Source organism: Bos javanicus, chromosome 1 (assembly GCF_032452875.1).
Source record: "Bos javanicus breed banteng chromosome 1, ARS-OSU_banteng_1.0, whole genome shotgun sequence".
In the NCBI taxonomy this organism is placed as follows: domain Eukaryota; kingdom Metazoa; phylum Chordata; class Mammalia; order Artiodactyla; family Bovidae; genus Bos; species Bos javanicus.
Genome location: NC_083868.1, coordinates 1079173 through 1151261, shown reverse-complemented (window position 1 = coordinate 1151261; position 72089 = coordinate 1079173). Strand labels below are relative to the sequence as shown.

At 45.2% G+C, this 72089-nt stretch overlaps 1 protein-coding gene across 1 annotated transcript; it reads left to right on the top strand.

Moving 5' to 3' along the window:
* Window positions 1-15999: 15999 nt before the first annotated feature.
* On the top strand, window positions 16000-71499 carry CLIC6 (chloride intracellular channel 6). Its single transcript, XM_061380909.1, has 6 exons — window positions 16000-17727; window positions 57124-57233; window positions 58149-58274; window positions 58844-58950; window positions 60110-60291; window positions 71109-71499. The coding sequence occupies exons 1-6, from the start codon at window positions 16447-16449 to the stop codon at window positions 71268-71270; spliced, it is 1968 nt and encodes a 655-aa protein (XP_061236893.1). The 5' UTR covers window positions 16000-16446; the 3' UTR covers window positions 71271-71499.
* Window positions 71500-72089: the final 590 nt, after the last annotated feature.

Below are 72089 nucleotides of genomic sequence, written 5' to 3'. Positions count from 1 at the left end.
ACTTCCAGCCATCTAACAATTATGCCTTCAAATCCCGTGGCAGAAACTTGAACAAAGCCCCCAAAGTCCTCAGTCAGGTGAAATGTCTGGCTTTATCCCACCCTAGGAGAACTACCACCTGAATTTATAGCAACGTGACACACTTAGAGTGAAAGGAGGGGGGGAAAGGGCAAGAAAAGTCTTAGCCAGGAATAGAAAAATACAGCCAGTATTTTGCAAGCTCTGAGTTTCTGTTGAAACATGAGCCAGTTTCATTCTGGGAAAATTCAACTTCCTGGTTTGAAGACAGGCTTACAAAAGAGCTTTCAAGTTTTTACATATATCAAATGTAATATGATTTCTACACTCACCCAACAGGATTTATTTTCAAATGGAGTGGATATAAGTGCACCAGAGACATACAGACCAGTAATGCCTTAAAAATCAATTAGATTTATAAGGAGAAAAAATCTATATATTTAAAAAATCTCCAAATAAGTTTGCTTTGGAGTCTTTTCGTCACACTTCCATTAATAAAAATAGGACTTTCCCCCTTGCTACTGTGTGCCCAAATTGTTTTTAGACCTACCAATTTCCTTATTGCTCCTTCACTATGAAAACACATATGATTCTTTATTTTTCTTTCACTGTCTGACTTACTTCCTTTATATGTGGAATATAAAAAGAAATGATACAAATGAATGTATTTGTAAAACAGAGAGTGTTGTTAGTTCTCAGTCCTGTCAGTCTCTTTGCTATCCCATGGACTGTAGCCCTCCAGGCTCCTCTGTCTATTGGATTTCCCAGGCAAGAATACTGGAGTGGGTAGCCATTCCCTTCTCCAGGGGATCTTCCCCATCCAGGGATTGAACCCAGATCTCTTACAGTGCTGGCAGATTCTTTACCACTGAGCCACCAGGTATAAAAAGAAATGATACAGCTGAACTTACTTATAAAACAGAGATTCACAGACTTTGAGAATGAATTTATAGTTGCCAGGGGGAAGGATGAGGGGAAGGGATAGTTAGGGAGTTTGGGAGGGACATGTGCACACTGCTGTATTTAAAATGGATTAACAACAAGGACCTATTGTATAGCAAAATAAATAAAATAAAATAGTAATGAAACCAATGAAAAGATATCTGGTTGAAATATAACATTATATTCTTTTGACAAAAGTCCCACCTAGGTTAATTTCAGGGAACTACCTGAAAAAATAGCTTTCTCACTGAGTTGTGGGTATAGACAAAATGACAATGAGCATAAAGCTTTTATTTCTCAAATAGAGATAGGACTTCATGTACAAATATTCTTTGGAGTGGTATCTCATTGATCCAAGTTCCCATGAAAGTATGATGCTTGATCTTTGAGCCTGGATCTTTCGAAACCTGGAAGAGCATGAGATATCCCTTCAGCATCTATGGAACAGACACCAGGACTTCAAGTCTGATGGACATAAAAAATCCTTTCTGGAGATAGAACTTGTTGTTGTTCAGTCCCTGTGTCATGTCCGACTCTTTGCAACCCCGTGGACTATAGCACACCAGGCCCCTCTGTCCTCCACTGTCTCCTGGAGTTCTCCCCTGTCATTCTGATGCACGCTGGGGTCCGACTCCACTGCCTTCATGGACTGAAGGTCTAATGAAGATGCATTACCTTTGTGTGTCCATGGTTTATGGGTTCCATTCACACAGACGCCTTGTTCAGTCCTTAGATACCCTTGTAAGAACAGGACAGGGATCACTTCCCAAAAGTACAGCTTGGGAAACCAAGGACTGAAAGTGTTAGGGGACATATCCAAAGACACCCAGACACCACGGGCAAGGAAAGGAGACAGATGGAAGGGCTGGACCTCCCCTTGGCTTGTTTTAAAATTTTATTGAAGTCAGTCCTCTATATTCATAAACGTCATGAGTGGCATCTGTGAAATCAGGGATGTAAGTATGAAACGGAGTTTTTTTTTTTTTTTTTTTAATTTTACTGTATTTAGTGTTAGTTGCAGCTACATGTGGAATCTTCTGGGACCAGGGATTGAACCCGGGTCCCCTGCACTGTAAGGTGGATACTTTACCACTGAGCCACCAGGCTACTCTGAAATGGAGGGTTTTTTTTTTTTTTTTTTTTTTAAGTTTTCATTTACAAATGTGGTTGGGAGCCTTCCAGAGGGGTGTCACAATGGAAATTAAAGTGTGCTTCTTTTATTTTTCTTGGTGAGAGAAGCCACCATCTACCTGTCAGAAGACATAGGGCTGGTCAGTCTGGTCAATTGTTTTTGACTCATCAAAAGCCAGGTGCAGGCGGGGTTGCCCTGGGTTACCAGGGAAGGAGTAGAGTTGGCATGTTTCTGTTTTGAGGCTAAAGAAGAAGTTACCCCACACTAGCGAGGCAGGGTGGAACTGAACAGTGTCCCAACCTCAGGCTCTTGGGGGCAACTTGGGAAGCTCCCCGGATGGGAGCTGGGAGTGAAACCTGATGGGGGTGAACCTGTTGGGGACTAGCTGTGAGCTGGGATGTACGAACTCATCCGGGAGAACTCGGGGTCTTGGAGTTGTCTCCTCTCCAAGCTTTAGCCCCTGGGGCTGTGTGGGAACTGGGATGAGGCCTCCCTGAAGAGAGGAGAAGGGCCTCTGGCTTGACCATCAGCACCGGGTGAAGGTGGGAAACCGGACATGCTTTTGCCCCCTGTTGGCAAGAAGAAATGTCTGGGGTTCTGGGCAAATCAAAAGAAGCAGATGGTCTCAAGAGGAAGACACTTGGCTTCCTTTTAATGAGGCAAATGAGTCTGTGGGAAGAAAAATGAGGTGGTTACATTTCAATCTTGACTTTATAGACAGTTCACCAAGTTACTAGTTCACCTCTACCTGAAACTCCAGCACTTTGGCCACCTCATGCGAAGAGTTGACTCATTGGAAAAGACTCTGATGCTGGGAGGGATTGGGGGCAGGAGGAGAAGGGGACGACAGAGGATGAGATGGCTGGATGGCATCACTGACTCGATGGACATGGATCTGAGTGAACTCCGGGAGTTGGTGATGGACAGGGAGGCCTGGCGTGCTGCAGTTCATGGGGTCACAAAGAGTCGGACACGACTGAGCGACTGAACTGAACTGAACTGAACTGAACCTGAGCAGGAACTACAGAGTAACTCTGCCAAGCAAACCATGTTTGAGGGACCTCCCTGGAGGTCCAGCGACTAAGACTCCACACTTGAGGTCCCACTTCAGGAGGCTTGAGTTCCATCCCTGGTTGGGAAACTAAAACCTACTTGACGCGACTAAGAGTGCCCTCAGGGCAACAAAGGTTGAAGATCCCGTGTGCCAAGATCTGAGATCCTGCGTGCTACAACTAAGATCCTGTGCAACAAAATAAATTTTTCTAAAAATCTATTAAAAAACATATCTGATGGCTGGCTGACTGAGTAGGACATTTATTCCCCTAGAAAAAGCCCTGGCTGTGCAAACAGTCCAAAACCATCCAGTCAACTTGGATAGCAAGTCAAGTCAATTCAGTCAAAGTAGCATTCGTTCACCTAACACAGGATGATCAAGATCGTCCTGGACTCCAGGCGCCATTCCGGGTGCTGATGAAACACTAAGGAACAAGAGGCAGGCTCCTTGCCCTCCTGGAGCTTCCTGTCTTGGGGGGGGACAGAAATCAGACAAATAGAACAGAGCTGAGGAAGAGGATGGAGAAGAAGGGAGGGGAGTGAAGCTGTTTTGCACAGGACAATCAGGGGAGATGGGCTTGAGGAGGTGACTTCAGCAGGGACCTTACCGAAGTCAGAGTGTGAGCTATGTGAGTTGAAGGCAGAGAGTTTCATGTGGGGGTCCTGGTTTAGATTCGTGTGGCGAGGCAGGAGACAGAGGTTGGAGAAGGAGTGGAGATGACTGTACATACACCGTCAGACTTTCCAGAAGAGCTTCAGATCTGTTCTAGGTGTAAAGTGAAGCCAGTGGAAGGATTTGAAGGGAGTGGTATTATTCAGCTAACATTTTTTAAAAAGATGACTTAAATTGCCAAATTGAGAATCTATCCAAGGGGATGAGGGGGAAGAGTCAGGATGCTACTGCAGTGCTCCAGGATAGAGATGGAGGTGGCGCCATTCACTGCATGATGAAAGTGAATCAAGGCAATCTTTAGATGATGTGTAGACAGTACATTTCTATGGGGTTTTTACAGCTGACAATCTCTGTTAACCCAGTAATACTGACTACAAGAATTTACAAATAACAATCAATTTTTAGGTCTTCCCCACTGGCTTGGCAGTAAAGAATCCTCCTGCAATGCAGGAGATGCAGGTTTGATCCCTGGGTCAAGAATATCCCCTGGAGAAGGAACTGGCAACTTACTGTAGTATTCTTGCCTGGGAGATCCCATAGACAGAGGACTCTGGTGGGCTACCATCCATGGGGTCTTGGGAGTTGGACATGACTTAGTGACTAAACAACAACAATAATTTTGAATTATTTACAATTAATTTACAAGTATTAGTTTACAAATAATAATGATTAAATGGTGATATTCCCAGGGCATTACACTATGTCAGGTATCCTTCTAAGTATAGCTGATTCTTACTTTTCATGATAGTTCTATAAAGTTTCCATGAATACTGAATTAGAAAATACAGAACAACTAACACTGGAGAAATACAGGGTTGAGTTCAGTTCAGATCAGTTCAGTCGCTCAGTCGTGTTCAACTCTTTGTGACCCCATGGACTGCAGCACTCCAGGCCTCCTTGTCCATCACCAACGCCCGGAGCTTACTCAAACTCACGTCCATTGGGTCAGTGATGCCATCCAACCATCTTATCTTCTGCCGTCCCCTTCTCCTCCCACCTTCAATCTTTCCCAGCATCAGGATCTTTTCCATTGAGTCAGTTCTTCGAATCAGGTGGCCAAAGTATTTGAGTTTCAGCTTCAGCATCAGTCCTTCCAATGAATATTCAGGACTGATTTCCTTTAGGATGGACTGGTTGGATCTTCTTGCTGTCCAAGGGAGTCTCAAGAGTCTTCTCCAACACCACAGTTCAAAAGCATCAATTATTCAGTGCTCAGCTTTCTTTATAGTCCAACTCTCACATCCATGCCTGACTACTGGAAAAACTATAGCTTTGACTAGATGGACCTTTGTTGGCAAAGTAATGTCTCTGTGTTTAAATATGCTTTCTAGGTTGGTCATAACTATTCTTCCAAGGAGCAAGCATCTTTTAATTTCATGGCTGCAGTCACCATCTGCAGTGATTTTGGGGCCCCCCAAAATAAAGCCTCTCACTGTTTCCACTGTTTTCCCATCTATTTGCCATGAAGTGATGGGACCAGATGCCATAGTTCCTACAAGTCTTTGGTCACAACTTTTTCATAGGCTAATCAAATAAATAACCTTGTTTTAAGTGTGTTTCTTTCTCTGTGTGTGCTTAGTCACTCAGTCATATCCAACTCGTTGCAACCCCAGAGCCTGCCAGGCTCCTTTGTCTATGGGGATTCTCCAGGCAAGAGTACTGGAGTGGGTTGCCATGCCCTCCTCCAGGGGATCTTCCCGACCCAGGGATTGAACCCAAGCCTCCCACATTGCAGGCAGATTCTTTACTGTCTGAGCTACCAAAGACATTATTTCATATATATTGTGCCTCAACAAATCTTAACACATGTATTTTCTCTAGCACATCTGAACCTTCTTGTGCAAAGGAACACTAGACAGTAGGTCAGCACTGTACTTGGGTGCATTTTGAACAGTAAAATCAACAAAAAGCACAAAAACCTTGGCATTGAATAGACTATCAAAAGGACACTTGTTTATAGCATGAGACTTGGAATAAGAAGGCAGAGTCATAGCCTTATACAACCTCAGTTGGAAATATGTACATTGGGCGACTAATTTTTTGCTGCCCTATGTATATATCTGAGGATGACTACAAAAGTCCTGTGGAATGAAATCCCCTGGTGGTCCAGTGGTTAAGGATTGTCTTGCCAATGCAGGGGACACGGGTTCGAACCCTGGTCCAGGAAGATCCCATATGCCATGGGGCAACTAAGCCCACGTGCCACAACTCCTGAGCCCACATTCCTGGAGCCTCTGCCCCACAACAAAGAGTAGCACCCGCCCATAGCTGTTCTGTATTTCCTAATTCAGTATTCATGGCAACTTTATAGAACTATCGTGAAAGCTCGCAGGTAGCAACAAAGACCCAGTGCAGCCAAAAATTAAATAAATAAAAATGTTTTAAAACCCCACTAGCGTGTGTTGATTTGGGGTTACAAATAATTACAATGTAAGTGGGACTGTAAGTGTACAGAAATAAAAAGATTTTTTATCAAGTCTTTGAAACTTCAAAGAACGAAGTTGACTATATTTTATACCCATTGACTCATAACATCCCTCTTGTGGGGTGGGAAGATGAGTCCAAGGCACAGAGGGGTGAAGTGAGTTGCCCCAAGTTATACAGCTGGTAAGAAGGCAGCCAGATCACACACCAGAGCCAGTGTTCCCCAGAACCCCACCTGCTGCTCTTCTGACAGGTAAAGAGTGCAGACACCACGGAGACCTTCACATCCCTTGGTTTTCAAATTCTCCTGCCAGGAACATCTCTGGCATGGGCATCTTTCCACAGCATTTTTTTGTTGTTTTTAGTGCTGCAGTATGGGGAGTGGGGAAAACCCTGGAGCCTCTCATCACTGCTCTGTGTGGGGCAACTGTTACCAAGCTTGAAGAACAGGGCCTCAGATTCTGGGGCTACCAGTAAACCCTGTTTTCAAGAAGAAAAAAATAACAACAAAAGAAAAGCCAATTTAAAGGAGAACAAAATTTAGCAGCAGTATTGGGAAGATGGCAGGGGTAGGGGTGGGACTGGGGCTGTAGCCATCAAGGTGAACCTGGGTGATGGAGGCTGTGACCCAAAGCCAGCCTCCAGCCAGGCTTCCAGGATAGAGTTCTATGTAAAAGTGGACCCCAGTAACTTCTATATGTAATCCAAAAAAGTGAGCTCATAGAAACAGTAGGATGGTGGCTGTCATGGGCTGGGGTGAAGGAAACAGGGAGATGTTGGTCAAAGGGTACTGGTTTTCAGTTACAAGATGAAAGTGTTCCTCAGGGCTAATGTACAATGTGGTGACTATAATGAACAAAACCGGATTGTTATACTTGAAAGTTCCCAAGGGAGTAGATCCTAAATATTCCCAACATACCCAAAATGGAAATTATATGAGAGGATAGCAGGATTAAGTAACTTCCTTGTGGTAATCATTTTGCAATGTGCATGTGTTCCAGATCATCATAACTGAACACCTGAAAGTTACATGTTGTTATACGTCAATCATAATCAATAAAATAGGGAAGGAAGTGGAGCATGAAAACTTATTTCATGATTGTCAGAGATTATTACTATAAGCATTTTATCATAAGGTCCAAAAGTGATCAAGCTGTCTTCATGGGAAATATTTCAGGAAAAAATCATGTTAAAAGAGTCAGTTTTTCACAACTCAATTTATTGTTGTTGTTCAGTCGCCTAGTCCTGTCTGAATCTTTGCAACTCCATGGACTGCAGCATGCCAAGCTTTCCTGTCCTTCACTGTCTCCCAGATTTTGCTCAGATTTATGTCCATTGAGTCAGTGGTGGCATCCAACCATCTCATCCTCTGTCGTCCCCTTCTTCTCTTGCCTTCAATCTTTCCCAGCATCAGGGTCTTTTCCAATGAGTCACTCCTTTGCATCAGGTAGCCAAAGTATTAGAACTTCAGCTTCAGCATTGGTCCCTCCAATATATATTCAGGGTTGGTTTCCTTTAGGATTAACTGGTTTGATCTCCTTGCAGTCCAAGGGATTCTCAAGAGTCTTCTCTAGCACCACAGTTCAAAAGCATCAATCCTTTTGTTGCAGGAAGGGGGACCCCTTCCAGGGCCCGAAACTGGGCTCTTGTCTAACAATCGGAAATGAATTGTCTGAGGAGACACGTGTGCTGACAAAGCAAGAGATTTTACTGGGAAAGGGCACCCTGGTGGAGAGCAGTAGGGTAAGGGAACCCAGGAGAACAGCTCTGCCACGTGGCTTGCAGTCTCAGGTTTTATGGTGATGGGATTCGTTTCCGGGTGGTCTCTGGCCAATCATTCTAATTCAGAGTCTTTCCTGGTGGCGCACGCATCGCTCAGCCAAGATGGATGCTAGCGAGAGGCATTCTGGGAAGTGGATGGACACGGTGTCTCCTTTCGACCTTTTCCGAACTCTTCTGGTTGGTGGCGGCTTATTAGTTCCATATTCCTTATCAGGATCTCCTGTCATAAAACAACTCATGCAAATGGTTATTATGGTGCCTGGCCAGGGTGGGCAGATTCAATCAGTGTGCTTCCCTTAACACTTTGGCGCACAGTCTTCTTTATTGTCCAGTTCTCACATGACTACTGGAAAAAGCACAGCTTTGACTAGATGGACCTTTGTCGGGAAAGTGATGCCTCTGCTTTTTAATACGCTGAATCCAGTTCAATTCCATGCTGTTTCACTCTATGGCATCCCCCACTTTTGCTGCAGGGCAGTGACCACCTCCCAGGATTAAAGAGAACATTAAATGATTTAAAAATAATACCTGTGTGTAAGAACTTTATAGTGGCAAAATGCAAAACATTCTATTTACAAGAGGGAGCTAGATGGAGTACTCTTTAAGGTCTTTTCAAGATTTGTGTTCTAAGCGGGTGTGAGATCTTTACTGTGCGCTTGTTATACATATAGCATGTGCTTGGCCATTAGAACACACCTGCCTGGAAAGTGGCAGGCAAAAGTTTAAGTGCTATCCCTGGGGACAGGGGGCCTCTTCCCCTCCAGCACCTTCAGCGCTGGGATCTATTCATTGCGTTTTTTCTGTTTAACTCCACTGACAAGGAGTCAGCTCCCTGCCATTCCTGCAAAACTAACTTTAAATGAACAAGAACTTTAATACTATTTCTGGAAACCACACCAGGAAAAAAAATTATGAAAGAATTGAAACCTACTTTAGACTTCAATAAAGAAAGTATAAAGAAGAGAAATTATAGGACCACATAAATTTCTAGTTGATGCAGTTATGCCTTATATGAGCTTCTCTGGTGGATGAGACAGTAAAGAATCTACTTGCAATGCTGGAAACCTGGGTTCGATCCCTGGCTCAGGAAGCTCCCCTTGAGAAGGGAATGGCTAACCACTCCAGTATTCTTGCCTGGAGAATTCCATGGACAGAGGAGGCTGGCAGGCTACAGTCCATGGGGTCACAAACAGTCAGACATGGCACACACATGTGCCTTATTTGCAATATGGGTAGTTGTAACATATAATAAATAGTTATATATAATTCATTTGTATTAAATTATTCCACCTGAAATATTCACATATGGGGCTTTGCCTCAATATTATTGTGCTAATTCATAAGTAAATGTAATAAAATAAAGCAAAATATTTTTGTTGTTTTCCTCCCAATATTCACAGTCACCAGTTTGCTTTTAAGATTTTTGCTTGTTGTGTGCCACACATATAGAGGCTCTTTCTTTTCTTCCTTCCTTCCTATTTCCCTTTCTTTTTCTCTGTCCTTCCTTCCTCTCTCTTTTCCTTCTTTCAACGAGTAAGTCATTTTCTTGGCTCATTTGAAATAAAGGAGTAAACCTTATCAATACCTGATGCTCTACCCACTAGAAGCCAGTAGCACCCTCCTATCTATGACAACCAAAAAAATGTGTCCCAGACATTATCAAATGTCCCACGACAAAACTGCCCCCAGTTAAAACTCAGTGATCAAGATCAAGCTCTGTTTCTTCAGATCACATCCGTCACCATTGATTACAGGGTTCTGAAGTTCTGGAGACAGGAGATCACAAACGCAGGGTTCAAAAGAGTTAAAAGAAACTCAAGTTTCTAAAAGAGTGAAAAGTGAAAGTGGCTCTATTATAACCCCGAAATAGAATGTGATTGCGGGTGTGTATGTTACTTGCTCAGTCCTGTCCAACTCTTTAGTCCATGGAATTCTCCAGGCCAGCATGCAGGATTGGTAGATCTTCCCAAACCCAGGGATCGAATCCAGGTCTCCCACATTGCAGGTGGATTCTTTACCAGCTGAGCCACCAGGGAAGCCCAAGAATACTGGAGTGGGTAGCCTAATCCTTCTCCAGCGGATCTTCCCGACCCACTGAGAGGGTAACAGGCCGGAAGGCCAGGGGTCTCCAAATGGAGGAAATAGCCTGCAAGTGTCAGACATTTTTATCTCTCTTAAGCGGCAGGAGGAAACAAACTAGCTATATTTTTTCCTTCTCTATACAAATTTAAAAGAAGGTTTCTCTTAAAATACTGTGTTGCCATAATGACACCTAGTTTCACCTTAAGTTAACTATTCTCAAACCTTGAGTTAACCAATGCATTTTTCTTATGGAAATGTTTGTTTTAAGCTATGTTAATATACTATGCATTTACCCCAGACTCTGTCTTCAAGTCGGTTCTGCCTAATGGCTCAGAACCTACTTGACAAACCAGTATGTTACACTCAGACATTGTTCCCCTAACCTATGTAAGCAAAACTATTTGTATAGTAATCTGCCCTTCTACAAGATTCAAGCCAATCGTTTTATGGCCCGGGATGAATCATCTGGTGCCAAGATTACCCCAAAATGCATCTTATGGGTGAGGGGCCTGGTGCCATTCTGAGTTTTAAGACATTCCTTTCTTTCTCTGACAGACTGCTAGTGACTATATAATATCCAGCTGAAGACTAGCAGGGGGGTACTCTTTCTGCCTCCTTCTGATGCCTATGTCGGAAGCTTTCTCTATCTCCTTTATACTTTAATAAAACTTTATTACACAAAAGCTCTGAGCGATCGACCAAAATTCTAAGAGAAACTGTACAGATAGAGGTGGGAGATTTTGAACCGACTTTTGTTCTTAAATTCTAGTACTATTTCCATCTCCACCAAGATTGTTACTGCTCCTTCTGGTGTTAGAAGTAAAGGTGACGAGAATGAGAGGTTCAAACTACAGTCACCAGGACCCAGAAGCTAGCTCAGCAGAAGGTTTCTGTACCTTTTCTCCCCTGCCCTCCCCCCTGGGCTGAACGTGTTTCTACCAATCATCCTTCCAGGTTATGAACTAACTTTGCAGCAAGACTTTCAGCAGGTGGTTTGTAATAAAAATTGGAGTGCTTCCCCCTCCTCTCCCTCCCCTTCTTCCTTTGCTTCTCCTACCTCCTCTTCTCCCTTTTTAAAATCTTTTATATCATCCAATAAGTATTTGCTCAGAATCTAGTTTGTTTTAAAAATAGTGCAAAATCGCATGGAAAGAAAACAGAGGAAACTCCCAGCAGTTAGAAAAGTTCAGGGTGAAAGTCAAAAGTGTTAGTTGCTCAGTCTTGTCTGACTCTTTGTGACCCAAGGACTGTAGCCTGCCAGGCTCCCTGTCCATGAAATTCTCCAGGCAAGAATACTGGAGTGGGTTGCCATTCCCTTCTCCAGGGGATCTTCCTGACCCAGAGATCAAACCCCAGTCTCCCGCACTGCAGGTGGATTCTTTGCTGTCTGAGCCACCAGGGAAGCCCTCAAACCAAGACACTTCCTGTGTGGGGGGTGGGGGGAATCCTCTCATCGTCTTGGTGGAAAGAGCAGACATAACCTGGACCATCACAGGCTAAGTGGGATGAAGTGTCATCCTAGTTTTCCATGGCTCTTCTTGCCCTGTAATACACCGTTCTGTCCAGATGTGACAGCTCTATCTCCTGAGACAAGTACAACAAGGAAATTGTAGTGTTTACAAGAATCAGTGCTGTGCTGAGTATCACACATACATCCTCTGATTCGAAGCTCACAATGACAATAATCCTCTTATGCCCACTGTTCTAGATGAAAAACATCCTCAAGATCACACAGTTGACATGTGATAAGGTGGGATTTAAGTCAGGCAAAGTGATCAGAGAAACTACCTGTTTCACGTGACACAATTCGTGTTGGTTTGTGTGATGTTTTCACTGGCTTACAGGATGCTCTACCTGTGCTTAAATTCCTGCCTCCTAGGTGAGGATGATTTGGTGGCAATATCCTTCCTTTTTTTGTTTTTTTGGCTGGGCCACATGACTTGATCAGGCTTGAATCCAGCCTGTCACAGTGGAAGCGTGGAGTCTTAACCACTAGATTACCAGGGATATCCTGAGATACCCTTCTCTAAACTGAAGTAGAAGGAAATGGCAACCCACTCCAGGCTTCTTGCCTGGAGAATCCCATGGACAGATGAGCCTGGCGGACTACAGTCCATGGGATCTCGCAGAGTCGGACACGACTGAGTGACTAACGACAACAACAAACTGAAATATACCTGTCTAAGTGATGGAGCACAGCCAGGCTTGGGGCCATTCTTAGGTGAGGAGGAGGAGGTCTTTGAGGAGAAATCAACCCAAGGGGGACGTCTTGTTTGGCCACAGTGTAGCCTGTGGCCTGAATGTTCTAGATACACCATCTTCCCAAGGGCTCTTCTGAAAGGAGCAGAGACCTGCTGGAGAAAGAGAGGGTCTCTGTGGAAATGAGTCTGCTCGTTCTGAGAAAACAGTAAAAACAACAAACTTTTATATTATTTATTTATAAGCCCTTGAGATTGTTTTTGTATCCCTGAGTTACCCTGCTTCGTGTTTCCTCATAAAAGATGGTAGGAAAACTCTAAAATTACTAAAAATTGACTTAATTATCAGCACTTTTGCCTTTTCCCTCCCATCCCTGAATTCCTCACTTCTGTTTAACCCTCCTTGGTATTTAAATAGCTAATCTGGTGCTGGCCAACGGAGTCAACACTGCACAAATCTCTAAGTGACTTCACAGTGACCTTCATAGCTCGATTTATTTGGCATTTCCTTTGTGTTCCTTTATACCAACTGATTGACCTTTGCTAGTAATTAAAAGTATTTACTGAAGTACTCACCAAAGTCAGTAGATAAGATTTTCTGTGTATAGCCTGTCTCATGACATTAGCTTATCCCCCAAAGTATAAAACCAACTGAAAAAAGTATATTTGAAAACTGGCTCAGATTGGGGACTTCCTTGGCACTCCAGGGGTTAAGACTCTGCGCTTCGAATGCAAGGGGCAGAGGTTTCATCCCTGGTCAGGGAACTAAGATCCCAAATGCCATGTGGCATGACCAAAAAAAATTATATATATATGTGTGTATGTGTTTGTATACAGGTTGATATATATGAAAGCATGCATGCATTCACTAATTCAGCATTTATTTACTGAGTGCCTATTATGTGCCCAGCTTCACAGAACCACCATCCCGGTGGGGTGGGATGAAGGAGACAGATAATGAGTAAGTAGAATACCTTATGTCACAAGGAGATAACTGCTATGGAGAAAAACAAGGCAGAAAAGGGCGACTGAGAGTAGAGGCTGTGTTTGAAAATAGACTTATCCTTGTTCACTGCAGCTTTACTTACAATGGTCAAGATATGGAAACAATCTGAATGTTCTTCCATGGGTGAATGGATAAAGCAAATATGGTAGATACAGACAATGGGATGTTATTCAGTCTTATTAAAAAAAAAAAAGAGGAAAATCCTGCCGTTTGTAACAATTTGGATAAACCTGGAGGGCCTTATGCTAAGTAAGATAAGCTGGAAAAACAAGTACTGCATCAGCTCACTGATAGGTAGAATCTAAAATAGTCATAGAAAGAGAATAGAATGGTGGTTGTCAGGGACTGGGGCGAGGGGGAATTGGAAAGGTGTTGGTCAAGGGTACCACGTTTCACTTATGCAAAAGATGAGTAAGTTCTGAAGATTTAATGTACAACAATGTGACGATGGTGAACAATATTATATATTGCTAAGAGGGTAGGTCTTAAGGATTATTCCCATAAAAATAAAATTAAAACATAAAGTAAAATAAGTGCTTTGAGAAAAGAGCTTGTGAAAGATCTCAAAAGGTAAAGAGTGATCACTGAGGATACGGGGAGCATCCCTGGCAGAGGGTTGCCCGGCAAGTTCCAGGAAATAGCAGAGAGGTTGGTGTGTTAGAAGCTGGTGAGGCCAGAAGAGATTAAGGTGCCTGGTTTTATGGAATCTCATACTTGATGTGTAAGGACTTGGCTTTTTCTTGACATGAGACAGGAAGTCTTTGAAAGGTTTCAAGCATAAAAGTGGCATGGTGGACTGCTGATTTCAAATGAGGATCAACTGACTGTGGAGAACAGCCTATACAAGGGTGAGGGAAAAGCAGGAGAACCAGTTAGGAGGTGATGGCTGCTTGGACCAGTCTGGTAGCAATGAGGGTAGAGAGAAGAGGTTGCATTCTGGATATACTTAAAAAAAAAACAAAAAAAACAGATAATAGGATTTCCTGGCAGGTTGGATATGGGGGTGTGAGATACAGGAGCTAAGGTTTTCTATATGTTCATGTGTTTGTGTGTGCTTAGTCGCTCAGTCGTGTCCAACTCTATGTGACCCCATGGACTGTGGCCCGCCAGGCTCCTCTGTCCATGAGATTCTCCAGGCAAGAACACTGGAGTGGGTTGCCATTCCCTTCTCCAGGGGATCTTCCCAACCCAGGGACTGAACCCAAGTCTCCAGCACTGCAGGCGGATTCTTGACCGTCTGAGCCACCAGGAAAGCCCTATTCCAGTATATATGTCTATATAAAACTCCAAAGGTATCTGGTTTGATTATTTTTTGTTGCTGTTGTTCCACCTCAAAGCTCTGATAATGGGAGGAAACTTCTCAGTCTTGTTCACTGCTGTATACTCAAAGTCTTGCTCTGGCCTCCTAGCACCCAGCCCCCAGGCCACCCCACCTCCTTATTTCTCTCTAAAATAAAGTGTTTATTGTGGGTGTCGACTAAAAAATATGTGTAACTTGAGACTTGTGAGTTCAGTTTTATTTGGGGCAAAGGGAAGACTGCAGCCCTGGAGCCAGCACCTTACTTAAATCTGAGAGACTGCTCCAAGGAGGCCGGAGGGGAAGTCAGGCTATGAACAAGTTTAACAAAGGGACTAGGCAGTCTGAGCATCAAAGATCAGGTATCAAATTCAGGAATTTAGCATTCTAAGTCTGGGAAGATGCAAGCCTCTGGGCTTACAGAATTCATTCCTTTCATATGCACCTCAACTATCTGGGGCCAAATCCAGTTTCCTCGTTCTCCTTAAACAGAGGTAGATGGCTGCTTTTTGTAATTCCCCCAGCTCCTCAGCAGTCATCATGGAGTGTGGTGGCATCCCCTGGATTGCAGTTTTGGGAACCCTCAATCACATTTGGAGGCCAGAAGTCACTGATGGCTGTGACATTTCTTGTTTACTGACATGGCAGGAGATATCTTCATTTAACATGGGTAATGAGATTACAGAAAAATTTTCAAGAGCTGTTATTTTCTAGCTACCCTATTTTCAGCATTGAGCCTGTATTCATTGTAAAATGTGTGTTTTAGTCGCGCTCAGACTCTTTGCAACCCCATGGACTGTAGCCCGCCAGGTTCTTGGTCCATGGTATTCTCTAGGCAAGAACACTAGAGTGGATTGCCATTTCCTTCTCCAGGGGAATCTTCCCAACCCAGGGATCAAACCCTGGTGTCTCACATTCCACGCAGATTCTTTACCATCTGAACCACCGGAGCTAGAAATAATGCATTTTAAATTACAGAAAATCAAAGAAAGATGCAGAATTATACGATAGATTACATGATACAGCTCCTCTCCTTCTATATCGGGGCCTCTGGAACTTCTCAATAGGCCCCTGCAGAAATCAGAAGGAAAGGGTGCTGCCTTGCCTTCCTTCTTCCAGGATGTATCCACCTGACTCGTAGGCACTGAGGCATTTCAGGGGCACCTGCAGTTGCGCAGCTGCTGAAGTTTAACACTTGACTCCTGGGAAAGTGGGGATTAGGTGTTTGGGCGTCTGGGGGTGATTTTAATGGCTCTGGAACTTGAAGCTGTTCCAGAAAGCTCCCAAGCTGCCGGCAGGATCAGGATCTTTTCACTGAAATCCACACGGGCCGCAAGAAAGGCTGTCATTGGCCAGGCTCTCAGGCCACCCACGTAGGGGGAACCGAGGGGGATGCAAACCCCGCCCAAGCCCCAGCGGGGATGGAGGTGGCACCGGGCACTCCTGGTCAACCTCCGAACGCCGAGCCAGGCACCTCCACGGGTGCAGGCGCTAAGCGGCCCTCCCCAGCCGCGCACCGCACCCCCGCGGGCGCCATTCCAGGGAACCAAGGTCGGAATTAGGGGTACAGGTGGGAAGCAGACGCGGAACCAGGGAGAAACAGGAGCGGTGAAAGAACCCAGAGAGCTTAAGCCCGGGGGAAGGGGCGCGGCGTCTTCTGACTAGAGGATTTCGCCCCGCGTGCCCAGCGCACCGCTCAGGCGCCGCCAGAGCCCGGAGCAGGGGTGTCCTCTCCGAGGGGGTGCAACGGTCCCCCGCGCCGTGCCCTTCGCCTAGCGCCAACCGGCTCCTCAGCAGAGTCCAGGAAGGGTCTCCGGTTCAAGACAGGGATCTACGGCCATGGCCGGGGTCGCGGAGCTGGAGGGGGGCGTCCCGCGTCCTCGGAGCCCGTCCGGGGGCCCGGCGCTTCAGGCGGAGAGGCGGGACGAGCCGGAGGCCGCCGGCCCGAAGGCTCAGCGAGAGGAGGCTAGAGAGGGCCCCGCGGAGGCGCCGGGGGGCGAAGGGGCGGGCGCAGCCGCGACGGCCGCGGGGCCCGAGGGAGAAGGCCCGGGACCGGCCGGAGGGCGAGCGGGCGGGCTGGAACCTGGCTCCGGCGGGGGCCCAGGAGCCGAGACGCGGGGCGGGAGCGGGGCGCAGGGCCAGGCCGAGGCAGGGGAGGACGCCCGCGAGGGAGAGGGGCCGACGAGCGGCGCGGAGCCGGAGGAGGAGGCGAGCCCTGGGCCAGGCGCGCAGGGCGAGGAGCCGGGGGAGGTTCAGGCGGGGCCCAGGGATCCCGCTGCCTTGAACGCGAAGGAAGAGGCGGGGAACGGGCCGGGGGAGCCGGCCGGCAGCGCGCCTGGGGCGTCCGGGGCGCGCGTGGACGCCCCGGAGTCGGTGGGGGAAAGCGTGGTAGCCGAGGGGTTGATGGGGGCCCTCGTGGACGCCCCGGAGTCGGTGGGGAACAGCGTGGACTCCGAGGGGTCGGTGGGGGCCCGCGTGGACGCAGAGGGGCCGGCGGGGGAGAGTGTGGGAGCCGAGGAATCGATGGCGGATAGCACAGATGTCGGGGGGCCAACGGGGGCCAGTACGGATGTCGGGGTGCCGACGGCAGAAGCGCAGGGCTCCGGGGGTGAGTCCCGGGACGGAGGGGACCGCAAATCCCAGCCCCAGGCAGAGGCGGTTGAGGCCCCAGCGCCGGAGAGCGCGGAGTGCACCCCCGGGGAGCTTGCGCGGGGGCCTCGGGCCTCAGCGGAGGAGACGGGCGACCCCGAGGGAGAAGAGGCGGGGGAAGCGGCCCCAGGGGACGCGAGGGCAGAGGCCAGTGAGGAAGCGGACCAGGGTGGGCCTTCGGGGCAGGAAGAGGAGGCCGAAGAGGAGAGGCCGGAGCAGGGTCTCCAGGGGCCAGGCGAGGAGGCCACGGCCGGGGGCGAGGAGGAGTCCCCCGACGGCACCGCGGCTGGAGAGGCGATCCAGCCTGCGGAGGTCGGGGAGCCCCAGGCCGACCTGAGCAACCACCTGGCGGACGAGCGCAGCGCTGAACGCGACGGCGGGATAGTGCCAGAGAACGGCGGCCAGGAGGGCGGCGAGGCGTCCGAGGAGGGAGCCCCGGGGCAGGACCACGACATCACCCTCTTCGTTAAGGTAAACCTGGCTTCCCGCAACTCCCGGGACGCCCCCTCCCAGCACCCTCAGTCGTGTCTTTTCAGATCTGATCCCAGAGGGACGCTCAGGGATCGTGCTCTCGGCGCCCAATGGTCACCGAGCCCTCTGTCCGCGGGAGCCAGGCAGGACAGCCTGCGTTTCAACGAGAAGAGTTAAAGGAGCGTGGTTGTTAAGTCGCTCAGTTGTGTCCGAGTCTTTGCGACCCCATGGACTCTAGCCCTCCAGGGTCCTCTGTCCATGGGATGTCCCAGGGAAGACTCCTGGAGTGGGTTGCTATTGCCTTCTCCAGGTGATCTTCCCCACCCAGGGATCCAACCCACGTCTCCTGCTTTGGCAGGCGGAATTTTTTTTTCCCACCGAGTCGGGGAAATCCAAAGGAATGTGACGGGGAAGAATTGAGGGTTTGGAAACAAAGAGGTTGGGATGGGGATGGTGGGAGGTAGGTTCAGCATTCCACCGGCCTTTGTCCTGAAAATCCTAACTGGCCCTTCTAGTCTGGAGGTTCTCAAAGAACCTACAGAACAAAAGCAAAACCCCGACAAGCCCTATTGATGTTCCGAACAATTTCTGCCAAAGGAAACGCTAATACTTAAAGTGAAAAAATGCTAACAGATAGGTTGTAAAGTGAAACTGTACTAGGACTCAAATCTCAGAGGCCCAGACCTGGCCCAAATTTTCAACTCCCAAAACCTCTTTCGTTTTGGGAGAATCAATAACGTGTGTTTGGGAGGAAAATGGAAGTTCATTTAAATATGGTAATATTTATGGAACATTTTAGCATTTTTTTTAAGAGGCATGCAATATGCTGATAACCATTGTTTGCTTCTTTGTCTTATTTTCAGCCTTACTTCAAAGAGTCAAAGAGGACAAAGATTCTGTAGAGATACAAGTGAGGTAGTTTTGAGTTTAAATAGGGATTCCTATAAGGCATCACAAATAAGGACCAAGGTCCAGGAGCAGGTTTTTTGTTGAAAAAGCTCTTCCCAAAGACCTTTGGCCAGACCAGGAAAGCAGCAGATAATAAGGTCAAGAATGTGCATTGTATGTTAAATCATAATCCTTGCAAAATATTTCCAGGCTTATAGAGGCCAGTTATGACCCAACCTCCTTGAGAGAAATGTAAGCAAATTTTAATAACTGGAAAAAAAAAGGAAATAAGGGAAAAAAAAGTTCCCAACATGATTAAGATCAGAATTTCAAGAACTCTTTGAGTGGCAAGAGAATTTGGGAAGGATGGGCTTGCTTTTATTCATTGTGTTGTTCGGGGCAATTTTTAAGATGCTGAGACTTTTCAGATCATGTATTGGGACATAATCTGAGGGTACAAACCCCAAGGAGGGTCCCTGGAGCACGAAGACTTCAGGGGAGTTAAGGGAGGGGGAACCTGAACACGGCACTGCTGTGCGTGTTCCAGCTCCGCTCCTTGGTTTAAGAAATTTCCCCCTGGCTCTGGTTTCTGGACTATAGGATACCAGTCTCTCATTACAGCTTGGAAACAGTTTCCTAACTGGACTCTGCTTCCATCCTTGGTTTTCTCCAGTCTAGTCCTTCGTCATAGCCAGTGAGCTAAGGAAGAAAAGATCTGATCATTTTGTTTCCTAGTATAAAATTCCTCAGTTGTTTATGGCAGATAAATCCCCACTCCTTAGCCAGATCACGAGGCTCTCTGGGATGTGATTCCTGTCTCCTTGGCATTGCCTGGGTGCCCCCTCACCCCCACCTCTTGATACCACTGTGCCGCCAAATTAAACTACTTACTGGTCCTTGGGAGAACCACATTCTTTTCTGCCTTGAAATTTTCCATGTGCTCTACCCGAATCAAGTTTCTTCCCCTTCATCCCTCTCGCCCTCCCTTGCCTGGTTATCTGCTTGTGTCCAAGGTTCAGCGTGGCCATCGTCTCCTCCGGGGAGGCTTTCCCAACCCTGATTTGGCTTGGGTACCCCCTGTCAAAACTCCACTCACACCACCCTCTGTACGCTGTCTCCAGTGTGGAGCACAGGTCTGGAAATGCATGGTGTGTGTGAACCGGTGGCTGCCTGTAGGAGGTGGTATATTGTAATGATCAGTAGCACAGATTTTAGAGCCAGTGAGCTGGGGCCAAATCCTGGCTTTGTTTCTTTCTTGCTGTGTGACCTTGGGCAAGTTACTTAGCCTTTTTGTGCCTTCGTTGCTTATGGATAAAACAGGAACAACAATAGTACTTACTCTATGAGGTTGCTGGGATTCAAGATAAGATTCTACTTAGAACAGTACCTGACTTGAAAGAAGCCTGGTATAAGTGTGAATTCTTGTTACATCTGCTAGTTCTGATCAACTTTCATTGATTTTTGCATGGGGATAGTCCCTTTTCCATCCCATCCCTGCCATTTTATTTTATTTTATTTTATTTTAGGGAAAATACCTCTAGATACCCAATTACTTCCATTCTCTGGGAGAGAAGAATATTATGAAAAGTAAAAACAAGTTGTTTTCTCAGATTCTGCTTAGCGTAGTGTGGGTAGGCAGAGGCAAGGGGGCATGTCCTGAGTGGCTTAGCCAGAATGTTTGACTCTGATGATTGGCAGGGTGCTCAGTCCTTTTCCTTTTGTTAAAGTAACAAATGGACCTCCAAACAGTGAAACTGGTTTTGAAGCAACTACTGCCTGATGCAGCTTCTAAGGGTCTCTTGGGATGTGTCCCATAGGATTGTTAAGGCATCTCACTTTCTTCTCTTGCTTCTAATAATCATTGTCCTGAAAAACAAAAGAATCCCAAAGCAAAACTCAAGCAAAAGCCCTTTAGCCTGTTTTATCTCTTGACTTTGTGATACTTGATTTAGAATCCTTAAATTAGTTCAGAATAGGATTTCTTTGCCAAATTTAACTGCAATGGCACCCCACTCCAGTACTCTTGCCTGGAAAATCCCATGGATGGAGGAGCCTGGTAGGCTACAGTCGATGGGGTCGCTGAGAGTCGGACACGACTGAGCGACTTCACTTTCACTTTTCACTTTCATGCATTGGAGAAGGAAATGGCAACCCACTCCAGCGTTCTTGCCTGGAGAATCCCAGGGACGGGGGAGCCTGGTGGGCTGCCGTCTATGGGGTCGCACAGAGTCGGACACGACTGAAGTGACTTAGCAGCTTAGCAAGCTCCTTATTTGGGCTGTACTTTATCTGGACGCTGTATTCCATAGTGGACATCTGACCATCTAGGTTTTGTAAACATGTCAGGGGCCAGTGGTGGGTCTTGGTGGGTTTTTGATGCCATGACTGGAGTGTAAATTTCACAGAGCTGTTCTTTAAGGATAATACTACAATGTTCCTCTAACCATTCACCTAGCCTTCATGACAGCCTAGTAAACACAGTTTTTTTTTTTTTCTTTTAAACAAAGTTTTAAGTTAATTAGGTCTCATTCTATTTGGGAAATTTTTTATATTTATTCCTATTTTTAAAATGTATAGGTGACAAATGTATTGGTTATCAGAAAGTAATGACATACGACACAGTGAAATGTAATAATAAGATGTGCTTCTAAATTTAGTCACCTGGTAGTTTATATTACCTATCTTGGTAAGAATTGTCATTCTATTACTTTGTCATTTTATTTTATTCTGTACCTATGCAAGAATGTATTCTTGGTTGTAAAAGAGCCATGAATGTATAAAGCAGGCCACTGGAAAGCCTCCTTGAATTATTGTGTGGTAAATGAATTGCTGATCATGTAATTTTTAGTTTTGTTTTCTCAAAGAAGTGATAATTATTTATCAAATTATAGGGTAACCCTGGCAATGTCTTTAGAAACAAAAATTCATCTCTTCGTTACAAAGGAAAGGATGACAACATAATAACACACCAAGAACAAATGACAAACAAGATACTAACACCATGGAGTAAAGTAAGGACTTTAGACACAAGGATTTAGTAGCTAAGGAAGTCTTGCTCACAGGTTTGGTTCTTCTAATACTTTCAGGCAGGGTCCAGGGGTGGGATAGGTCTTCCCAGGTGGCACATTGATGAAAGATCTGCCTGCCAATGCAGGAGATACGGGTTCGATCCCTGGGTTGGGAAGATCCCCTGGAGAAGGAAACGGCAACCCACTCCGGTATTCTTGCCTGGAGAATCCCATGGACAGAGGAGCCTGACAGGCTACAGTCCATGGGATCTCAAAGAGTCGGACATGACTGAGCACACATGCAGCAGGGGTGGGATAGTCTAAAAAATGGATTTCCTAGCAGATTTCACCTGACTTAATTAAAAAAACCTTAATGTACATGACAAGTGACTAATCCTGGACCAGAATCTAAGAATTTCTTAAACTATGTTTTGGACACCATACATTTAACCACTAATACACAGCTACTGCTGAGCTCGGAAACTTGTATTTGGCATTATATTTAGATTCTCCAGGGAGGTGAAACTGAGTGCAACAAAGTAGAACTCAAGTCATGGCCTTTGAATAAGCATTGTCTCCGAGAGATGCTGCCCCCCTAAATAGATAAGTAAATTAACTGAGTTGTCCTAACATTGTCACATTGAATGGGGGTTGGGAGTGGCAAAGGGGTCTGTTGGGACCAACATCTGGTGGACTCTCTGTGCATCTTTCTCCAGGAGCAAGCAGGCTGAGACCTCTTTGGTTTGGTGTCCGAAAAGCTTAAAATGGAGATGCTATTTCCATAACCAAATATGAATTTTGTGTTCAAAAGGGAAATGAGCAAAAATGCAGTTCTGTAACTTTAATTTTTCCCCCCAAATGACATTTCTTTTGTCATTATTTTCTGAGTGTCTATGCCACTTGCTTACAAATTTTGTGATTGTTCAGTCACTCAGTTGTGTCCGACTCTTTGGGACCTCATGTACTGCAGCACGCCAGGCTTGCCTGTCTTTCACTATCTCCCAGAATTTGCTCAAACTCATGTCCATTGAGTCATCAATGGATGCTATCAACCATCTTATCCTCTGTCGTCCCCTTACACATTACGTTTGTGAAATCATACAGGGTTAGTTGGGGTGGGAACAGAGGTGCTTTGCTAACCTCTTACACACACGTGCACACACAGCACAGCACATGCCCTTGAGTGAGATTCATGGGATGTCCTTACCACCTGGCACGGCAGAGGGATTGTGGGAGGCCCTCCATCTGTTCTTGGTTCAGTTCAGTTGCTCAGTCGTGTCCGACTCTTTGTGACCCCATAGACCACAGTACACCAGGCTTCCCCGTCCATCACCAACTCCCGGAGTTTACTCAAACTTATGTCCATTGAGTCAGTGATGCCACCCAACCATCTCATCCTCTGTCATCCCCTTCTCTTCCCACCTTCAATCTTTCCCAGCATCAGGGTCTTTTCAAATGAGTCAGTTCTTCGCATCAGGTGGCCAAGTATTGGAGTTTCAGCTTTAGCATCAGTCCTTCCAATGAATATTCAGAGCTGATTTCCTTTATGATGGACTGGTTGGATCTCCTTACAGTCCAAGGGACTCTCAAGAGTCTTCTTCAACACCACAGTTCAAAAGCATCAATTCTTTGGTGCTCAGATTTCTTCTTGGTAATGGAAGGTAAATAAGTCAGATGGATGGATGATTGGTTCAAGGTGCCTTGCTGGATTCAAGCTCTGTTCCCCCCTGCTCAGTCCAGGGTCCCTTGCTCAAGGGCCAGAGTCAGTCTTCTCCATGAAGGCACTATAGTCTGGCACATAATGGTCACCTGGGGAGGAAGGGACAGTGGGATCCTGTTGAGTGGGGGCTATACAAGCATGTACAGAGGACCTGCATGTAGAGTGGTCCCTAAAGAGTTATGGACTTAATTGTATTTGAGGAGACACAGAGAGTGGGACCCTTGGATAATCCCTAGCACAAATTCTTCAAGATTTTCTAAAATAGGCTGGTTTTGCCCTAACCATTCTCTGATCTCCTGTGATATTCAGCCAAGAAAAGTTTTCTCTGAGAATCAGGGAGGTGGATATTTAAATCTCCTAAGCTTCTCTTTTTTCATCATTAATTTTCTCTGCTCTTTTCCTGACAGAGTGCTGATTTATAAAGTAGGCTCTGTATCTGGGCAGAGTTGGGGGGAGATATTTTCTAAAATATTTCAACTTGTATTTTACTTCAGTTTTATTTCACAAGTGGAACAAATTAAAATTTTTAAGAGTTAAAATAGGGAGATTAAAGATATTTATGCACAATTCAGTCATTCATGGAATCTATGAGGTTCTTTTGTTAAATGTATCTTTTTAAAGAAAAGATAATACATTAGGAAAATAAAAACATAAATATAAAAAGATACAGTATGATAAAAAATGTTTTCTTCCACCCCTGTGGCCCAGTCTCTTAGTTTTCTCCTTAGAGATGTTCTGCAAATATTCAAGCATATATGTGACTATCTTCACTGCATTGGTTACTGAGTGCTGTGTAACATATTACTCTAAGACTTAGCACCTTAAAACAACAAACATTTACTATTCAAGGTTTCTGTGTGTCAGAAGCTTGAGAGTGGCTTAAGCTGGGTAGTTCTCCTTCATGAGGTTGTAGCCAGGATGTTGGCCAAGACTGTGGTCTCATCTGAAGGACCGACTGGGGCTGGAGGATCCACTTTCGTGGGGGTGGTTGACTCATGTCTGTTGTCAAGAGGTTCACTTGTCCGTCACCTGGACTCTCCACAGTGCTGCTTTAGTGTCCTGGTCACATGGCATTTGGCTCTCCCCAGAGCACAGATCCAAGAGAGGAAGCCTTTTATGACATTGTCTCAGAAGCCAGTGCAGGAGATGAAACAGATGCAAGTTCAGTCCTTGGGTCAGGAGGATCCCCTGGAAATGGGAATGGCAGCCCACTCTGGTATTCTTGCCTGGGAAAATCGCATGGACAGAGGATCCTGGCAGGCTGCAGTCCAGGGGGTCACAAAGAGCTGACCATGACTGACTGACTGAGCACAGCAACTGAGAAATCACACGCTGTAATTTCTGTCTTATACTGTAGTCTAGCCTTCAAGGAGAGTGGAATTCAACTTTACTTTTTATTATTTATTTATTTATTTTTTAGAAGCTATTTTTTTGCCCACACCACATGTGGGATCTTAGTTCCCCGACCAGGGGTCAAACCCACATCCCCTTCATTGGAAGCACAGAGTCTTAACTGCTGGACCACCAGGGAAGTACCTCAACTCCACTTTTTAAAGAGAAGGCCAAAAACGTTTTAAAAATACCACACCTTTGTTGTTGTTGTTTTTTTTTTTTTCACGAAAAGTTCAGTTCAGTTGCTCAGTCATGTCCGACTCTGCGACGCCATGGACTGCAGCATGCCAGCCCTCCCTGTCCATCACCAACTCCCGGAGTTTACTCAGACTCATGCCCATTGAGTCGGTGATGCCATCCAATCATCTCATCCTCTGTCATCCCCTTCTCCTCCTGCCCTCAATCTTTCGCAGCATCAGGGTCTTTTCAAATGAGTCAGCTCTTCGCATCAGGTGGCCAAAGGATTGGAGTTTCAGCTTCAGCATCAGTCCTTCCAATGAATATTCAGGACTGATTTCCTTTAGGATGGACTGATTGGATCTCTTTGCAGTCCAAGGGACTCTCAAGAATCTTCTCCAACACCACAGTTTGAAAGCATCAATTCTTCGGCACTCAGCTTTCTTTATAGTCCAACTCTCACATCCATGCATGACTACTGGAAAAACCATAGCTTTGACTAGATGGACCTTTGTTGGCAAAGTAATGTGTCTGCTTTTTAATATGCTGTCTAGGTTGCTCATAACTTTTCTTCCAAGGAGCAAGTATCTTTTAATTTCATGGCTGCAGTCACCATCTGCAGTGATTTTGGAGCCCAAAAATATAGTCAGTTACTGTTTGCCCAGCTATTTGCCATGAAGTGATGGGACCAGATGCCATGAAAGGTAGTACACTGGAAATACATTTGGTTGCATCTTGCTGTCTTTACTTAACATCGTGTCTTATAAATCATTCCCCATTGGTGCCTGTAGCTCCCTCACATTCTTGTTAACATTTTGCATTTTTCTCGTAGTGGGTGTATTCTACTATCAGTTGGCACTGTTGGATATTTAGGTAGTTTCCCCTTTCTCATGTGATAAGCAGTGCTGTAGTGAAAATCCATCCAAAGATGTATACTCGTATATGGAACCTAAACTCTTGGAAATGATATTGCTAAGAGGAAGGATGTGCATACTTAAGATTCTGATAACGTGTATTAAATTTGCTCTCCAAAGAGGTTATGCCAAACAGTGCTCCCCTGACCCGCCATGAGTGCTCTGTCTGCTTCCTCATCCTTGCCTGCTCAGTGTGTTCCCTACCTTTTGAATCTGAGAAGTGAAAAATGAGATCCATTGTCATTTAACGCACATTTCTTTTAGTATACATGAGACTGAGTTTAATTTTACATATTTAAAAACCATTAGCATCTATTCTGTGATCTATCCTTTGTTGTTTATGTCCTTTGCTCATTTTTCAAATTGCCTTTGAAATTTGTTCTTGTTCTTCCTGATTTTTATATTAAGGAAGTTAGACCCCTGTCTGTTTTGACTATTTGTGCTGGAGTAATGTATCCTTTTTGCTTCAGTAATTTCTTGTAATGGATACTTGGGAAAACAAAGCATCGGCTGTGACAGCACTCTTAGAAAATGCATTTCCTGAAAAGTTTAAATGCTCTGTTTTGCTTTTTATTTTCTAACTTCTTAAGTCCTGAAGGATTAGGTATTTCAAATCTTGCCTTTCTCCCTTTCTTTTTAATCAGAAGGTTACATTTTATCAAGCACACATCCTTTCAGGATCAAACTCTTGCCTACATTATTAGAATTCCTGTTCAAACAAAGTTTAAAATGTATAGATAGCAGCATCATTTCACACCCACACTGTTCCACCTGAAAATGTAAAGGTATATCCCTTTGATCTTGCCATCTCTGAATTCATGACAAATAATTATCTGTGGTGAAGTACTGTTTCTAACATTGTGCCTCCTAGCCAGGTGTTCTTTTTTGGATTCCATCTGTTGAAAGAATTGACCACAATGTATAGAGATGGATGACAAGTCCTATTTGCAGAGGACCAGGGAATTGCGGAAGCCTACCCGTGGCTTATGTCAGATGAGAGAGAGGATGGAAATACACAAATACCAAAGATTGTTTGAAAAGATAATTTTGAAGCTTCTGAAAGTGTAGCTCTGTGAAGAAATGCAGACCATGTGGGCACATACTTACTCAGTCTGCAAGGGAAGTCTGATCTTAAATATCCCTGCATGGTCATGAGATTAAAAATATTCTCCATTTTTTGAAGGGGTTTTGGGGGATACACATACATGTATGGCTGAGTCCCTTTGCTGTTCACCTGAAACTACCACAACTTGTTAATTGACTATTCCCTAATATGAAATAAAAAGTTGAAAGCCAGGAAAAAAAAAACAAAAATTCTCCATTTTTACTAGTTTTATGGGCTCTATTTCAACTCTTTCTCTTTTCTTCTGTAGTTGGTCATCTGTGTGAAAGCTGAGTCTTGATGTAGGGCAACGTAAAAGCTGCTTTTCAGTCTTTCTAACTACCAAGTGGTATTTTGGACCCAAGTAAAGAGCCAGCTCACTAGAAAAGACCCTGATGCGGGGAAGGATTGAAAGCAAAAGGAGAGCAGGGCTGCAGAGTACGAGATGGTTGGATGGCATCACGGACTCAATGGACATGAGTTTGAGCAAACTCCGGGAGATGGTGAAGGACAGGGAAGCCTGGCGTGCTGCAGTCCATGGGGTCGTAAAGAGTTGGACATGACTTAGTGACTGATCAACAAGAAGTCTATTTAAAGTTGAATCAGGAGTACACACCATGTAACACTGCTTGAGGCCAGTGTTGATGAACACAGAACCTTCTTTTTTGGAGCTTTCAGCCTTAGAGGGTGATCTGGGAGGAAATAACTTCGATGTTTTATGAGGCAGGAGAGCACTGGGGCCGGAGTTAGCTGGGACAGGTGGGACGAGCAGGATGGAAGCCTGGGCGGCGACCAACAGAAAGGAGATGTGTGGTCTCTAGATCTCAAACAGTGAGGGCTCCGCCTTTTGTTGAAAAGTAAAAGTGAAAGTCGCTCATTTGTGTCCGATTCGTTTTGACCCCAAGGAGTGTAGCCCGCCAGGCTCCACTGTCCATGGGATTGTCCAGGCAAGAATTGCTGGAGTGGGTAGCCATGCCCTTCTCCAGGGGATCTTCCCGACCCAGGGATCGAACCTGGGTCTCCTGCATTGCAGGAGGTTTCTTGACCGTCTCAGCCACCAGCTGTGCTCAGTGGATGGATGAATGACAAACATGGCTGTTACATCATGTGGAAAAAATTGGGTGGGCCACTCCATATGCCCTTTACAAAATACTTATTTTATTTATCTACTTATTTTGGTAGCACTGGGCCTTAGCCATGGCCCAAGAGACCCCCACTGTGGCATGTGAACTTCTTAGGTGTGGCGGGCATGTGGGATCTTGTTCCCCAGTCAGGGGCTGAACCTCTGTACCCCCTGCATTGGGAGCATGGAGCCCCACCCACTGGGCCACCAGGGAAGTCCCCATGGGCCCTTTTTACAGTCACTTCTTTGTCATGTCTAAGTGGCAGCCATTTATTCTTATCCAGGAGAAGCAGTGTGTGCTGGTTAAGGAGCTACTAGCCTCAGTGCACCCTTTTCACTTAGAGTGTGCAAGTTTAGGGCTATTCTGGGAAGCCAGAGATTGGGTTCCCTTTTTTGAACCTGCGGGACTCTGCCTCTGGCCTGTGAGGTTCTTGGCGATCCAGTAGGAAGACCCTCGCTGTGCACCCCTAGCCACCCACAGTTCCTCAGTCCACCTCCAACCACCGAGCGCTGTGGGGATGAGAAATCAGGACACGGAGGCACCCTGGGTGGGCGCACCAGGGAGTCGGATGGGGCCCTTAGGACAATGGCCACGGGCGTGGCCAAGACACCCAGCACAGCTCAGCTGCCAAGTGCTGTGAAGGTCATCCAGCATGAAGGTGAGAATGGAGAGCCAGAGACTTCAGGCTTTCTCCCTAAATGAGGACAATTAACACTTTGTGTTTTTGGTGGGTGTCAGGTCCTCGGATGCGGTGGATTCAAAGAATCTTTGAAAGCCTTTATCTCTCCTCTACTTTGTCCCTTTCATTTGAACTTCATCCAGGCTGGATGCCTTCAACTCTCTTCCCATAAATTACCCGACAAGATGAAGTTTGGGTTGCACTTAGTGGCTTTTTGCTATCATTTAACTCTCTGAGCAGAGAATTCCATGCTTAACAAAACTTAGAGGTCTGGAGTAGGAAATGGCAACCCGCTCCAGTATTCTTGCCTGGAAAATTCCATGGACTGAGGAGCCCGATGGGCTATAGTAGTCCATGGGGTCCCAAAGGGTTGGACACAGCTAAGTGACTGAGTGCATGCCCGTGCACACACACATACACGTTTGTCTCTGTGTTAGACATCTACTCTGTTAATCAAAACTTGTCTGTGAGAACCCTTTGTATGCAGCAAGTAGAGTGCTTTTATTGGTTTTTCATCACATTATTCAAAAAGAATTGGACGTTTTGTTTTCTTTCCCCCAATTGCTTGCCTTTGTGTGTGTATAGACATATTTGTGAGAATGTTTGACAATATAAAAAGTTTGTTTGGTCAGTCATACGATGTTCTGTCCACCGCTTTTTAAATTTTTTTAATTGAAAGAATTGAGCTTTTACTTAATATTCTCCACTTGAAATTACTTGGTTTAAAAAAATGACAGTGAATGTATTCCTGCATACTTTTTAGTGCTTAATTAATCACCTGTGATACATATTTCTAACCCTTAATCTTAATCTCTCTCCTTTATTGTGTGTGTGTGTGTGTTTGTCTTTCATGGAAAAAATGTATTTCTAAAATTCGTATCACCTTTGGACGTCATGCAGAAAGCATTCTTTTTTACCATTTGAATAAAGGTCACCTTTGCTTTCCATGGGAAAAAAAGAGAAAACTTAGAGGTATTGACACATCAGAAATGGAGGAGGAGGATTTTTGGTTAATGTCATTTTAACCAGTATGTTATGGTTATTTGCATCGTGAGCAGCAACAAGAAAGGAAGGTTGGTCTGTCACTCTCCAGCTAGTGAGACTTGCTGTAAAAAGTAGTACAGGTACAGTGCCCTGCTCATCACTGGATAATATGAAACAACAACATTGCTTTTATGCCCGGCTAAAAAAATTTTTTTAAATTGGTTCAAGTTAGTAAAGCCCTGGACTTCCCTGGTGGCTCAGATGGTAAAAGTGTCTGCCTACAATGCTGGAGACCCGGGTTCCATCGCTGGGTCGGGAAGATCCCCTGGAGAAGGAAATGGCAACCTACTCCAGTACTCTTGCCTGGAAAATCCCATGGACAGGGGAGCCTGGTGGGCTACAGTCCATGGGGTCACAGGGGTCTGACATGACTGAGCAACTTCAGTAAAGACCTGAATCTATAAGTAAATGGTTTGAGCATTTCAGCACACTCTGAAATCAGATAGTGTGGTGAATTCAAGATGGCTGCAAATTCTTTGACCCTCCTCCCGGACCTCCCATCAGACCCTTGGGAAGTGGGCTCTGATTCCCCTCCCTCTGAATATGGCCTGACCTTGGTGACTACTTGGTAACCAAGAAAATATGGCAGGAGTGATGCTGTGTGGCTCTCACTTCAAAGGGCCATGCAGCTTCCGCCTTGTCCACTGACCCCCCCTGAGGCCAGCACGCTGGGGGCTGCCTGTAGGTACCCACTTGACAGTCCCAGCTGAGGACGGCCTTCTGGCCATTCTGCCAAAACACCTGACAGGTGTGTGACGCTGTCATGCACCTGGTTCACCAGCTGAACACCACTGAGTGACCTTGTCAATGTCACATGAAACAGAAGCATCATTCAGGCAAGCCTTCCCCAAATTCCTGACTCACCAAATCATGATATAAAATAAAACAGACAATTGAGGCTGCTAAATGTGGAGTGATGTTTTCCTGGACAGTTGGTAACTGGGACATGCAACTTCAGTTCAGTTCAGTCGTTCAGTTGCGTCCAGCTCTTTGCGACCCCATGGACTGCAGCACGTCAGGCTTCCCTGTCCATCACCAACTCCCATAGTTTACTCAAACTCATGTCCATTGAGTCGGTGATGCCATCCAGCCATCTCATCCTCTGTCGTCCCCTTCTCCTGCCTTCAATCCCTCCCAGCATCAGGGTCTTTTCCAGTGAGTCAGCTCTTCACATCAGGTGGCCAAAGTATTTGAGTTTCAGCTTCAGCATCAGTCCTTCCAATGAATATTCAGGACTGATCTCCTTTAAGATGGACTGGGTGGATCTCCTTGCAGTCCAAGAGACTCTCAACAGTCTTCTCCAACACCACAGTTGAAAAGCATCAATTTTTCGGCGCTCAGCTTTCTTCATAGTCCAACTCTCTTTTCAACTGTAGTAACAATCAATGTCTTATTAGGTGGAGTAGGTGGGTGACCACCCTTGATCCACATAACTTAATCACTGAACCCAGTTGCTCTTAGCTTTAAATTCTGACCAAAGGCTAGGTTGTGTGTCAGTCTTTATGGTCACAGCGGGTGGAATCAACTCATAAGAAGTATGTGGACCAACACAATGAAACTCGCTATTTATCCTCCTATAGGAATTATGCTTTAAAAACTCCAGGGCTATTTTTAATCCTTATTTAATAATATGGCCTGATACCAACTGAAGCTTTCACATAGAGATGAAAAGCCTATTTCCTGGTAAAATTCTCACAAGGAATTATTACAACAAAGGAACCTCTTGTTCTGGAAAGCCAGCTTAATAATGCAGCCCATTTTGCTATCCCCTGGGGGCTTACTTTCTTGAATGACTGAGCGTATTCCGTTGCTTAGAGTGACTCAAAGGGGAAACGCAGGCACCAAACAGAAGACCTGGCCACATACAGCCCTCCTGTCATCTCTTCTGCCCCCCGCCCCTCGGAACTGCTCTTACGCACTCTGGACCTCTCCCCTTGGCCATCTTTTCACCCGCTCAGATTTTACCAGCTTAGGAGAGTGCTAAGTCGCATGTCCTAAGTTGGCGTCCGGTCCCATCACTTCATTGGAAGGACTGATGTTGAAGCTGAAACTCCAATCCTTTGGCCACCTCATGCGAAAAGCTGACTCATTTGAAAAGACCCTGATGCTGGGAAAGATTGAGGGCAGGAGGAGAAGGGGACGACAGAGGATGAGATGGTGGGATGGCATCACTGACTCAATGGACATGAGTTTGAGTAAACTCTGGGAGTTGGTGATGGACAGGGAGACCCGGCTTGCTGTGGTCCATGGGGTTGCAAAGAGTTGAACACGACTGAGCAAGAACTGAACTGATACTTGGGGATGCATTTAGGGTTCAGATCTGTTTTCAGATCTTAGAATCTAAAATAGATTTCTTAAAATCTTAAGTGTGAAGAGGAATGAAGCCATCCCTATGTTCGAAGATTATGGAGGAGTGAGGACCATGCTTTAAAATAGGGCATAGTCCCCTTGGTGACGTGGATCAAGGACTCTAATGAACAATTTTACTGATAAAGTACAGACAGACCATGAGCAAAGCCTTCCCCTCCACTGGGCACAGATGACTCCAGCCACTGGTGGGTGTACAAAGTCATCTAGAAAGTGCTAGCAACTGTGCAGATGTTTATTTCTTTAAAGAAAAAACTTGTTTCTGGCAGTAGGTGTTTTCTTAGTTGTTGCTGTCCTCATGGTCCTGTTTTGTTGCTCCACTAGAGGGCAGAAAAGGGACGAGACGGGACCAAGGTCCAGAGGGCCAACTGGGTGGTTTCCTGTCTTATTAGCACTCTCTCTGCCCTACAGAAAAGTTAAAGAAGAGAAGAAGGGCACAACTGGAACCACTGGTCTTTGACCTGTGAGCAGCAGGTAGTTTTTTCATTTTCTTTGGATAAATACCCAGGAATGAAATTGCTGGATCTAATGGTAGTTCTATTTTTAATTTTTTGAGAAAATTGCGTACTGTTTTCTATAGGGCTGCTCCATCTTACGTTCTCACCTACAGAGCACTAGGGTTCCCTTTTCTCCACATCCTCTACAACACTTGTTATATTTTTGTCTATAATGTGATGTATGGGCTCAGTCACTCAGTGGTGTCCGACTCTTGGCAACCCCTTGGACTGCAGCCTGCCAGGGTCCTCTGTTCCTGGACTTTTCCAGGCAAGAATACTGGAGTGGGTTGCTATTTCCTACTCTAGGGGATCTTCCCCACCCAGGGATCGAAGCTGTGTCTCTTGTGTCTCCTGCATTGACAGGTGGATCCTTTACCTCTGTGCCACCTGGGAAGCCCTTTTTGATAATAGCTATTCTAAAACAGGTGTGAGGTGATAGCTCATGGTGGTTTTGATCTCCTGTGTCTCTGATGAGGGATGTTGAGCATCTTTTCATGTGCCTGTTGGCCATCTATATGCCTTCTTTGGAAAATGTCTGTTCAGAACCTCTGCTCGTTTAAAAATCAGATTGTTGGTTTTTTGCTGTTAGTTGGTACATGTTTTTTTAATGCATTTTGGATATTAGTCCCTTATCAGTATATGATTAGAAAATATTTTCTGCCATTCAGTAAATTGTTTCTTTATTTTGGTGATGGTTTCCTTTGCTGGTCAGAAGCTATTCAGTTTGATGTAATCCTACTTGTTTATTTTTGCCTTTGTTGCCTTTTGGTGTCAAGTAGAAAAAAAGTTGTCACCAAGACTGATGTCAAGGAGCTTACTGCATATATTTTCTTCTAGGAGTTTCGTGGTTTCAGGTCTTGCATTCAAGTCTTTAATCCATTTTGAATAATTTTTTTGTGTAATGTAATAGTGATCTGGTTTCATCCTTTCGTATGTTGCTGTCCAGTTTAAGAAACATCATTTATTGAAGAGACTGTCCTTTCCCCCATTGTATATTCTTGGCTCCTCTGTTGTGAATTAATTGACTATAAATACATGCATGGGTTTATTTCTGGGCTCTCTATTTGGTTCCATTGATCTATGTGCCCATTTTTATGCCAATACCATACTATTTGATTACTGTATCTTTGTAATGTAGTTTGAAATCAGGAAGTGTGAGCTTCCAATGTTAATGTTCTTTCTCAAGATTTCTTTGGCTATTCAAAGTCTTTGGGATTTAGTTTTACATTTTGAATATATTTCATCACTATAGTGACCAGCTATAGTAATTAATGTGGCTTCTCAAAAGTGCCTTGAATCTTTTAGAATAAGATCTGACAAGCATACCTTTACAAAAAGAATTTAATGGCTTTGCCACTTCATCAAACACCTGTAAGAAGATGTAGAAAATGTCACCAAAATGGACCCTTTCATGTAAATAGACAAACAGTGTCAGCTTGTGGAAAGGTTAGAGGTTTCTGGGACTGGTGTCTTTTCCTGTGTTAGTCCTGGGGAAGATAACCACTTCTTAACGGACAGTGGCTTTTTCTAGACAGTTCTTTGAGATTCAGGCTTTCACGGAGGGCTGGTGTGGGCATTGTTAGACATGTGGATTCTTCCAGAACTCACATATCATACCACACAGGTGATTCCTCCTTTCTACCTGAAAAAATTAAGCATAAAGCCTCTGATTTCTGCCATCTTTAAGCATTAAAGGGAACACATTCTAAAATCTTAAAAGCATTGGTCACAAGAATTCTCTCAGTAACCTTTAAGTTGTTTCTGATTAACTGACTAGTTTCAGTTAGAACAAAATATATGAAATTTCCATTCCCCTCCCTTCCTGACTCTAATCCAAACAATTTTCATAAGTTGGTCATCAAACTACTGTGTCTTTAAGGCAATAGACTTTCATCTTTGTAAATAGATAGTTTCAGACCTTTGGTCTCTTTAAAACTTACAGACATTACAAAGAAAAATAGAGAGGGATTTTTTTTTTTTAAAGTTTTCAGGAGGCTGACTGTTTCTAAGTTGTTGCTGTGTGGTGGCCAAGTTCTGTCTGACTCTTTGTGACCCCATACAACTGTGTGTAGCCTACCAGGCTCCTCTCTCCATGGGATTTCCCAAGCAAGAATACTGGATTGGGTTGCCATTTCCTCCTCCAGGGATCTTTGACCCAGGGATTGAACTCATGTCTCCTACATTGGCAGGTGGATTCTTTACCACTGAGCCACTGGGGAAGCCCTTGTTTCTAAATAATTATGCAAATGAGCTAGAGACTTCTGAACACATTTAATCTGAATACTTTTAGAGAAAATCAGAATTTCTTTTTCATGATCGGTTCTGCCTAGCACATGGGGTGACCCTACTCTTCCACTCTTCACACTTCCTCTCTCCTAAGTAGTTTACAAATCTTCAGTTGCTATTTTCCTATCACGAACAAAGTGTGCACACATCAGCTGCTGATCTCAACTTGAAATGCATCAGTAAAGCCACTACTGTTCGGGTCACAACTGTGTTTCAGTCAATTCAGTTCAGATCAGTCGTCCCCTTCAACTCCTGCCTTCACTCTTTCCCAGCATCAGGGTCTTTTCCAATGAGTTGGTTCTTTGCATCAGGTGGCCAAAGGATTGGAGTTTCAGCTTCAGCATCAGTCCTTCCAACGAATCTTCAGGACTGATTTCCTATAGGATGGACTGTATGGATATGTCTAAAGGGAAGGTGGTAAGCCAGAAAGTGCATCTCAGGACCACTAGGGAGCGCCAGGTCTATTGAACACGTTTCATGGCTTGAAGCCATAAAGCTCTTTTTTGAGAAGGCAGATTCTAGAAAAACCACTGGGAGGAAACAAGAATAAAAAGAGCAGAATATCACGGTGGACCTCCTCATCCTCTTGAGAGGATGATCTGGGACTATGCCTTCTTAGGTTTTGGCCAGATGGATCCTCGGATCGCTTTTACCAGGTTAAGAAATTAGAGCAAAGTATATAGCCTGCAGAGTCAAGTAGAAAGCTCTTTGAGGAGCTGGTCTGCTAGACCATGTGGCCCTAAAGGGTGGTGTGAAGGAATGAGCAAGCCTCCCGATATTTCAAAGGGGTCATTGTATCCTCAAGCCCACACAGAGGGGCTGTGGTCTTAGCTTGGCTGTTTGTCAACCTTGCAAATCCTTGGCCTTGAGGAGAGGCTCGTGCAGGAAGTTTCCAGAAATAGGCCACATACTGCCTGCTTCAGGGTCCTTCTGCGTGACTGGGGTGCAGTTGATCCACTGAATCGTCTTAGAAAAAGGTTCAGGATTCCCATATGGAATCATCATCAGTTGTGTTAGTTTCCTATTTCTGCTGTAACAAATGACCATACACTCGGTGGCTTTAACCAACTCAGATGTATTATTTGACAGTTCCATTGGTCAAAAGTTTGACACACATCTCCCTGGGCTAAAACTAAGGCACCACTAAGAAGGTGGTGCCTTCTAGACCTCCTTTTTGGAGGCTCAGGGGAGAATCCACATCTGTGCTTTTTCCAGTTTCTGCAGGTCTCCTGCCTTCCTCAACTCAGGGCCCCCTTCCTCCGTCTTCAAAGCCAGCAGGTTTATCTCTCTGACCACTGTTCCCTAGTCAAATCTTCGCTGACTGCAGCTGGAAAAGGTTCTCACTTTTAAGGATGGATGTGGTCAGAGTGGGCCCACTTACCTGACAGCTCAGGGAAACCTCCCCATCTCAAATTCATAACCTTGTTGCCATTCACTGGTTCTGAGTGTTACGATGTGGACATCTTTGAGGGGTCATTGTCCAGCTTACTGAAGCAGCAGATAGTCTTTAAATTTGTTCTTTCATATTCCACCATTGTCACCACAGGCCATGGCTGGGATGACTTGTGGTCAGGCATAGACCTACTTGGGTTTCCCTTGTGTCTCAGTGGTAAAGAATCCGCCTGCCAATGCAGGAGACACACGCTCAATCCTTGAACTGGGAAGATCACCTGGAGAAGGAAATGACAACCCACTCCAGTATTCTTGCCTGGGAAATCCTGTGGATGGAGGAGCCTAGCAGACTGCAGTCCATGGGGCTGCAAAAGAGCTGGACATGACTTTGTGACTAAACAACAAATAACAATAACAGCAACAACAGCAAAAGACCTACTTGGAAAGTGAACTGGTGGTTATTTTCCTGCCTTTTTCTGCGATTGCCCACTGGTCCTCCTTAAGCAGTGCCTTCTTGGACTCTGACATGAGAAAGACAAGTCTAAAAAATCATTTTTCTACAGTAGGCAGTATCAAGCTTTGTGTTCAACACTTTCTTTTGTGTTTTAGTTCAGTTCAGTCACTCAGTCGTGTCCAACTCTTTGCCCATGGACTGCAGCACGCCAGGCCTCCCTGTCCATCACTAACTCCCAGAGTTTACTCAAACTCATGTCCATTGAATCGGTGATGCCATCCAACCATCTCATCCTCTGTTGTCTCCTCCTCCTGCCCTCAATCTTTCCCAGCATCAGGCTCTTTTCCAGTGAGTCAGTTCTGTGCATCAGGTGGTTACAGTATTGGAGTTTCAGCTTCAGCATCAGTCCTTCCAATGAACACTCAGGACTGATCTCCTTTAGGATGGACTGGTGGGTTTACAGAAAGCTATTTATGGCCAAGAATAGACATTTGGTTTTACTTGCCTTAAAAATCCCAGACCCAAACTCTTTTGGCCACCTGACATGAAACGTGCTGCAGGGACTGTGATGAGCTGGGTTAGAGTCGATTCAACAAGGGTTTTTCAAGGAACACCTTGGCTCTGCCTGCCCTGCTGGAAGAAGGGCTTCGCAGCACAGCTTTGCAGGACTTGACTCCTCAGTTTTCGCAGGTCGATGCCAGCCCTGCATGGCTGTGCATGTCCAAGGAGGGAGACCTGTCGTTCATCGGGCAGAAGGACGGTTTGCGCTCCACGTGTGGGCTGGAGCACGCAGTGTGAACCCACTGTCACGGTGACTTCTTGCAGAAGTTTCCTGGAGAGGGTTGTAGCACACAGCCAGAGGTTTCTCCAGCACCCAGCCCACTTGGCCACCAAAGTTGTCCCCCCAGGACTGTCCAGTGTCCCAACACTATTTGCCCTCTGCACTTTCCACTTGCTTTTGCTGTGTGTTTTTAAGACTTTATGTATTTATTTAATCTTTGGCTGTGCTGGGTCTTTGTTACGCAGGCTTTTTCTCTGGTTGTGGTCCCTGGATTTCTCATTGCGGTGACTTCTCTTGTGGAGCACGGGCTCTAGGGCGTGAGGGCTTCAGTACTTGTGGCCCCTGAGCTCAATTGTTGGGGTCCCCTCCTGGGTTCTAGAGCTCAGGCTCAGCTGTTGTGCATGGGCTTAGTTGCCCTGAGGCATGTGGGATCTTCCCGGACCAGGGATCGAATTCCTGCACTGGCAGGCAGGTACCAGGAGCCACCAGGGAAGCCCTCTGCTGTGTGTTTTATAATGGGTTCATGGGGTTGCAGAGTCGGACACGACTGAGCAACGGATCTGATCTGATCTGATCCTGCAAATTACCTTACTGAAAGGAAGTGGGTTAAGATAAACAAGCAGATAACCCAGCCAGAGCCCTAGAGGCATTAATCCTGAGGAGGGATCTTGCTGGAGCTGGAAAGAAAAAAAGCTGGAAAGAAAGTGAAAGTGTTAGTTGCTCAGTTGTGTCTCTTTATGACCCCATGGACTGTAGCCCACCAGTCTCCTCTGTCCATGGGATTCTCCAGGCAGGAATACTGGAGTCGGTTGTCATTTCCTTCTCCAGGGGGATCTTGCCCACCCAGGGAGCTAGAGCCTCTCCATTTGGACATGAGCCAGTGTCTAGAATGGGATGAAAAGGATGGACTCTAGATGACTCTTGGGTTCAAGGCCTGCTATGTGACCTTAGACAGGTTACGCTAACCTTTCTGTATCTCAATTTTCACACCAGCAAATGGAGATAGTAATAGTGTATGCATCTAATAGAGTTGCTGTCAGGATGTATTGAGTTAATATCAGTAGAGTGTTTAGAACTAGGACTTGCAAAGAGTAAAGGCTCTGTGTTAGTTGCCATCATCATCACCATTACCATCAACATCATCATTTCATAACACAGCTATTTTGTTTGTAATGACATTGGCAAAAGACAGATTGGGAATCTGCGAATCTCTTAGGGCCTTGGATGAACTATTTTGAGAAGATGCCTCTACTTATATGTCTTCTTTTTTACAATGAAAGATGGGAGCTGAGTTCCAAGCTGCCACTTACTAATTATACTGATCTTTTCAGCCCTAGAGGCTTCCCTGGTAACTCAGATGGTAAAGAATCTGCCTGCAATGCAGGAGACCCGGGTTTGATCCCTAGGTCGGAAAGATTCCCTGGAGAAGGGAATGCCAACCCACTCCAGTATCTTGCCTGGAGAATTCCCCAGACCAGGGGGTCACAAAGAGTTGGACATGACAGAGTGATGAACACTTCAGCCCCAAGTTCCCCAGGGGAGGTGGACATTCAGGTTTGCCAGGGTTTCTTCCAGCTGCTGACCTGAGGCGGGTGGGGTACCTAGACTTTCCTGTTAGGGACAGAAGTTTTTGCTGTTCTTTTTGACCCAAAGGGTCATATGGAGGGTCAAAGAGAAATCATGGCCTTTGCTGAGCTTAATTTAAGGATTTAAGAATGAGCAGGTGATGGTTTCTGGCTCCTCTGTGTGGTACCCTTTAGTCTGGAGTGTCTGTCACACCCAGAGATGGGCTATTCTGGGGTAGGTTTGTCACCTGAATTGCACTACCTGTTTAAAGTGGTTTTCATTATTATATTTCTTAGATCTCAGTGATACTCCACCCACTTCCCTCTCTTTGTGCACCTGGTGGTTATGATTGTTAATCTTAAGAAACCACTATGCAAATATAAATATATCTGCTCTACAGTTTTTTGTTTTTTAAATCTCAACTCTTTACTGATGATTCTCAAATAAGGAAGGTCATCTTATAAGAAAAAAGAAGAAAAGAAATAAGCCCTCAATTAAGCAAGAATATTGAAAATAATTCAAGGTTTTCATCCTCTAATTTAAGAGGAAGGAACAGCACCTTTTGCTAGTGTCCAGTCTCTCAGAGGCCCCTCAGTTTTCTTCTTCTTCTTTTTTTTAAGTACTTCACTAGGCCCAAGACCTGCTGGCACATTTTTTTTTTAATAATTTTTTATGATTTTTTGGCTCCATCGAGTGGCATGCAGGGTCTTCCTCTCTCAACCAGGGGTCAAACCTGTGCCCCCTGAAGCTGAAGCACTGAGTCTTAACCAATGGACTGCCAGGGAAGTTCCCCTTGGTTCAGTCTACTGAACCAAGCGCCGTTAGAAGGAAATAGGAGATTGACGCATAGTAATATGTCATGCTGTGGAAAGGTGAGTCTTAGCATCCCCATGTTGGGAGTGTTCTGATTTCATTTCAATTTGCTATTTCCTCAATTACCTGGAACTTCAGAGGCTAAACCTGAGAGTCTGGAAGATCTTGACTGAAATGCTGAATGAACGACTCTTCCAGGGGCTGTGGTTTAATGCAGGCTTAACTCAGTATCCAGGGTGTCCATGATGGAGGGCAGTTTTTTCAATTATCCATTGATTTAATAACTTTTTAGTTTAATTTCTTAAATTTTAAAAAATTGAGATATAATTGACATACATGATATAGCTTCAGGTGTACAACATCATGATATGATATTTGTGTATGTTTTAAAGTGATCACCCCAATAAGTGTAGTTAACATAAATCACACAGAGTTACAACATTTTTTTTATTTCTTGTGGTGAGAACTTTTAAGATCTACTCTCTTAACAACTTTCAAATATTCAATACAGTATCATTAACCATAATTGCCATGCTGCTCATTACATTCCCATGACTTATTTAATACATGAAGTTTGTACTGTTCGACCTCATTCACCCATTTCACCTCCCTCCCTCCTCATCTCTGGCAGCCACCAATCTATGAAGTTTTTCTTTTTTAGATCCCATGTAGAAATGAGATCTTATGGTGTTTGTCTTCTTGTGTCCTCAAAACTCCTCAAGGTCTCTCCTTTGTAATGGCAAGTATCTCCATTGTCACGAATGGCAAGATTTCAAACTTTTTTATAGATTAATAATATTCAATTTTGTGTGTGTATATATATATATATATATATAGAGAGAGAGAGAGGGTAGTGGTGGTATAGTCGTTCACTTGTGTCCGACTCTTGTGACCCCACGGATTGTATGTAACCGTCCAGGCTCCTTTGTCCATGGGATTTTCCAGGCAAGAATACTGGAGTGGGCTGCCATTTCCTTCTCTAGATATACATACCTAAAGATATATACACACATACCTGATGATATATGTAGCTGGAGAAGGGAATGTATCTGGAGTCCATGGGGTTGCAAAGAGTTGGACACAACTGAGCACGATATATACATATCATATTACTTTATCCATTCATCCGTCAATGGACACTTGGTTGTCTCCATATCTTGGTTAACATGGGGGTGCATATATCTTTTTCTAGTTAGTGTTTCTGCACTGATCACATTCAGAGATGGGCAGTTCTGGGGAACATTTGTTAACTGCACTGCACTACTGATTTTTAACTGCTTCTCTTTCCCAAAGGTGGTCTGACAGCCAGGAGGAAGAAGGCCCTTTCTTTAATAGCTGACCCTGAGCTACTGAGGAGTTTGCCAAGATTGTCTTAAATTCCCACTTCTTTCCCCACCCCTCATGGACTTCAACCTCTGTTCATCTGTTCTCTCTTCCAGGGACCTATAGTCCTGGATCCTCAGCTTTCAAGGATCAGCTACCTAATCTGATCAATGGGTTACGTTCATCTGTGCTGAAGTTTTTCTGGTTTGGGAGGAGCAAAGCCCCACTTCTAGGTTACTCAGTTCAGTTGTGTCCAACTCTTTGTGATGCCATGGACTGCAGCACACTAGGCTTCCCTGTCCATCACCAACTCCCAGAACTTGCTCAAACTCATGTCCACCAAGTCAGTGATACCACCCAACTATCTCATCCTCTGTCATCCCCTTCTCCTCCTTTCCTCCTTCTAGGTTACTCGGAAGTTGTTACTAATGCTTTTTTATGACCCTCTCAAAAAACAAAGCTGTCATCTGAGTGGACAGTGGGGTGACCAGCCATCCTAGCACGCCTGAGACTTAGTGAGGGGGCTGATGAGGGATTTCCAACTTTAAATCATCACAGTCCCAAACAAACCAGATCACCCAGGCCTTGTCCTTTTGGGTGGGAGGAGAAAGGAGCCCCAGGACAGACAGCCTGGGGAGAGAACTGGGGGCGATGAGGCTGGGCTTGCTGATAACCCTTTCCGGGGGTGAGACTGGTTCCCCTGTATTTCAATGAACTCCTCGTGATAAGGAGCTTCCTAGAACTTCTGAGTACAGTGATCATTGGCTCCTCAACGTGAGTTTTCCTGGAATGGTTCCATAGCCTGGCCGTGTGCAGTGGATGCTGTCAGTGGTGGGTGGGAAGAACCTGTCCCAGGCACTGCTGTTAATCATTGGTTCCATGGAGTCTGGCATGGTTTTCCCTGAAAGGAATGGAACCAATAGGAAATAATCAAGGAACAGTTTGGTGCAACACCAGGCAGAGCCGAGGATAGTATGGTCAGCGGACTTCAGAAAAGGCAAAAAGAAATACTGACCAGAGAGTCACAGAAAAGGGTCCAGAGCTTGGGAGAACTTACTGACCTGACTTGAGTGGGAGTGAGGTGGTAGCGGGGTGGACAGGAAGGTGACATGGGATATTGAAGGACAGCATTTAAGGGGAGTGATTGGCTCCACTGGCCGGCATCTATTAGACCATGGAGAGGAGGAGGGAGAAGGGGAAGAAGGCGAAGGAGGAAAGGAGGGGAGGCATAACAGATTATTGAGTGTTTCCTCATGTCCGGCACTGTCCTGTGTATTCTGTATAACATCTGTTTCATTCTCACCCTACATGGAGGGGCAGGCGCAATTAACCTTCTGTTGTAAATGAGCAAAGAGCTGCCCTGGGAGGTCAGGTACCTTGCCCATGTCACACACAACTGAGAGCAACATAACTGGAATCTGCACTTGGGGAACATTCCGGCAGAATGAGCTCAGACAGTGGCATTTTATCTGGGTTCGTCTTGTTCAGGATACAGGAAAGATCAGAGGGGCTAGAAATCCCAGGAAGGAGAGACCCATCTGGAGACTGCTGCAGGAATCTGGGTGGGAAGCTAGGAGACCTGGGCAAAAAGAATTTCGAAGGAGAAAGCTGTGTTGGGGTCTGAGTGATGTTCAGGAAAAGGGTGGTGGTGAGGAGTCTGGTTTCCATCTTGAAGGCTTGGAGAGGAGTTGCGATCATTAACTGGATCCAGTTTACAAGAACATGAGTGATCTTTATTCACCTAATCATGTTTGGGTCTTTGGGCAGGTTGTTTATTAGTCCCCCTGAGCCTTGGTTTCTTCATCTGTGAAATGGGAGTAGAAATAGGACATCTTACAAGAGTTTGAGAGGATCTGTTGTTGTTCAGTTGCTAATTTGTGTCCAACTCTTTGTGACCCCATGGACTGCAGCACGCCAGGCTTCCCTGTCCTTCACCATCTCTTGGAGTTTGCTCAAACTCATGTCCATTGAGTCGGTGATGCCATCCAAGCATCTCATCTTCTGTTATTCTTTTCTCTTGCCCTCAATCTTTCCCAGCATCAAGGTCTTTTCTCATGAGTTGGCCCTTAGTATCAGGTGGCCAAAGTATTGAAGCTTCAGCTTCACCATCAGTCCTTCCAATGAATAGATTTCCTTTAGCATTGACTGATTTGATCTTACAGTCCAAGGGACTCTCAGGAGTCTTCTCCAGCACCACAGTTTGGAAGCATCAGTTTTTTGGTGCTCAGCCTTCTTTATGTTCTAACACGTACATCTGTACATGACTTCTGGAAAAACCATAGCTTTGACTAGACGTACCTTTGTCTGCAGAGTGACATCTCTGCTTTTTAATACGCTTATCCAGGTTTGTCATAGCCTTTCTTCCAAGGAGCAAGCATCTTCTAATTTCATGGCTGCAGTCACTATCCACAGTGATTTTAGAGCCCAAGAAAATAATATTTGTCACTGTTTCCATTGAGAGGAGAGGCCCATGTCTATAAATAGTTTGGAAAGACTTGAAGACAGAACAGGGCTTTAAGAAGTTACTTTTTAGAGATCACCTTCAAAATTGCTGATTTGGGGGGGGGCATTTGCTTCCAAAGGGCTTCCCTGGTGGCTCAGATGGTAGAGTGTCTGCCTGCAATGCTGGAGACCTGGGTTCGATCCCTGGGTTGTGAAGAGCCCCTGGAGAAGAAAATGGCAACCCACTCTAGTATTCTTGCCTGGAAAATCCCATGGACAGAGGAACCTGGTGGGCTACAGTCCCTGGGGTTGCAAAGAGTCGGACACGTTTGAGTGACTTTACTTACTTACCTACTTACTTTTTGCTTCCAAAACATTCTAGTTTGACAAGGAAGAGATGGGCTTCCTTGTTTATCCTCTGCTTGGTTAAAATAGCCTTTCTCCACGTGGATCTGCAGTTCCAGCATGTTGAACACCAAGTCCTGATGGGGAAGGGATTGCCTTCTTCCCTCATTATATGAAACTCACCCTCCCTCAGATGAAAGTGTTAGTTGCTCAGTGGTGTCTCACTCTTTGCGACCCCATGGGCTGTAGCCCGCCAGGCTCCTCTGTCCATGAGATTCTCCAGGCAAGAATACTGGAGTGGGTTGCCATTTCCTTTTCCAGGGGATCTTCTGGACCCAGGGATCGAACCCAGGTCTTGTGCATGGCAGGCAGATTCCTTACCCTCTGAGCCACCAGGGAAGCCCAGATGATGGTGGACAAATGACGGAGGCCTGCGGCATCATTTCTTGAAAAGAAAGCAGTTTCCCTGGGCTCCTCAGCCCTGCTGTCGGTCAGGTGCCCCCAGCTTTCCAGATGCCCTTTCCTCTGGACTTTTCCCCAAGAGGCTGGGGTAACTCCCAGATACAAATGCCAGGCTGGGGCTCTGCCATTTTGCCTCCTGGCTGAGGATCTGTTTGCTTTTGCAATTAAGAAAGCTACTTAAGTTGTTAATTTTCACTTGGAATAGATACAGGAGGCGTTAGGTTTTGGGGCACAAAAAAAAAATCAGTATTTCTTTAAGGCCTATACAATTTGGCATGAAAATCACACTAATTGAGCCTTGTTAAAAAGTATCCTAAATTCCCTAATTGTTCTGGGCCCTGCAGATTTAGAAGAGGAATGATGATGCTAATGACAATTTTAATAGCCACCTTTATTGGGTGCCCAGGAGACTCCAGTGTGTATTACCTAGAGATCCTCCGAGGTGTAGGGATTCTCATCCCTGGCTTTTAAATGGAGAAAATGAGGCTTGGGGAGAACAAATGGTTTGCCCGAGGCCACTCGATTAGTAAGGAGTGGGACCCAAGTTCACACTGGCCCTCCCTGGCCCCGCACCCATCCTCCTGGACTGCGTTGCCTCCGAGAGATCTCATGTTGCTCAAAACAGAAACTTCAAGGTGTCTGGCAAACAGGAAGAATTGTATAGATGTTTTGTCAAACGTACAGATTATTCAAAACCAGGAAGTTTCAGATTGATTTAAATTTTTCATTTTAAGTCAAACCTCAAATCCAAGAGGCTTTGGGAAGACTTTGCTGCCCATGACCTGAGTGCCTCGTGTTCTGATCCCCTCCCACTTCCCTCCCCTGTCCTTTTCCTTCTTTCTCCCCCACCCCTCCCTCCCCTCCGTCTCCCCTCCCCCTCCCGCCTCGCCGCCATTTCTTCTGTTCCACTCCCATTGAATGCTGCTCTCCTTGGGTGATCTCTTAGTTGTGAGACACTGTGAGCTTTTTTTCTTTTTTTAATTTTTATTTCCAGTACATTAAATTTACTCATACAAACATTCTAAAAATGTACAACTTTTCCTTTTTTAACAAAGTATAATAAAACATAACCCCCCCCCAAAACAGAATATTTGACATCTGTAATTCAAAATCAAACAAGTGGAATATTTGTAATATATGTACATACAAATATTTACAAAACTGTATCTTTTTAAAATATAAAGTTACATGCAATTTTGTAGAATTGTCATAAAAGTATGGCTCAAAAATGGGAGAGATTTCCTCCATTCTTAAGAAGAAAATATGTCCCTTAGGAAGCTCTGAAGATTCGTGAGTACACGAGGTCTTCCATTTCAGCACCTTATCTTTGTGAGCTTTTAAAAAAATCAAGAGTTCATGGACATTGGCCTTGAGAAGAGAGAGGAAGGCGGGCCTGGGAGGCACTTTGTGAAGTGGACCAGGCTTCAGGTGCCTGGAGCCATGGGATTCAGGCCCTTAGTGTTTCACACATGGAGTGCTTACCGTGGGCCTGGAACTCCACCATGTCCTGTGGGACCCTTGGCTGAAGGAAGACGGGTCCCTGGCTCTAGACACTGGCTGTGTGGATGGTTAGGGAGATCCTGGAGCTCCCACCTGCTTCCCTGGGAGCAGGGAAAGACCTAGGAGGAGCATCTCCCGCCTGTCGCTCCTAGGGGCAGGTGGACATGGTGGGTTCAGGCTGTGCTCTAGGGGTGCACATGCAGAACTGCACCCACATTTCTCTTTACCAGCGCCCCGAGCTCACCCTCCCACCCTCCTGGAGTTGAGTTTATAGCTCCCACCTTCCAGGACGGGTGCTCAGCCACCCCTGGAGTCAGTCATAAGATGGTGTGTGTGCAGGAACCGTGGACACGGGAGGGCTGCCTGTCTAGCTCTGAGGCAGGATCTCTGCCATTGGCCTTGCAAGGTGGGTTTGATCGCCAGGCCCCAAAGTACATGAGGGCATCAGGCTTCCTGCAGAGGACCTTGGAGGAGTTCATGGGAGTGTGCAGGCAGGTCTTGGAGTGGAGAGTCGGCTCCCATCCGGCTGGCTGCAGCTGTTCCTCTCTGGCTGTGCTGTCTCCAGCCTTCCACGGGGGCAGCTGCCAACAGAGGAGAGTCCTGACCAGCCCTTTGACCACATCGTTCTTCTTGGGGGAGTGCTGTTCTTCGTGGCTGCCTGTGGCCTCCCACATCAAACTGTCTTCTGACCTTCACCTCCTCAGATCAGCAACTCTTTTATTCAGCCTGGTGGGTTATAGTCCATGGGGTCGCAAAGAGTTGAGCATGACTGAGCAACTAAACAGCAGCAAGTCCTCCCCAGAATGTTGGGAACACCGTCCATCATTACTCACTGATTTTCTCTGGATCCCTGGGATGGAGTTGACTACATTAGCTGTTTGACCCCCGGATCCCTCCTGTGTTTCTACAGGACACTTTCCTGCACACGAGATGAAAATTCTATTCTTGCCTGGAGAACTCCATGGACAGAGGAACCAGGTGGGGTAACTCTCTCCACAGAGAGTTAGACATGATGAAGCAACTAACACTTTTCACTCTCATCTTCTTGGTTGAAAACCAGTTGTCAGAAAGGGGACAGAGTACTTCCAGTTTATTGCCTCTTCCTTTATCTTCCCTCCACCCTTGAACTATTTTTTTTTTAATAGTTAATTTATTTTGGCTGCACTCTTTGTTGTAGAGCACAGTGCTAGGTGCACGGGCTTCAGTAGTTGCTGCACACGAGCTGAGTTGCTCTGAAGCAGGTGGGATCTTCCCGAACCAGGGGTCAAACCCATGTCCCCCTTCATTGGCAGGTGGATTCTCATCCATTGTCCCACCAGGGAAGTCCCCTCCAATTGTTTTTTCATGACCTTTACGTGGAGTAAGGAAAAATGCTTCCTTTGCAGAATGTGTTTACCTTTTAGGCCCTCATGGAATTTTCTAGAAAGAGACCCTGAAGGTGGGATTCAGCTGGGGGGTCAGGTAGTGTGATCTGGAGCCACCAGAGGGTCATCATCCATTTGTCAGGTGGGGTGGGGGACAGTCCCTCACAGGCCGTGGGGAGTAGGAGTGACTTTAGTGGCAGGTGGGGGTGACTGGTGCTCCTTATGTGTCCCTCCAGCCCAGCCTTGGAAAGGTCGTTGGCTGGAAGCAAAAAGCACTGAAAGGAAATTTACCAAAATGCTCCTCCGCAAACTCTAAATGGAGTTAAGTGTGTAAAGAGTAGGTGAGAGTAGGTTCTGGTCTGAAGACCTGCTGACCTTTGTAGCGACATTTGAACCTTTACAGCTCGGGCTGGGAGGTGGGAGGTGGGCCCAGGCCAGGACTCAGTAGAATTACCAACATCCTCCAATGCTGCAAACGGGCTCTGGGGCAGACGAGATTTCTCAGAACATGTCAGAGGCACCAATGCTTTTCTTTTGAGAATGACCATCGTCGTAGGCACTCAGAAATGTTCCATTTCGAAAGGCGGACCTACGAATCTGGGTTATCCAAGTGCTTGGGTCTTAACTGGAAACAAAAAGACACTCTGATCTCTCAAACTGCCTAATTTGATTTTATCAGAAATTTATACATACAAAAATTTCCCTGTAGACTGAGAACTCTGCTGAGAAACCTTAGCCCAGAGTGTGTAAAAATATCAGCATTGGAAAATAAAACTGCATATGATGTCTTAACTATGGCAGCCGTGTCAATTATTCACCCCTAATGCCTGTGTGTTTATCCCATCATCTCGTCTGATAATGACCATGACCAGGGCGATACTCCCTTGGTGTTGCCCAATAATGGGCAGTGGAGATGGTGTATCTTTGCCTTTATTTTTGCTGGCACATCCTGGCATTGAAGCACATTAAAGTAATAAAATCAGGCAGCAAGGCATCCTAATCACTCCTGCCATGTTCCCATAACCCCCTCATTTACAACAGACTGAGACAGAAAACTTTTTTTTTTTTAGAACAATTTAAGGTGAGGCAACACTGGATATGCAAAAATCTTTTATGGGCAGTCGTGGCAGCTGGCTGATTCTTCTAAAATGCCTGACAGCCTTCAGACCAGCGCCCGAGCTGGGTCGGAACAATTCTGTTTGATGATCACATGGGTGGGCAATGTACAAAGGCAGCTTTCATCACCACCTTCTGGGCTGTGGGCATTGTGCCTTGCAGACCATCATTCCACCTTCCAGGTCCTGTGTTAATTCCCAGTTCCAGTTCTGGGAAGGAACCTGTTAAGAAGGTGAAGTGTTTACCTGGCTGGATGACACAGGCCATTTTTAGGTTTTAAAAGATGAGTTGCTCCTCCCTCCCTTTTTGTTTCTCCTTAAGAAGGAGCTTCCAGGGTTCAGGAAAAGCTGAGAACAATTTCAAGGGAAAACACTGGCTTGAGTTTGAGACCATGAAAGAGACAGAGCAGCCAGGCAGAGAGACCTATTCAGGGTAGCTGTTCGCCAGATGCCGTAGAAAGTGGCTGGTCCCAGGCACAGAGCTCCTGGTCAAAGTGCATTTCCTCGGGGATCTTGCCCCGTTCAGCATAGAGTTATAAGAGGATTCCAGAGGGTAGAGACACAAGAGAGAAGGAGAAACAAAATGGCCTGACTATGCAGAACTTACCTTAGGCTTGACTGAGCTTAGTGTAACCACCATAAAAATAAGAGGTTTAGAAGCTGTGGAACAAGTCAGCACTGGCCCAAATATGTGCCTTTGTGTCCCTGAACTTTCATCTCCTCCTTCGCCCCCTTTTCTGGTGTGACTCTGCCCAAACCTGCAGTGGTTAAGAAAGCACCATGATTCAGGAGGGATCTCCAGCAACAAGCTGCTCAGAGTTTTATGTAGCTGAGCTCTGTGCTGATGCCTGCTCCAGGACATAGCCTATAGGAGACTGGGCAGCCTTCAAAACGGCCATGAGGCTATGGGGCCCCCCGGCGGGGTATAGCCTCAGGCAGCCACAGGGCCATCTGCAGGGGTCCTAACTGTCACACCCCTAATCTGTCACAGACACCAGGCTGTTCAGTCGTTCAGTCATGTCCGACTCTTTGCTACTCCAAGGATTGCAGCACACCAGGCTTCCCTGTCCTTCACTATCTCCCAGAGTTTGCTCAAACTCATGTCCAGTGAGTTGGTGATGCCATCCAACCATCTCATCCTCTGTCACCTCCTTTTCCTCCTGCCTTCAATCTTTCCCAGCATCAGGGTCTTTTCCAGTGAGTTGGCTCTTTGCATCGGGTGGCCAAAATATTGGAGTTTCAGCTTCAGCATCAGTCCTTCCAGTGACTATTCAGGGTTGATTTCCTTTAGGATGGACTGGTGTGATCTTGCGGTCCAAGGGACTCTCAAGCATCTTCTCTAGCACTACAGCTCGAAAGCATCAATTCTTCGGTGCTCAGCCTTCTTTATGGTCCAACTTCCGTACATGACTACTGGAAACACCAGGTGGACCTGCCCATAAATGCTAGAAGCGGGAAGGGAGAGCTGGAGGAGTTGGAGCCTGTGAATCCAGTGCTTCACAGCTTAGGGAACTCTGAGGCCACTTACCTGAGTCTATTGGTGCCTCTTCATGTATATTAAGTTCACCCATTATCTTTACACTTACGCAGCTGGATTTATCAGCTAGAAGTTCTTGTAAGAACCTTCTCATCAACAGATCATCCATTGGGGTGTCGTTCAAACCATTCTGTCTTATGCCTTAACCATAGCACTGGACCAGCCTTATCTCTTGTCCAAGGTGGGGTTGAGGCCCTGGACTGCCAGCATTATGTTACCTTGGCAAACTTTGTTAAAAATTCAGATCTCTGGACCCCATACAATACCTATTGAATCAGACTCTCTATTTTTAAAATTAATACTTTTGCTTCTTCTTTTTTTTTTTTATTGGAGTAAAACCTGCAGTAAAGGAAACAAACCTTAATTAAGACTTTGTCAAGGTGAGTATACCCGCCATGTTGCCACCACCCCACTCAGGCTATAGAATATTTCCACCACCCTAAGGGCTCCTTCCACCCTTTCCAGACAATACCCAGCTTCCAAAGGCAGCTCTTCTTCTGACTCCTGTCACACAGTTTTCCTGTATTTGAACCTCACCTACATTGGACTCTCCTAAAGGACTCTTGAGTCTGGTTTCTTTCCCTCCACATTATGTGTGTGAGATTTATCCACATTGCAGTTTGTAGTAATAGCTGCTTTTTCCCACTGTGGTATGAGTGTATGGTGTAGTGTATGTGGTGTAGTGTGGGATAGTATATGAGTTTGCATGCTAAGTTGCTTCAGTCGTGTCTGACCCTTTGTGACGCTATGGACTGTAGCCCGCAAGGCTCCTCTGTCCACGGGATTCTCCAGGCAAGAAGACTGGAGTGGGTTGCCATGCCCTCCTCCAGGGGGTCTTCCCAACCTAGGGATTGAAGCCACATCTCTTACATCTCCTGCATTGGCAGGCAGGTTCTTTACCACTAGTGCCATCTGGGAAGCCCGTATATGAGTATACTACTGAAAAGTTGTTGCTGAATCACGGAAAGATGCCAGGATCCTTGGCCTCTGGAGGAGGATTCAATCCAGGGTCAGAGATGAGGCTTCATCACTCAGAGCTTTTGTGTCAGTCAGTCAGTTCGGCCACTCAGTCGTGTCCGACTCTTTGCGACCCCATGAATCGCAGCACACCAGGCCTCCCTGTCCATCACCAACTCCCGGAGTTCACCCAGACTCCTGTCCATCGAGTTGGTGATGCTAGCCAGCCATCTCATTCTCTGTTGTCCCCTTTTCCTCCTGCCCCCAATCCCTCCCAGCATCAGAATCTTTTCCAGTGATCAACTCTTCACATGAGGTGGCCAAAGTACTGGAGTTTCAGCTTTAGCGTCATTCCTTCCAAAGAAATCCCAGGGCTGAGCTCCTTTAGAATGGACTGGTTGGATCTCCTTGCAGTCCAAGGGACTCTCAACAGTCTTCTTCAACACCACAGTTCAAAAGCATCAATTCTTCAGCTCTAAGCTTTCTTCACAGCCCAACTCTCACATCCATGCATGACCACTGGAAAAACCATAGCCTTGACTAGACGGATGTTTGTCAGCAAAGTAATGTCTCTGCTTTTGAATATGCTATCTAGGTTGGTCATAACTTTTCTTCCAAGGAGTAAGCGTCTTTCAATTTCATGGCTGCAGTCACCATCTGCAGTGATTTTGGAGTCTCCCCCCAAAAAGTCTGACACTGTTTCCACTGTTTCCCCATCTATTTCCCATGAAGTGATGGGACCAGATGCCATGATCTTCGTTTTCTGAATGTTGAGCTTTAAGCCAACTTTTTCACTGTCCTCTTTCACTTTCATCAAGAGGCTTTTTAGTTCCTCTTCACTTTCTGACTTCCCTTGTGGCTCAGCTGGTAAAGCGTCTGCCTACAATGAGGGAGACCCAGGTTCAATCCATGGGTTGGGAAGATCCTCTGGAGAAGGAAATGGCAACCCACTCCAGTACTCTTGCCTGGAAAATCCTATGGACAAAGGAGCGTGGTAGGCTACAGTCCATGGGATCACAAAGAGTCAGACATGACTAAGTGACTTCACTTCACTTCACTTTCTGCCATAAGGGTGGTGTCATCTGCATATCTGAGGTTATTGCTATTTCTCCCGGCAATCTTGATTCCAGCCTGTGCTTCTTCCAGCCCAGGGTTTCTCATGATGTACTCTGCATATAAGTTAAACAAGCAGGGTGGCAATATACAACCTTGACGTACTCCTTTTCCTATTTGGAACCAGTCTGTTGTTCCATGTCCAGTTCTAACTGTTGCTTCCTGACCTGCATACAGGTTTCTCAAGAGGCAGGTCAGGTGGTCTGGTATTCCCATCTCTTTCAGAATTTTCCACAGTTTATTGTGATACACACAGTCAATATATCCATACATGACCACTGGCAAAACCAGTGATCATGTATGGATGACCATATGGATGAAAAAAACTAGAGAAGGAAACGGCAACCCACTCCAGTGTTCTTTCCTGGAGAATCCCAGGGACGGGGAAGCCTGGTGGGCTGCCGTCTATGGGATCACACAGAGTCAGACACGACTGAAGCAACTTAGCACACAGTCTAAGGCTTTGGCATAGTCAATAAAGCAGAAATAGATGTTTTTCTGGCACTTTCTTGCTTTCTCGATAATCCAGCGGACCTTGGCAACTTGATCTCTGGTTCCTCTGCCTTTTCTAAAACCAGCTTGAACATCTGGAAGTTCACGGTTCACATATTGCTGAAGCCTGGCTTGGAGAATTTTGAGCATTACTTTACTAGCGTGTGAGATGAGTGCAATTGTGCGGTAGTTTGAGCATTCTTTGGCATTGCCTATCTTTGGGATTGGAATGAAAACTGCCCTTTTCCAGTCCTGTGGACACTGCTGAGTTTTCCAAATTTGCTGGCATATTGAGTGCAGCACTTTCACAGCATCATCTTTCAGGATTTGAAATAGCTCAACTGGAATTCCATCACCTCCACTAGCTTTGTTCGTAGTGATGCTTTCAAAGGCCCCCTTGACTTCACATTCCAGGATGTCTGGCTCTAGGTCAGTGATCACACCATCATGATTATCTGGGTCGTGAAGATCTTTTTTGTACAGTTCTTCTGCGTATTCTTGCCACCTCTTCTAAATATCTACTGCTTCTGTTAGGTCCATACCATTTCTGTCCTTTATCGAGCCCATCTTTGCATGAAATGTTCCCTTGGTATCTCTAATTTTCTTGAAGAGATCTCTAGTCTTTCCCATTTTGTTGTTTTCCTCTATTCCTTTGCATTGATCGCTGAGGAAGGCTTTCTTATCTCTTCTTGCTGTTCTTTGGAACTCTGCATTCAGATGCTTATATCTTTCCTTTTCTCCTTTGCTTTTTGCTTCTCTTCTTTTCACAGCTATTTGTAAGGCTTCCCCAGACAGCCATTTTGCTTTTTTGCATTTCTTTTCCATGGGGATGGTCTTGATTCCTGTCTCCTGTACAGTGTCATGAACCTCCGTCCATAGTTCATCAGGCACTCTATCCATCAGATCTAGTCCCTTAAATCTATTTCTCACTTCCACTGTATAATCATAAGGAATTTGATTTAGGTCATACCTGAATGGTCTAGTGGTTTTCCCTACTTTCTTTAAGTCTGAATTTGGCAATAAAGAGTTCATGATCTGAGCCACAGTCAGCTCCTGGTCTTGTTTTTGCTGACTGTATACAGCTTCTCCATCTTTGGCTGCAAAGAACATAATCAATCTGATTTCGGTGTTGACCATCTGGTGATGTCCATGTGTAGAGTCTTCTCTTGTGTTGTTGGAAGAGGGTGTTTGTTATGACCAGTGCATTCTCTTGGCAAAACTCTATCAGTCTTTGCCCTGCTTCATTCCGTATTCCAAGGCCAAAGTTGCCTGTTACTCCAGGTGTTTCTTGACTTCCTACTTTTGCATTCCAGTCCCCTATAATGAAAAAGACATCTTTTTTGGGTGTTAGTTCTAAAAGGTCTTGTAGATCTTCATAGAACCGTTTGACTTCAGCTTCTTCAGCATTACTCGTTGGGGCATAAACGTGGATTACTGTGATACTGAATGGTTTGCCTTGGAAATGAACAGAGATCATTCTGTTGTTTTTGAGATTGCATCCAAGTACTGCATTTCAGACTCTTTTGTTGACCATGATGGCTACTCCATTTCTTCTAAGGCATTCCTGCCCACAGTAGTAGATATAATGTTCATCTGAGTTAAATTCACCCATTCCAGTCCATTTTAGTTCGCTGATTCCTAGAATGTCAACGTTCACTCTTGCCATCTCCTGTTTGACCACTTCCAATTTGCCTTGATTCATGGACCTGACATTCCAGGTTCCTATGCATAATTGCTCTTTACAGCATCGGACCTTGCTTCTATCACCAGTCACATCCACAACTGGGTATTGTTTTTGCTTTGGCTCCATCCCTTCATGCTTTATGGAGTTATTTCTCCACTGATGTCCAGTAGCATATTGGGCACCTACTGACCTGGGGAGTTCCTCTTTCAGTATCCTATCATTTTGCCTTTTCATACTGTTCATGGGGTTCTCAAGGCAAGAATACTGAAGTGGTTTGCCATTCCCTTCTCCAGTGGACCACATTCTGTCAGACCTCTCCACCATGATCCGCCTGTCTTGGGTGGCCCCACAGGGCATGGCTTAGTTTCACTGAGTTAGACAAGGTTGTGGTCCTAGTGTGACTAGATTGACTAGTTTTCTGTGATTATGGTTTCAGTGTGTCTTCCCTCTGATGCCCGCTTGCAGCACCTACCGTCTTATTTGGGTTTCTCTTACCTTGGGCGTGGGGTATCTCTTCAAGGCTGCTGCAGCAAAGCGCAGCTGCTGCTCCTTACCTTGGATGAGCGGTATCTCCTCACCACCAGCCCACCTGACCTTGAACGTGGAGTACCTCCTCTAGGCCCTCATGCGCCCGCACAGCCACTGCTCCTTGGACGTGGGATTGCCCCTCTCAGCTGCTGCCCCTGACCTCTCGCGTGGGGTAGCTCCTCTCGGCCATTCCTGTGCCGTTGCAGCTTGGCACTCTCGGCCACTGCCCCGACCTCGGACATGGGGTAGCTCCTCTTGGCTGCCGCCCCTGGGCTATGGGGTCCTTTTGTGTAATAAAATTTTATTAAAGTATAAAGTAGTTAGAGAAACCTTCTGACATAGACATCAGAAAAGGGTAGAAAGAGTACCCACTTGCTAATGTTAGCAATGGAGTTATATACTCTCCAGTGAATCCAAAGAATGTCTGGAGGTTGTAAAGATCTCACCAGACCTACTCCCATAATTTACATTTTAAGATAACAGAGTTAGCCAGAAGGTTTAATCCAGTGACTGCCTTCAGGCAGGATACATTATTGTTATATAATCCTTGTAAAGACCAGACCTACTCCCATAATTTACATTTTAAGATAACAGGATTAGCCAGAACGATTAATCCAAAGACTGTCCTCAGGCAGGATACATAATCGTAAGGAATGTGGAGGAAAAAAGAAAGTTTGTCCTTTCTTACTCCTTGAGAATTCCAGACCCTTGGGGACCCCTAGACTTCTTATCAACCTGCCTAGGAAATGACTCTCTCACTACCATTTATTTATTCATTCTACTCTTGGCAGTGTCTCAGTTGTTTCCAGGTTTTGGCTATGACACTAAAGCTGTTAGGAATATTCATTTAAGTGCTTTTTGTGCCCCTAACACTCATTTCTGTTGGGAGTGTAATTGCTATGCCATAGCATAAATGCATGTTTATTTTGGGTAAATAACTGCCAAACAGTTTTCCAGAGTGGTTGCACCAATTTGCACTCTCACCAGCAGTGGATGGGGAGTCCGCTGCTCTACCTTCCTGTCCACACTTCATATTGTCTGAGCTTTTCATTTTAGCCATTCTGGTAGGTGTGTCGTCGAATCTATTTACGGTTATAACTTGCGTTGCCCTGTTAGCTAATGATGTTAAGAACCTTATCACGTGCTTGTTGGCCATCTGGGCTTTGTCTTTGTGAAGAGGCGGATCGAGTGTTTTTTAATACTGAGTTTGGGGTCTCTTATCAACTCATCATTTGTAGGAACAGCTTGTTATGAACAGCCTCTCCAGGTGACTTAAGAACTTCATGCCAGAGAACCACCTCTGAAGAATTTCTTAAGATGCCCGATTTCTTGAAGCATCTTTTTTCCTTTCTGCAATTCTCAAACCAGCAGTTGACTTTCTCCCTTTCTGTTATTCAGGTTATAGATTCAGTGCTTTCCTCTCAATTCCGTTTGGACTGCAGGTGGAATAAATGGACTTCCTGGCCTAAATATGGCCGTTTCTGTCATCAGAGCCTGGCTGAGTCTTCTGGTCTTTCCGGCAGCATTTTGTTAGTGCTATAACTTTGTTGGGAAGAGAAAGAAGAGATGGGGAACTGCCCCAGGAGGATGAAGTCTATGGCTCCCCTCTCTTCTCTAACATCTGCCTTTCTTTTCTCCCGTAAGCCCCAGAAGGGAGGATGTCTGCTCAGTGTTCTGTGCCTGCGTCCGGGTACCTGTGTGTGGATGTGACCCGCTCAGGTTATCAGGGAGACATTGTTTCTACCTGCTTTCCTACCCTCCATATCAACTGTGAACAATCTGCCATCTAAGTACAAATGCTCCCCAGTGGAGGAGGGGACCTAAACATTTTAGTGTCCTGGGGTTCTAGAACTCATAGGAACTAGTCCTCATTCCAGAGATGGAAACAGTAGAGAATGCTGGGCATCGTGTCCTGGTGAGAGAGCCTGCTGGTCTTTTTCACAAATGATCATCCTGGCAAGAGAGGTGTGTCTCTAAAGAGGATCAAGACATGGAGGGAGGGGAAGAGTATGTCTTTCTTTTTTGCCTTTAGTAATAAAGGGGGTTCCCTCTGGCTGCTCTTTTCCCTCTGAGAACCGCTATTCAGAGGCCCCGAATGGCAGGAAGTAAGTGGTGAGGAGATGGAAGGAAGGCAGAAGGCTCAGCGAGTGCGTGTGTCCTCCCCGCCCACATCTCCCACTTGTAGGCTGGGGGAAGGGACCTCAGAAGGCTACTTACAGTATCATCACTGTTAACAAACATTCACCATGATTTTGTGTGCGTGCAGAGTGGAGTCTGGCACTTGTAATTGTGAGACTAGTTCTGATGAAGATCTCCTCTTCCATTTGCAGGCTGGCTGTGATGGTGAGAGTATTGGAAATTGCCCATTTTCTCAGCGTCTCTTTATGATTCTCTGGCTAAAGGGTGTTATATTTAATGTGACAACAGTGGACTTGAAAAGGTAAGACCAGGTTTCTACAGTATTGAAATAACTATCCCCAATTCCCTATACACACAGGCACACAGAGAGACACCCAGGCAGACACATACAGACACACAGGCACAGGCACACACACAGAGATGGAGACACACATACACACAGACTACAGACACAGGCACATACACAGACCCAAATACAGACACAAACACACAGACACACACACACAAACACTGAGACAAAGACACGCACAGAGGCACACAGAAACACATACACACAGGCGTGCACACACACACACAGATGGAGACATACAGACATAGGCACATACACAGACACAACACACAGACACACATACACACACAGAGACAGACAGGCACAGAGGCACACAGACACACAGGTGCACATGCACAGATGGAGACATACAGACACAGGCGCATACACAGACACACACACACACATACACACACAGACGGAGACACACAGAGACAGAAACACACGGGTACACGCATGCACACTCCTAGGACCCGTGGGCCCTGTCCTGGGCATATCCACCCTGGGTCAGGACCCTGGATTGGAGCGGGAGTACGTCGGCCACAGAGTCATTACAGGATGGGGTCAGATGTAACCTGGAAGGAGTAGGAGGAGGGGAACCGGGAGGAGCCTGCCCACCCCGTGACTGGTCAGCCGTGACTCTCTCTGGAGCCTGCCTGAGCCCCGCTCCTGGCTGATAACACTGGGGAGGGTTAACTTTTCAGCCTCGTCTCCAGATGAAGGGCCACACTTTCCTTGCCAGTAGGACAGTTTGTAAACTCCCAGTTGCCTTTGAAATTCTCAAGGGTGGTTTCTCTTCCACTGATGTGTGTATGTGTGTGTGTCGGGGGGCCTGGTTAAGCCTTGGCAATGATCCCAACCCTGGCACTGCCCTTCCTCCCTGCCCAGGAAACCTGCGGACCTGCAGAACTTGGCTCCCGGCACCAACCCACCTTTCATGACTTTTGACGGCGAAGTCAAGACAGATGTGAATAAGATCGAGGAGTTCTTAGAGGAGAAATTGGCTCCCCCAAGGTGGGCCTCATCAAAACCTTCCCTGTCCACAGACACTTCTAAAGCTCTTGGTGCTGTGTGTTGGTTTTCTGTGGCCATGGCGCTTACCTCCTGAGCTGTACCTGTGATGTGCCACAAGAAACACAGCGAGATTAGAAGCCCTGAGTCTAGGTGGCTGGGAATTCTCTACTCTGCCATTTGGCAATTAGGGTTTGATGGCAGGAAGTGGGCTGATGTCACGTGGGTGGCCCGTTTTGATGGCCCATTGGGAATGTGTGTTACATGCAACATCGCAGCAGGCTGGGCCTGCAAGGGAGCCTTCTAATTCATCATCTTTATTTTAGGAGGGAGAGAACCGAGACCAGCAAGGCCAGGGGGCCCTCCATCCCAGGATGAGAACAGTCCATCCAGTGCTTTACTCCTGGCTGGTGTTGCTCCCAACTTTGAAGATGGATAGATTAGGAAAACACTTAAGGAGCAGTTTTCATTTTTATATCTGCTCAAAGAAAGGCATTTCTTCCCCTCCTGCTTTCTATTCTCCTAACTCAAACATTGCTGATCTGTGATACTCTCACTTTGAACTTTTCAAGGTACCCTAAGCTGGGAACCCAACACCCTGAATCTAACTCTGCTGGAAATGACGTGTTTGCCAAGTTCTCAGCATTTATAAAAAACACCAAGAAGGATGCAAATGAGAGTGAGTCCCTCCCATCTTCCTGTTTTCTGTTTTCTGCATGGACCTCTATTCCGCCTCTGGTGTGGCTTCTTATAAGATTCGGGGAATTCTGACTCACTGCACAGGGGGGAGGGATCTGTGTATAGAAATAAGGGAAAAGTACCTCCTACTCTGAGCCTGCACGTGGGTTTCAGGGACTGAGTGCTTTTCTAGAGATTGTCCAGAAAAGGACATTTTTAGGAGAAGATCATCACCACCAGTAATTCCTTGCTCTCCCATGGAATTCAGGGTGAATGAAACTTCTTTCGATGCTTCCTTCATTATATGATTTCCATAAAGATTTTTTTTTTAATTTTTAATTTTTAAAAAATGTTTTGGTCACATGGTGTGGTGTGTGGGATCTTAGTTCCTTGTCCCTGCATTGGAAATGCAGAGTCTTTTTTAGTTTATTTATTTTTAGTTGGAATATAATTCCTTTAGCATATTATGTTGGTTTTTGCCATACATCAATATGAATCAGCCATGGGTATACACCCATCTCCTCCCTCTTGAGCCTCCCTCCCACCTCCCATCCCACCTGGAAAGCAGAGTCTTAACCATTCAGTTCAGTTCAGTCGCTAAGTCACGTCTGACTCTTTGCAATCCCATGGACCACAGCACGCCAGGCCTCCCTGTCCATCACCAACTCCCGGAGTTTACCCAAACTTATGTACATTGAGTCGGTGATGCCCACCATGAAAGTTTTTCCATATAGATTTTTGAATAAATGAATGAGTTCTAGAAGCAGCAGTGTTGTTTAAAGAGCAGAATTATTTTCCGAGGAGAAGTGAGTCTTTTATTTAGATCTCATAAACCCACCTGTCTCCTTGCTGAGTCTCTAACATTCACTGGCCGTGTCTCAGGAGGGAAGGGACAGACTCCTTTTTTTTGATATCTGGAGAGAGGAGAGCAGGAGGAGAAGGGGATAACAGAGGATGAGATGATTGGATGGCATCATCAACCCAATGGACATGAGTTTGAGCAAGCTCTGGGAGTTGGCGAAGGACAGGGAAGCCTGGTGTGCTGCAGTCCACGGGGTCGCAAAGAGCTGGACATGACTGAGCAGCTGAACAATGACAAAGACAGAGGAGACATGGATTTCCATGGCTCATCTTAGTTGTTTTCTGCCTTCCTATTTCAGTTTATGAAAGGAACCTGTTAAAGGCCCTGAAGAAGCTAGACAGTTATCTGAACAGTCCCCTGCCTGATGAGATAGATGCCTACAGCACTGAGGAAGCTGCTATTTCTGGGCGGAAGTTCCTGGATGGCAATGAGCTCACGCTGGCTGACTGCAACCTCTTACCCAAGCTCCACATTATTAAGGTTTGTCCTTCCTCCTACGTCGGGTGCTGAATACATGAATGGGGCTTTGTTCCATTTTGTTTTGACTTGTGGGTTTTTTCCCAAGACAATCTAAAACACCAGCTCTTGAATTTAAAAGTCTAGCTCGTTTCTGTTTGCGGCAGCCAAGCCCCAAGTCTGAGATCTGTGGATGCTATTATCAGGTGTTCCTTGGCGGCTCTCAGGAAGCATCTGAGAGCTTGGTTCTCATCCCTCCATCCTCACAGCTTCTTTTTTCCAGTCTTAACCCCCACAGCCTAAAGACAAGCTCTGTGAAAGCAATTTGAGGGAATACATTGATTATAGCTGGTATTTCACACTCCAGTCTTGGAGATGGTGTGTGGAATCTACAAGGATTAAAATGTGAACTCTAGAAATTCCCTGGTGGTGGTCCAGTGGTTGGGACTCAGCGCTTTCACCCGGGTGGCCTGGGTTCAATCCTTGGGTGGGGAACTAAGATCCTGCAAGCTGAGCAGTGCAGTCCAAAAGCAAAAATAACAACCAAAAAACTGAGCCAACCTTGAAAAAAAAAAAAGTGAACTCAGTCAATTGTTGGTGATGGGAAGAGTAAGCCTAACCCTGGGATAAAGGAGGAGGTTGGCTCTTAACACAGACCCCTTAACAGCTGGCGAGCAGCTGACAGCTCCTCGGCTGGACCACATGCAGCCTGTTTTCCCAGGTGACTGAGCATGAAATAAGGGTCACTGGTCATGTATAATTAGGGTTTAAAGATTCCCTAGACCAGTGGTTCTCCAACATTTGTTGGCATAAGAATTATGCCTTCTAATTTAGAAATGTGCCTGCTCAGGCCTCCAGTTGTGTCTGACTCTTTCTGACCTCATGGACTGCAGCCCACCAGACTCTTCTGTCCATGGGATTTTCCCAGCAAGTTTACTGGAGTGGGTTACCATGCCCTCCTCCAGGGAGTCTTCTTGACCTGGGGATTGAACCCACATCTCCTGCAATGCAGGCAGATTTTTTACCACTGAGGCACCAGGGAAGCCCTTTTAGAAATGTAAACCCATCAGTTCAGCCCCTGACTTACTAAAAGCAGAACTTCTGGGGGTGACTCTGAAATTCAGAAGCAGATGACCCCACCCTTGGTCTCCGCATTTATGGCTGCTCTCCAAAGTGCCCGAGTCTGGCTGTTACTCACCGCTGTTAGCTGTTGTATCATTATCACTGTTGCTATGCCCTTGGTCCTCAGTAGCCCTAGATGCCCCAGGAAGAAGCCCAACCCTTGTTCTGGGGCATCCTTATTATTTAGATCATACCAGGTCCAGAACTAGGTCCTTGGTATAAGGATAGGGAGATTGGAGAGAAGACATGGGGAAATACAAGTCAACGATCTTGTGTTCTAATAATGCGTTTATTTGACATTTTAGTTCAGTTTAGTCGCTCAGTGGTGTCCGACTCTTTGCGACCCCATGGACTGCAGGTTCATGGGATCGCAAAGAGTTGGACATGACGGAGTGACTGAACTGAACTGAACTGGGCTGCATGATGCTAGGCTTCCCTGTCCATCACCAACTCCCAGAGCTTACTCAAACTCATGTCCATCAAATCAGTGATGCCATCCAACCATCTCATCCTCTGTTGTCCCCTTCTCCTCCCGCCTTCAATCTTTCCCAGCATCAGGGTCTTTTCCAAGGAATTGGCTCTTCGAATCAGGTGGCCAAAGTATTGGAGTTTCAGCTTCAGCATCAGTCCTTTCAATGAATATTCAGGACTGATTTCCTTTAGGATGGACTGGTTGAATCTTCTTGCAGTCCATGGGACTCTCAAGAGTCTTCTTCAACACCACAGTTCAAAAGCATCAATTCTTCAGTGCTCAGCTTTATAGTCCAACTCTCACATCCATACATGACTAATTTGGCATTTAGAAATTTACAAATTAGGTTCCCACAGTCTGTGGCATGGCTGTCCTGTGGGTGACTGGCCACCCCGTTACTCCAGTCATTCTTTGCCTTTCTTTTCCTTCCCTACTCCATTCCCAGCCTTGCTCCATTCATCTTCTTTCTTCTGTCTTCCCTGATGTGTTCAAGGGGCACCAACCTGAAAGCTAAGCCTTGAGGATGCTGCTGATCCTCCAAGTGAATTTTCTTTTTAATAAATGCCAGTGTTCTGACATAAAATTTCATGACGGCAAATCAGTCCTTCAAACCTGCCACATTGGGGATTATCCAAACCGGACATTTGGGAGCCATTTTCCAATAGATTATTTATGTCATTGTGTCTGGTTTAGTCCCTTTATTAAACATATTCTCATCATTGCTCTGACTAGTGTAACATCACAGAAGCACATGGAGTTTAGGGAAGGCAAGAAAAAGACACGTATGTACACACATGCATACATACACAGATCAGTTGCCACTTGTTTAGCTCCTATAAAAAAAGAATGTTTAAAATGTCAGTAGAGGGTATAAACTTCAGAGTAAAATAAAGCAGTCCACGGCTCCAATGGAAGACCTAACGGCAAAATCTTCAAAGCCACTTAGCACTCAAAATACCCAGCAGCTTAATAATCTTCCAGGATGGAGCACTTCTGAAAGGCAATGAGAATCAATCTACAGGAATTTATGGTAAGACAATGAGAAAATAGAGGACTTTATAATCTATTCCTATCCTGAAACCAGCAAAAGCATTCTGAAAATCTAAAGCATTATCTCCACCTTTAATTTCTTTTTGGCTGCATTGGGTAGCACCTGGGACCTTGGTTCCCCATCCAAGGATTGAATATGCACCTCCTGCATTGGAAGCTCAGAGTGTTAGCCACTGGACCACCAGGGAAATCCCCCTCCACCTTTTGTAAAATTAGAAAAGGATGGACCACCAACTCAAAGACTTAGACACTAGCTTCTCTAGATCTTCAGTAAAGTTCGGATGTCTGTAAAAGTAAATAATACAGCCTTGAAGTGCCCAACCTAAGCTTCTTTGTTTGAGGACAGAGCACCGAGTGGGCCAAGAGGGGCAGGGACCAGCCCTACGGAGATGAGATCTCTGTGGAGGCAGAGCTGAAGGTGAAACTGTTCAGAGGTGTCATCTGTGTGTTCTGCCACTGTCCCCTGAGCCAAAGGAACAGGGAGGGGAGATGGAGGGGAGGAGAGAAGGAAAGAGGCATTCTGCTTTGTGACTGCTGAGCAGAGAAAAGAAATAAGCTTGGAATCACTCAGAAGAGAGACTGTAGATGACCTCAGCATCACTTTTAGCCAGGGCGACCTCCTCCTAATCCATGAGCTTCAGAGTGGAGGAGGCACTAGACCCTCATGTGTCCCTGGGGCAGAGTATAGAGCAGTGTTTGAAGAGCAGGTGAAAAAAGTTAGAGTGTTAGTCGCTCAGTTGTGTCTGATTCTGCCACCCATGGAATCTAGCCCACCAGGCTCCTCTGTCCACGGAATTCTCCAGGCAAGACTGTTGGAGTGGGCTGTCATTTTCTTCTCCAGGAGATCTTCCTGACCAGGAGTTGAACCTGGGTCTTCTGCAATGCAGGCAGTTTCTTTACCATTTGAGCCACCAGGGAAGCCCCTTGATGAACAGGTGTTTGAGGATAAATATCCAAATTGGTCTGCCTGTTGCCTGGCCTTCCTCCCATTGCTCTCCACCTTGTTTTTAAGCAAATAGTAGGTCCAACGGGTCTGCCCATTAAAGGATGGTTAGTAACCAAGAGGAATCTAAGTGGGACCTCTATGTGGATAGAGATGATCACAAAGAAGAGGGGGAAGGGTTAAATAGAACAAAAGAGAAAAAGGCAGATGAGAAACACCTCTCTGGTTAAGATTGGTTTCAGTAACTGAAACGTATTTGAACTTTTCAGACAGATACTTCTCTACAGCCTCAAAGAAATGAAAGAGAATATGAATCCTTCCCTATGGCTTAGTGGGTAAAAAACCCAAGTGCAATGCAGAAGACACAGGAGATGTGGGTTTGATCCCTGAGTTGGGAAGATGCCCTGGAGTAGGAAATAACAACTCATTCCAGTATTCTTAGGTGAAAAATCCCATAGACAGAGAAGCCTGGCAGGCTACAGTCCATGGGGTCTCAAAAGAGTTGGACATGACTGAGCTACTCAGCATAACACATGAACCTTTGGAGAAAGTGCTCGAAGACAAGTAACAAAGTGTCAAAAAATATAATCTCATAAAGAGGATGAAAATGAAACTGGTGGAACTGAAAAAAACCTTAAAGACAAAACAATTTCAGAAATTGTTTAGAAGTTGTATTAGGAGTAGCAAGAGGTGGAAAATGACATTGCAGAAATCCATCAAGGATTTGGAAGACAGCCTGAGGAAATGATCTCAAATCGAATGGAGAAGAAGCAAGAGGTAAAGGTGAACCTCCAGGAAAAAGAACAGGAAAGAAAAAAAGAGGCAAAAGAAGACTCAGAGGTAAAGTGTTTTGAATTAAAGGATGACCTGAACATTGACTTTAAATAGCCATCCATGATTAGAAAAATATTGTCCTGGACAGTCAACACACTGTGATATAGCTGGTAAATTATATTTGAACTTTGATGATAAAAAAAAACCCCTTTGGGTGCCCAGATGATGATGATAATAGTAATAATAAAAGGTAAGTGCACCTACCCAACAAAGAAATTCAGACTAGCCTCATACGTCTCTAAACTGAGGTGACAGTGTTAGCAGCTCAGTCGTGTTTGACTCTGTGCAACCCCCTGTCAGGCTCCTCTGGAATTCTCCAGGCAAGAATACTGGAGTGGCACTGACATAGATCAAAGGAAGATCCTCTATGACCCACCTCCTAGAGAAATAGAAATAAAAACAAAAGTAAACAAGTGAGATCTTATTAAACTTAAAGGCTTTTCACAGCAAAGAAAGCTATAAGCAAGGTGAAAAGACAACCCTCAGAATGGGAGAAACTAATAGCAAATGAAACAATTGAAAAAGGATTAATTTCCAAAATATATAAGCAGCTCATACAACTCAATACCAGAGAAACAAACAAGCCAGTCAAAAAGTGGGAAAAAGACCTAAACTGACATTTCTCCAAAGAAGGCATATAGATGGCTAACAAACACATGAAAAGATGCTCAATATTGCTCATTATCAGAGAAATGCAAATCAAAACTACAATGAAGTATCACACCACACAGCTCAGAATGGCCATCACCAAAAAGTCTATAAACAATAAATGCTGAAGGGGTGTGGAGAGAAGGGAACACTCTTGTACTGTTGGTGGGAATATGAACTGGTATGGCCACTGTGGAAGATGGTATGGAGATTCCTTAAAAAAACTAGGAATAAAAGCACCATGAGTTCAGTTCAGTTCAGTCACTCAGTCGTGTCCGACTCTTTGCAACCCCATGAATCACAGCACGCCAGGCCTCCCTGTCCATCACCAACTCCCGGAGTTCACTCAGACTCACGTCCATCGAGTCGGGGATGCCATCCAGCCATCTCAACCTCTGTCGTCCCCTTATCCCCCTGCCCCCAATCCCTCCCAGCATCAGAGTCTTTTCCAATGAGTCAAGTCTTCGCATGAGGTGGCCAAAGTACTGGAGTTTCAGCTTTAGCATCATTCCTTCCAAAGAACACCCAGGGCTGATCTCCTTTAGAATAGACTGGTTGGATCTCCTTGCAGTCCAAGGGACTCTCAAGAGTCTTCTCCAACACCACAGTTCAAAAGCATCAGTTCTTCAGCACTCAGCTTTCTTTACAGTCCAACTCTCACATTCATACATGACCACAGGAAAAACCATAGCCTTGACTAGACGAACCTTTGTTGGCAAAGTAATGTCTCTGCTTTTGAATATGCTATCTAGGTTGGTCATAACTTGCCTTCCAAGGAGTAAGCATCTTTTAATTTCATGGCTGCAGTCACCATCTGCAGTGATTTTGGAGCCCAAAAATAAAGTCTGACACTGTTTCCACTGTTTCCCCATCTATTTCCCATGAAGTGATGGGACCAGATGCCATGATCTTCATTTTCTGAATCTTGAGCTTTAAGCCAACTTTTTCACTCTCCACTTTCACCTTCATCAAGAGGCTTTTTAGTTCCTCTTCACTTTCTGCTATAAGGGTGGTGTCATCTGCATATCTGAGGTTATTGATATTTCTCCTGGGAATCTTGATTCCAGCTTGTGCTTCTTCCAATCCCACTCCTATACATATACCCTCAGGAAACCAAAATAAAAAAGACACATGTATCCCATTGTTCAATGCAGCACTATTTGTAATACCTAGAGCATGAAAACAGCCTAGATGTCCATCGACAGATGAATGGATAAAGAAGTTGTGGTACATATACACAATGGAATATTACTCAGCCATAAATGAATACATTTGAGTCAGTTCTCATGAGGTGGATGAACCTAGAACCTATTTTACAGAGTGAAGTAAGTCAGAAATAGAAAGATAAATATTGTATTCTAATGCATATATATGGAATCCTGGTACTGAAGAATTTATTTACAGGGCAGCAATGGAGAAACAGACATAGAGAATAGACTTACAGACATGGGAGAGGGGAGGAGAAGGTGAGATGTATGGAAAGGGTAACATGGAAACTTATATTACCCTATGTAAAATAGATAGCCAATGGGAATTTGCTGTATGTCTCAGAAAACTCAAACAGGGGCTCTGTATCAACCTAGAGGAGTGGGATGGGGCAGGAGATGGGAGGGAGGTTCAAAAGGGAGGGGATATATGCATACCTATGGCAATAAATTAAAAGACGCTTACTCCTTGTAAGCAAAGTTATGACCAACCTAGACAGCATATTAAAAAGCAGAGACATTACTTTGTCAACAAAGGTCCATCTAGTCAAGGCTATGGTTTTCTCAGTGGTCATTTATGGATGTGAGAGTTGGACTATAAAGAAAGCTGAGCTCAGAAGAATTGATGCTTTTGAACTGTGGTGTTGGAGAAGACTCTTGAGAGTCCCTTGGACTGCAAGGAGATCCAACCAATCCATCCTAAAGGAGATCAGTCCTGAGTGTTCATTGGAAGGACTGATGTTGAAGCTGAAACTCCAATATTTTGGCCACCTGATGCAAAGAGCTGACTCATTTGAAAAGACCCTGATGTTGGGAAAGATTGAAGGCAGGAGGAGAAGGGGACAACAGAGGATGCGATGCTTAGATGGCATCACTGACTCAATGGACATGAGTTTGGGTAAACTCTGGGAGTTGGTGATGGACAGGGAGGCCTGGTGTGCTGCAGTTCATGGAGTCGCAAAAAGTCGGACAGGACTGAGCGACTGAACTGAACTGATGGCTGATTCATATTGAGGTTTGACAGAAAACAACAAAATTCTGTAAACATTTATCCTTTGATTAAAAAAATAAATTAATTAAAAAAGGAAAAAAATACTGGAGTGGGTTGCCATTCCCTTCTCCGTGGGATTCTAGGATCACATTAAAAGCCAGAAAACAGTGGTTTAATAGTTAAGGGATTGGGGACTTCCCTGGTGGCCTAGTGGTTAAGAATCTGCCTTCCAGTGCAGGGGATGCAAGTTCTATGCCTGGTCGGAAAATTAAGAGCACATATGCTTTGGGGCAACTAAGCCCATGCACCACAACTAGAGAAAATGCGTGCCGCAGCGAAGACCCAGCACAGCCAATAGTTAAAGGATTAAAGGAAAGGATGTGTGATGTAAGAATTTTATATCCAAGTAAATTGTTGCTTTCACCTAGACTTCTGGTCTTGATGGAATAAGCATCCCTGAGCCATTTTGTAAAAATAAAATTTCTATATTATGACATAATAAAAAAGGATAAAATAAGAATCCAGGAACAGAGAAGGTGTGTGGTATAAAAGGATTAGTGATAGACATAGAACCTCTTTAGATCTGAAACCAGAACTAAAACTCAAGAGCAATGGGAATTAGAGATACAGGACTGAATCAAATATAGTAAACTTCTATTTTCACACCATTGGAAGGAGTATAATAGATCAGAAATGAAAAGAACTGTAAGTATACTAATTTCCTTGCTTATTGTCAGGAGTAAGTAGAGATCAGTCAAAGAATAGTTGATAGTCAGGAAATAAAGAATTCCTATTTTTTTAAGTTATATAGGAAACCACCGGACCCACTCCAGTATTCTTGCCTAGGAAATCCCATGAACAGAGGAGCCTGGCAGGTTATAGTCCATGCAGCCACAAAGAGTCAGACATGACTTAGCAACTAAACAACCACCACCACTGGAAGAGTTAAAACAGACCAGAAACCTTCCAAACCAGCAGAGAGAGAAATGCACACATACACAAATGCAAAAATATTTACAGGAAGTTGGAAAACGAAGTATAACATTAGTAAGATAGGATATAAAACAAGTTTACATTTATGAGAGGCACATATGTAATAAATTTACCCAGAATGTTTGGGTAAAGCAAAAGCAGGCAAATGCAAATAAAAGAAAAGCAGGAGTCTTGACAGTAATCTCTTGCTGCTGCTGCTGCTAAGTCGCTTCAGTCATGTCCGACTCTGTGCGACCCCACAGACAGCAGCCCACCAGGCTCCTCCGTCCCTGGGATTCTCCAGGCAAGAACACTGGAGTGGGTTGCCATTTCCTTCTCCAATGCATCTAGTAAGATTGAATTCAAGTAAAAGATATTAATTTAGGAGGTTCTTTGGAAAGTTATGTGGTCTTGTCTTGCTGCATCATTAGCTTGCAGCTTCCAAAATCTGAGAAATAAGTCATTAAGATCTTCTAACTGGTGACAAATTCCATGCTCTTGTCATCCAAACATCCCAGGAGGCAATACAATGGGAAATATTAGTCCTTCCAAGTATTGTTGTTCAGTTGCTCAGTAGTGTCTGACTCTTTGGGACCCCATGGACTAGAGAATGCCAGGCTTCCCTGTCCAGCACCAACTCCCAGAGCTTGCTCAAACTTATGTCCATTGAGTCGGTGATGCCATCCAACCATCTCATCCTCTGTCGTCCCCTTTTCCTCCCGCCTTCAATCTTTCCCAGCATCAGGGTCTTTTCCATTGAGTCGGCTCTTTGCATCACATGGTCAAAGTATTGGAACTTTAGTATCAGTTCTCCTAATGAATATTCGGGGTTCATTTCCTTTAGGATTGACTGGTTTGATTTTGCAGTCCAAGGGACTCTCAAGAGTCTTCTCCAGTACCATAGTTCAAAAGCATCAATTCTTTGGTGCTCAGCCTTCTTTACGGTCCAACTCTCACATCCATACATGACTACTGGAAAAACCACAGCTTTGACTATATGCACATTTGTTGGCAAAGGGATGTCTCTGGTTTTTATTAAACTGTCTAGGTTTGTCATAGCTTTCCAAATATTTGTCCCCCCAAATTCGTATCTAAGTTAGACCCAACTCCTAACTCCCAATATCTCAAAACTGACCTTATTTAGAAATAGAGTTTTTGCAGATGTAATTAGTTAAGATGAGGTCATGTTAATTGATTAGGAGCAGTGGAGTGGGCCCCTAATCCAACATGACAGATGTTCCTATAAAAGGGAGTTTGGATCCAGAGATGCCAACACAGGGAAAATGCCAGGTGAAGACTGGAGCTGTACTCCCATGAGCCAGAGACAGGGAGACACCTGGAACGGATCCTTCGCCGGAGGCTTCAGAGGGAACCTGGCCCTGCTAACACCATGATCTTGGACTCTGGGCCTCCCAGACTGTGGGAGAAGACATTTCTGTTGTTTAAGCCACCCATGACTGTAGTGCTTTATTAAGGCAACCGCAGGGAACCCATACCATCTGCAAAGAGGATACACTGTCCTTTGTGATGAATTCCCAGTGACACCCTCCAGCCAGAGGAGACATCTCACACCACTGTGTTTTCATGATATTCATTCTCAGCTACCCCATCCTTATATCCACTGTTTCCTTGAGGATAAGGATTTTTCAGTTCATGAATCTGCCCTCTGCACACGGTAGACCCACAGTGAAATGATACTCTTGGGCAGAATGATGGAAATCCACAGGTGTAACATACATGGTTGCTTGGGGTTTCAGGAGGTGAGGCTCAGCAAATTGGAAAAAGAGAGGGCACTACAAAGTGATCCTAGCACAATCTAAACTGAAAATCCATCCCGAACCCTTGAAAGTGAAATTGTTAGTTGCTTAGTCATGTCCGAATCTATGCGATCCCATGAGTTGTCTACTCTGTTTATGGGATTCTCTAGGCAAGAATAATGGAAAGAGCTGCCATTTCCTTCTCCAGGGGATCTTCCTGACCCAGGGATTGAGCCTGGGTCTCCTGTATTGCAGGCAGACTCTTTATCATCTGAGCCATTTGAATCTTTAGGCACCAAATAACTCAGCAGCAGAACACAGGGAGAGAAAACTACTAGAAGCACAAAGAGAAATCCACCAGATTACAGAGCAAGCTCAGGGCTTCCCTGGTGGCTCAGATGGTAAAGAATCTGCCTGCTAGTGCAGGAGATTTGGGTTCAATCTCTGGGTCAGGAAGATCCCCTGAAGAAGGAAATGGTGGCCCACTCCAGTATTCTTGCCAGGGAAATCTCATGGACAGAGGAGCCTGGTGGGCCACAGTCCATGGGGTCACAAAAGAGCTGGACACGACTGAGCGACTAGACAATAGAGCAAATTCATGCCAGCGGGTCACGAGGACCATCTGTGATGAATGGGTGGGCACAGTTGTGTAGCACCTGTGTTTTGAGTCCCACACTCAGTGTGCCCCCTGCAAACTCATATCGCAATTTGGGCAGCTTGAAAGGCTGTAGAATGACATGGGAACTTGAGAAAGAATATAGTACACGCCTCAGAAGAATGGATTGTCTGAAGAAACTGCCTATGTTTGTGGGTTTTCCCTTCTTGACTGTTTCCTTTTCATTTTCAGATCGTGGCCAAGAGATACAGAGATTTTGAATTTCCTTCTGAAATGACTGGCATCTGGAGGTACTTGAACAATGCATATGCTCGGGATGAATTCACAAACACATGTCCTGCCGACCAGGAGATTGAACACGCATATTCAGATGTTGCCAAAAGAATGAAGTGAACCTGGGCTGTTTTCTGTCTCATTTCTCAGCTATGTGAGCTAGACTATGAAAAGAGTGTCTCCTTTGTGTTTTCCTCCCAGTAACCATTCTTTGCAAAATAATGCCCATACTTTAGCAATGGGGATACCATAGCATGATCCACTCAACAGGAAATGATTCCTAGCCTTGTAATTTGTCAGCTCACTTGTGTATCTGAATAATACCAGTATCTGTTGTTATACACTCCAATTGTCTGGTTTATCTTCATTTATATCTTTGGCATTCTGGGACCTTGTAATCCATGATATTTAGGGCATGTGTTGTGCAGTTTACGTTTCAAAGCAAATAAGGTTTGGATTCAAACCTTATTTATTATTAACCTCCTTTATTTTTTAAAAAATGTGTTTTTCTCTGATAGTTTTCATAATCATGCATAACCTATTTTTCTGCTCTAAAATGGTAGTTCAACTTTTTTAGAACAAAATAATTTTTATAATTACAAAGTGATACTCGCTTATCTTAATACTTGAAACAAAGTCAGAAGGTATAAAAAGAAAGACAAAAGTCACCTAGAATTTCCCTACACTTAGGTAACTACTGATAGTGTATCGGTGAGTATCTTCCGAGTCTTCAGACTCTTTGACACACACGCATTCACACCACATATAATTTCCTGCCTCTGTGGTATTGTGTTAGTTTATTTTCAAGGACTGGTGAAGGGACTGCCCCCCTTGGTAATACCTTGATGGTCAGCCCTAGAGGACCTAAAACAGAGATTCGGCACCACAGACCTCGAGTGAACGCTTGTGGCCAAGTTTCAGAGGGATGGAGAACCTCAG

Excerpts from the sequence above, each read along its gene's own strand:
- CLIC6 (XM_061380909.1), top strand. The coding sequence starts at position 16,447 with ATGGCCGGGGTCGCGGAGCTGGAGGGGGGCGTCCCGCGTCCTCGGAGC. Across the intron at positions 17,728-57,123 it reads ACATCACCCTCTTCGTTAAG|GCTGGCTGTGATGGTGAGAG; the intron begins GTAAACCTGGCT and ends TTCCATTTGCAG. Across the intron at positions 60,292-71,108 it reads CCAAGCTCCACATTATTAAG|ATCGTGGCCAAGAGATACAG; the intron begins GTTTGTCCTTCC and ends TTTCATTTTCAG.